Source organism: Melanerpes formicivorus, unplaced genomic scaffold, assembly GCF_026170545.1.
Source record: "Melanerpes formicivorus ecotype bairdi unplaced genomic scaffold, bMelFor1.0.p_v2 SCAF_207, whole genome shotgun sequence".
Lineage (NCBI taxonomy): Eukaryota > Metazoa > Chordata > Aves > Piciformes > Picidae > Melanerpes > Melanerpes formicivorus.
The window spans coordinates 361,508-433,596 of NW_027142559.1; the positions used below are offsets into that span (position 1 = coordinate 361,508).

The 72,089-nt window shown below is 44.4% G+C and overlaps 1 long non-coding RNA gene across 1 annotated transcript; it reads left to right on the forward strand.

Annotated features, from left to right (window-relative positions):
• Positions 1-7,736: 7,736 nt before the first annotated feature.
• Positions 7,737-32,087, forward strand: LOC137457890 (uncharacterized). The gene is made up of 3 exons (XR_010991476.1): positions 7,737-7,975; positions 8,245-8,366; positions 31,382-32,087. It is a non-coding gene; the product is annotated as an uncharacterized lncRNA (long non-coding RNA).
• Positions 32,088-72,089: the final 40,002 nt, after the last annotated feature.

Here is a 72,089-nt window from a genome sequence, read left to right on the forward strand (position 1 = left end):
GTAAGCTCTACATGCTTGGGCAGCTGAGGGCTGGAGCCAGGCAGACTGCTGGAGTTTTAAACCTCCTCAGTGGTATCCCTCTGGGCCACTGCTGCAGTCACACTTGTGGGAATGGTAGAGACTGTGGTAGGCTCTGCATTATCCTTGGCTTTTTTAAGGACAAAGGCAACTAAACACAGAGCAGCAGCCTCTCACAGTCTGCTTTCTAGGAAACATGTGACAGTCTCCCATACACCTGATGAGTACTACAGCTAATAAAAAACTAAGTATTTACAGATACATAAATGCCCCAGCTAGTTACTGACATCAGCTTTTCAAGATCTTTTAAATGCACCAAAAGGATCACACTGTGTATTTCAGGAACAGTCTTAACTCTCCCTCTGACTCAAGCCTGCCTTATGGTGGAAAACTGCTTGACACAAGGCATCAATGAGGTTTTTGAAATTCATTTCCTGTTCCCTATCAAGGAGACCTTTAGGTGAATCCAAGAAGGCCCTGGCTGTATCCCTTAAAACCAGACTCTACCTGTGCAGTCTATTTTGTGTGAATGCAATGAGTGAGAATTGAACCAAACTCCCCTCCCAGCCAAGTTATCTTAGCATTTCCTGGTCTAAGAGAGATGGCTTGAGGAAAGCCTCTAGTGGAGAGAGGGAGGAAATCAGTGTGACATTTTATGACATCTCTGCTCACATATTATCTGCTTCTGCTCCATAAACGACTGTTCTGATAGCATCTCCAGGCTGCTTTTCTGACAGGTGGGATAGGATCACCCAAAGAGGGAGCACAGCCAGTATTACAGGACCATTGTAATCATGGGCAAAATCAGTTTAGGAGGAATTGTGTGTACAACACACATATGCAACTAAGAGGACCGAGCATTCTTAACTGATTAAGAAACAAAGACTCAAATTACTACCCTCATGAACAAAAAAATGCTAACTATGTTTGGGTAATTGTTGTATCTGTTGAAACTGAAAAAAACAAACCCAACCCAACAAAGCAAAACAGTGCAGCTGTTATGCAAACATAACGAGAAGGAAAAGTGTGTTTAATTGCTCACTTGGCTGCATTAATTGGTATTGAAAAAACAAACAGTCTTCACTGTGCTGATGTGAAGGTCGAAACTTCAACAAGATTTCTCTGATCAGCCTTTGCCTATCAAATCCCAGCTTGGCAGTGTTTGTCCATCTTTTCCATTGAAGGAAACAGGAGTTTTAAATGAGCAGCACAAAACAGGGTCAGATTTAGGATCTTAGAGTAGGTCCTGATACATTCAGTCACGTTAGAGGAAGTCAGAATTACTTAAACCATGAACTGCCCCCACGGAGCAGAGCGTTTGGCAGCCGCAGCCAGAGGAATGCAATTTCCAAACATCTAGTGGTATTTATTTCTGAAACAGTTTATGCTTTAAAGGACTATTTTTCATAGATATTGTTCTTGGTACACGAAGACTGGAGCAAACATATTCTGCATGTTTATTTTTGCATAGCAATGTGATGTATGAACAAATAAAAACCCCCAGCATTTCTGTAGGGATAGAACCACACAAGACCTTGTAAGCAAATTTCTGGCTTGCTGAAAACTTGGTGATGAATGTATGGAATTCAGAGAATGTATTTATCTTGGAAGCTCTTGAGATCTTGCTCTTGTGTTGCTCTGGAAAGCATATAGCATATTTCTTTCATGGCTCTACAGGATGGGACAGGTAGTGGGAAGCGTTTATGAAACCAGAGGTGAGAGGACCTTGAGGCACTTGAGACTGCAGTTTATTACAAGGACTACAGAGGGAAAAAAAAAAAAGAAAGAAGAAAGAAAAAAATGAAGAATAAGAAGAAATACTGTGATACATTTGAACCTTGATAACAACTTATGAAACACTTGTATGATAAATAACTCGGAATGCACTACGTATCACATTATACATGTTTTGTTCTAGGTTGTTGTGCTATTTCCTTTAGGGAGTCAAAGAACAGAAGCAAGTGTAGGAGAGTAACAATTATCCTGTTCAGCACCAAGTCTCGCCTCCATGCTTTTTCCAAAGCCTCACAAAGATTTTCCAGCTCCATCAGACCTAGAGAGTCCCACTGAGATAAAGTGCTGAGTGGATCCTCTTCTAGAGATCTATACTGGAAAACAAAACCCAAACAGATACAAAGCACCAGAGAAAGAGCTTCTGGCAGCAATTTCAGGGGACCAAATTTTATGTGCCATCACACTCTAGAGAGTTAAAGAAAGAGACATTCAGCTCCTGTAATTTTAATACTAGAGGTTTGATCGGCTGCCCTCTAGTGAGGCCATTCAGTGACACACTCCCCAGCCTTGGTATAGGAGTTGGCTGTGCAGGAGTCAAAATGCTCTGGTTAAGCTCTTTGTCTTGGTCTCTAAGATTTAAATCTGCAGCATTTAGTTCCTCAACAACAGTGATTAGGCACATGTTAGGGCAAGAAAAAGTTAGGTGTGAGGAAGAAATGTCCTGGGATTTTATCAGCATTTTCATGATGGCAAATAAAGGGTGAAATTGACATTAAAAACATGGGCAAAAGCATGTAGCAGGTGTTCACAGTTATTTCACATCCTAAAACTCAAGAATGGAGGATTGTTAATTGCTACCCACAGAAGATCATTTCACCCAAGTGTTTGAAAGTCTGGTTTAGCTGGCTATATGTGATACTTCTTATAGGCCATCATCTCTTACACAAATCTGTCTTGAACATAACTTTGCTTTCTTCACTTCAGATATCCCAAACACCTATGACACTGATATTCTCAGAGCATTTGCAGTCACATCTTTCAGCATGCTTTGACATTCCAGGTAATACCTACCTAGCAAAACTTGTGTTTAACCTGGTTAGGGAGTTGTCTTCCTCAGACGGGCTGGTCAGATCTATGCCAGCAGAGAAGCAGGTCTGTAAATTCAGAGGAGGGCAATGAACCTGGGGAAGGACCTGGAGAATAAATCTTATGAAGAGCAACTGAAGGAGCTGGGGCTGTTCAGTTTGAAAAAGAATAGGTTGAGGGGAGACCTCATTGCTCTCTACAATTACCTGAAAGGACGTTATGGAAAGGCTGGAGCTGGTCTCTTCTCACAGGTAATTAGTGACAGAACAAGAGGGAATGGCCTCAAGCTGTGACTGGGTAGGTTGAGACTGGACATGAGGAAACATTTTTTTCAGGGCAAGAGTGGTCAGGCATTGGAATGTGCTGCCCAGGGAGGTGGTTGAGTCACCAGCCCTGGATGTGTTTAAAGGTCGTTTGGATGTGGTGCATGGGGATATGGTTTAGGGGTGAACCTTGTAGAGTAGGGTTATCAGATGGACCTGGTGATCCTGAGGGTCTTTTCCAACATGAATGTTTCTGTGATTCTGTGATAACTGCTTCCATGCCTGCACATGCTGCTAGTGTGTTTGGTTTAGCTCACATTTGACTTTGGAAATAGAGAATTTTATCAAGTTGGACCACATGAAAGAGGTTTGATAACTGGGAATCAAGACAAAGGCTCTTTCTTCTGAGTTACTTTCTGTTCCTATGACCCACATTTTTATGCAAGAACGGAATTTCCCAGCACACACCTCATGTGCAGAGACCTTTCTTGAACCCACACCTGTAAGGGATGCATGTCTTGTTGTTTTATTTCTTTTCAGTACTCCCCTTTATCCCCTCCCAACTTCTTGTTCAAGCTGGAAAGGATTTGAGTATCAGCGACAGTTGTGTTTGAAGTGCACATAGTAGGAAAAAGGCTCTGCACCAGCACAGGCATGTGTTCTATATTAGTCAGTGCTGGAAAGGATGGGTAAAAATTGCATGATCAGAAAGTTGGACAAAGCCATTTGCTCACCACCTTTAACAATGGATGTGCTGTGAGAAAACAGTATTTTGCAGCACTTCCAATTTTGTTTGCAGTGATCCCAGTTTGGCACATCTCCTCTACCACAGCAGGCAAAATGCAATTAAATGGTGTCAGATGTAAGGGGAAAAATAATGACATTTTTCTTCCATAAATCATAAACCCCTAAGTCTTTGAAATCTTGTAATGCTCTTGTAATCCAAGCCTCTGCTTACATTACTTTATCTTTATGAAGGTGATAAAGAAAACATAACACAGTGTGTTTGAATATAAATTCTAATTTTATGAGCATCCAAAAATGCAGACTTGCAAAGCTTGTATTTATGCTTATGTGTCCACGTACTTAAGTACCAACAGATGTTCAATGATCAATAAAACTCAATTTATATACATTATTCTGAAGCATACTTGATCATAAATACAGGCTGGGAATGTGTAACTTCAGCTTGAGTAAGAATAATGATAATCAACTACAAAGTTGCAATACAGAATGCTATTGGGGTAAGTTTTATTTCAGTTTTAGAAATAAAACATTTATTGATTTCCTCTGAGACTGCAGGGACAGAACCCATGATTTAGAACCTAAACTATAGATTTATGGAAACAGCAAGTGGCTAAAATTAACTTCAGCATTGTCAAGCATGGTTGACTGAAAAGATTCTTGTTTATTATGGTAAACTAAATCTCCCCAGAGGCTATAAGCTTTGGAATGAGCTGACCCTGAATTGTGATGTTTTCATTCATAATGATAAACAAACATATCCTTATTGGGGAGAGACCACTGCCAGAGATCACAGGAAAAGGAGATTCAGAGATGTACTTGATTTCAGGACTGACTGTCCAAGCTCACCAAGGGGAGTGTAAGATACTGCATAGGAGCTCAGTCTACCTTAACAGAGTATGATTGGAAGAACAAACTCTTCTGAAACTATGACTATGTCTGTCACAGAATCATTGAATAGTTTTAGTTGGAAAGAACCTCTGAAGGTCATCTAGTCCAACCCCCTCTGGAGTAAGCAGCATCATCCTCAATTAGATCAGGTTGCCCAGAGCCCTGTTGAGCCTCACTTTGAATATCTCTAGGGATGGGGCCCCAACCACCTCCCTGGGCAACCTGTTCCAGTGTTCCACTACCATCAGGGTAAAGAACTTGTTCTTAACATCCAACCTAAATCTTCTCTTCTCTAGCTTGAAGCCATTGTCCCTCCTCCTATTACTACAGGCCTTTGTAACCAGTCTCTCTCCATTCTTCTTGTAGACCCCCATCAGGTATTGGAAGGTCGTCATTAGGTCTTCCTGAAGCCGCCTGTTCTCCAGGCTGAAAACCCCCTTTGTAGCAGAGATGCTCCAACCCTCTGAGCACTTTTGTGGCCCTCCTCTGGAGCTACTCCATCAGGTCCATGTCCTTCCTGTATTGAGGGCTCCAGACCTGCACACAGTACTCCAGGTGAAGTCTCACCAGAACAAAGTGGCAGAATCACCTCTCTGGAACTGCTGGCCATGCTGCTTTTGATGCAGCACAGGATGCCATCAGCTTTCTGGGCTGCCAGTGCACACTGTCTGCTCATCTCCAGATTCTCATTCATTAGCACCCCCAAGTCCTTTTCCACAGGGCTGCTTTCTATCACCTCAGCTTGTATTGATAGTGAGGATTGCTCCAGCCCAGGTACAGGACCCTGCACTTGCTCTTGTTGACCCTCATAAAGTTCACCTGGGCCACCCCTCCAGCTTGCCCAGGTCTCTCTGCCAGTCATAATAGAACATGGGTGAACTAAACTTCAAAAGTGGAGCTTTTACACTTCACATGTTAAATAAGAAAGGATGAAACACTCAAACAAAATAAGCAAAATTGGTAACGTGAGGCATTGTCTTTTTCCTGTCCTTCCACTGCACGTTCTTCACAGAAACAGCAAACCCAGCAGAATTACACGGCAATAAAATGAGACCTGTCCATTTCCCCTCAGCTGTCGAGCTACTTCAGCCCTGCAACTACAATTTCTGGCATTCCTGATCTCCACACTTCACTCCCTGCCTTGGGTACACAAGGAACGTTTGATCAGTCAGGGATTTGAACTTTGTCTGCACAGTTGTCAGACTCCTGTTCCTTCAGCATGCAAAGCCGTCTATGAGGCTGCTGCTGCCCATCCCCTTCCAGCACAGGCATAATGCAGCCTGGTTCAGTGAGGAATTTGCATTCAGGAGAAACAGGTTAGGCCAGCCACTTCCCAACTGCAAGCTCCTATAAGAACAATAGTTACACAGTTACAGCCCCCAGGTCATTTTTCAGTTACTTCTTTCTGTAAACTCCAAATTGATCTTTCAAATACAATCTCAAAGTCTTTTCTCTTTTGCAGAAACATTTCCCTTCCATTGATAGCTGCAGTTTAAATAATATAATAATAATAATAATAATAATAATAATAATAATAATAATAATAATAATAATAATAATAATAATAATAATAATAATATAAAAACCCCAACAACCACAAAGCAAACAAACTCCAGGCTGCAGAATGAGTCTATAAATCTTTGCAACTGCCTTATGTGGTGGAGAAAGTAGCCTGGCAATTATTTTGCTTTGCTACTTGAAGCTGGTTTTCCTAGATACAAAAGGGCTTATGTTATTCTTAGTGAAGACTAAGTTTACGAGAGCGTAGCCATGAGAATTCCAGCTGTAAATGCTCTCAGTATAACTCTGCTTTGAAAGATGATGAATTGTGGAGCTCAGAAGCGCTTTCCTTCTCACTCTGGATGTTTATTTTCATCACACAGTCTTCTGAAAGGGTTTATGTGGTAATTTAATACCAAAAAAATCATTCATGTACAGGCAATGTCCATACCCATTTCTACACAGCATCTGTCCACAAATTCATTGCTGATGCTGAAAAGAATTTTCTGCGCCGTTTCCCCCCCATCAACCCCCCAACCCTCCCCACCCCTCCTCTCTTTCTGGCTTTTCCAGCTACAAGCCCTCTTTCATTCCAGAAGAGGTCCTGCTACAGAACCCAGGAACTCAGAGGGCACCTTGCTGCTAACTCTGCTGGGTTTTGAATGAGGTTCTTATGACTTCTGTGCATTGAGACAGTATTGCTAGGGCTTTTTGAATCATTTAGTGATTTACTGTTCAGATATTTATACCTAACCCACCTGTAATAGATTTCCATTCTGAAAAGGCTGTAGTAAATGTTTTCTAGATAACTTTCCTGCTGAACAGTCTCCACACAGGCTGGCGCATCGATGAGGGTTTTCAGGTTGCAGTGAAAGGCACATCCTTGCTCAAAAGCCCTGCCATATATTCCTGCTGGAGCAGTCTAAGGTACACACATACCAATGTCATGCTGCCCTCAAGACTGTGACCTTGCTTCAGAGAAATGCACAATAGAAAGTTAGCATTTTGGGGGGGGGGGGAAGACCCAGAGTGAAACTTCAAGTTGCTCACTCAGAAGGTCTCCCTGTTGGTTCAGCGGGCAGCCCACCTTCCTGTGGCATTGGTACTGAGCCAAAATGCGATGAGGCACGTTTCAAGACATGCCATCTACTACTTTTTGCTGTTAAATATCCCCTTATGCCATCCTGCCATTTACTGAACAGCGCCCAGCGCTGCCTCTGTGCCTTTGTGTTTGTTATTGGTATTCACTTAATGTGCATGCACAAATAACAAAACCTTTTCATAAACCGGTTGTTAGGGCAAAGATACAGCTCTGAGGCAATTTACTGTTATTTAACAGCTTTTACTAAAACAAACTTAGTTTTACACTTGACAGGAATTGGTCATGGTTAACCTTAAGGATTATGTAACTCCTCTTTTCACATGCATAGCCCTCGCTAGTTAAACTAAGCAAAAGTCACGTACACAAGTCAGGGTGAGAGCACAGCTGACAAAGACAGGACATAAAGCCCAGTAAGGAAATATGATTTTCACCTTAGTAATAATTCCTGGGTGCTCTGAGCTACACCTGGAAGCTCTAGTTAGGATGTAAAGGTTTTTACCTGCCTTTCTGACAGGTTTGCTTCTCTCAGTGTTTTGCCAAATCTGCACATTTTGCTATTGATCTGTAAAGACTAAAGCTCTTGGAACAGACCTTTCCATTGAGCAGCAGCCCCAGGAGAGCGTCAATCATCATTCAGGTAGGTTTGTGGCCGGGGGACACAGCGGTTGGGCTCCTCTGGCTACCCCTCAAATCCGTGTGCATGTGGCCATGCGTCACAGCTGGCACCGTGAGCCTCCTCGGGCTCTGAGGGACCTTCTTGTGTAAATAATTGCAGATAGTTGATGAATGGGTACTTTGTATTGTGCTGGTGGCAGGGTTTCGTTAGCATTTCCTTTGATCCTTTCAGTAAGGAAACTGCTTGTATTTACTGAGGAGATACTGACTGTAATATGTTAATTTACTAAGCTGGAACACAAATCTTCAGGCTGCAGCACTTCTACACTGTGGACACGCTCGCTGAGTCTGGAAGAAGTCGCACCATGGAGAAATCTGCCATCTGCAAATCATTTTCTCACAAACTCCAAAGAGTAAGGGACTCTCATTTGAAAATGTTTTTATTTGAGAAATCAATGTGTCCTTCTTTTGATCCTGAATTGCCTTGGGCAGAAACATCTGAGCTTCCCTTCTGGAAAAATACTTCTCCTTCTTTTACACAGCTGCCTAATGTTTTGATGGTGAAATTCATTCTCTGATCTGGCAAAACTTCTAGTGATAAGGGGAAGAAAGAGTGTAAGCCGCAAAGGCAACGCCTCGGAGTCCTTCCTTTCTAGGTCCTTCACAGTACAGAGTCCATAAATGCTCCCAGTTTCTCCAGATAAAGGTGGTTTGAGACACCAAAATGGTGCTGCTGGCACTCACACAGTCATTGAGTACAATCCCACAGAGAGTACAAGGTGTACCGAGTTGAGCTGACCTCACCATCAGTGCCCCTTGTTGCTGAGTTGCCTTGTCCCCATGGCCTGCAGGTTCAGCTTTAGTAGTAGAGACTGCCCTGCAAGAAGAATATTTGCTGTTTCCTTGGTCCTAAATTTGACCTCTTAATTGCAGAGAGTATTCTGGTATCACCACAAATATGTATCAGCTTTGAAAAGTTAACTCTTGTGGTCTCTGTGCCAGTACAAGTCTCATGTGTAGATCCACTATCCTCTGAGCCCTTATACAACCCAAGAGAAATGTGGCTTGAGTCTTCAGCATCTATTCCCAGCATCTTGGCTCCTGTGCACAGAAATGGAGCACAAGCCCTATGAGGAGAGGCTGAGAGATCTGGGGTTGCTTAGCCTGGAGAAGAGGAAGCTCAGGGGAGACCTTATTGCCACCTACAACTACCTGAAGGGAGGCTGTAGACTGGTGGGGGCTGGTCTCTTCTCCCAGGCAACCTGTGACAGAACAAGAGGACACAGTCTCAAGCTGTGCCAGGGGAAGTTTAGGCTGAATGTTAGGAAGAAATTCTTCACAGAAAGAGTGATTTGCCATTGGAATGGGCTGCCCAGGGAGGCAGTGGAGTCACCATCACTGGAAGTGTTTAAAAAGGGACTGGATGAGGCACTTAGTGCCATGGTTTAGTTGATTAGATGGTGCTGGATGATAGGTTGGACTTGATGATCTTGAAGGTCTCTTCCAACCTGGTTTATTCTATTCTATTCTAAATTCCCTATCAAACTCCAAGCAGTTCCATGTGATGGGGAATCTACATCCTGCTTCTTCAAATTGTCCAAGTTCCTCCAAAATTATCCAAACTTCCTATGAAAAACAGCAAGCAGGTGACCTCACTGCTCTTATATATCTATATCATCTTATAATGGTGGTGCAATGTCACAGGATTAGCTCTGCAGCTCATGACACTGGCAGCCAGCTATGCACAGTTTTCCGACGCTTCAAGTTTTCTCCTGGGCTCCCAAGTTGAGCAGTCCTATGAAAGAGTCTGCTGGATGTCAGAGCTGGCACAAGGTAAGCTGCTGAGGAAACTGAGGTCAGCAGCAGAACTAAGAAGAGGGAACAGAATTATTCAGCTTTTGGCACCAGCAGCAAGAAGCTTTGATCACCTCATTTATCTTCACACCAAGATAACCATGTGGGGCCCTCTGCAGTCACTCTGGACAGTGACTGGTGCTAGATGACAGACTTAGATGAGAAGGTGAAGTTGTCAGTGGCTGCAGTTATATGAGAAGAAACCTAATGATGGTTTGCTTCTAAGTAGAACCATTATAAACAGTGGCCTCAGTAGTCTTTCTGCTCCTGGTACATACTGCATGAATCATTTGGGAAACAGCTTAGGAATTTCATGAAAGAAAATCTCCCTTCATCAAAGGGAGACACAGTTCTGTACCAATTTTTACTGACACCTCAAGTTTGCAAACAAAGTGCTATAAATCTTTCCCTCACAACTCTCCATTTGGAAATTGTCTGGTTTCTGGGTACCACCCCCTCTTTGTTATCCTGGGAAGTACAAGTTGTCTGTGCCAGCAGGTTCTATGCTCTTGCTTCTCTTCTGGAAGCACTCTTTACAGAAGCAAGCTTCAAGACAGTAGAAGTGCCTTTGAAATTCAGAGGAGAGGACTTTTACTTTCAGACTCCCCATGTTCTCCAAAAGATGGGAGAATAGAGATGGAGTGGGTTGTCCAGGGAGGTGGTTGGGGCGCCATCCCAGGAGGTGTTTAAGACCAGGCTGGACGAGGCTCTGGCCAGCCTGATCTAGTGTGGGGTGTCCCTGCCCATGGCAGGGGGGTTGGAACTAGATGATCCTTGTGGTCCCTTCCAACCCTGACTGATACTATGATACTATGATCCATTGTGCTCATGAGACAAATAAGGTATTAAAACAGAACTGGAGGTTTTCATTTGTTTGAGGTAAATGTCATTGCCAATAACTGTCTATCCTTAGAGCCAAACAAACAGTGCATTCTTCTCTCAGTCTCCAGGATCTTGATTTGCACTATTGCAACACCCAAGATCCACAGGTAGACTAGCAAATTGCAACCTGCCAGTAAGAAGTGGTATTCTCTTGCCTTCAGACAACATTCAGGATGTAATTTTTTTTTCTGCAAACTGCCTTAGAAAGATAAAAATCTGCAAAACGATATCTGTAAGTAGCAGATTCTGTGTTTGCCCCTCTCTGATGAAGCCTGAAAATATAAAGAAGGCAATACTGGTTGTGGTAGAAAATGTAGACTCTAGTCATGGTGCTCAAATATTCCAAACCAATAAGGCTTTATTTAGAAGATGGATTTCAAGTTGTCCTGGACTCATGCACCCTCCTATAGCTTCGTGTTGTGACATCAGATGGCTTCATTTCCTGGCATGGAGATTAGCTGGCTGACTTTCTCAGTAGGAACATTTGATCTGAAGTCCCAAACATCCTGATTCAGAGCAGAAAATACTCCACAGAACACATGCATTCTGCAACATGGGAATATCAGCAATATGGTCCCCACTGTGTCAACTGCTCTTGTGCTGATCACAGCGTCCTGATATGCTGGGGCAGCTGCTGGAGCAAAAGAAGTTGGGAACGTGGATGGGCTTGCCAAAGGTTCAGCCTGGCAGCTCTGAGCAGCAAGATTTTGAGCAATGCTTTGCTGTGGGCTTCTGGGACCTGTATGAAGGATACCTCCTATGCATCTGAAGCCTATTTAAAGGTTCAGAGGGGGCTTTCTTGTGAGCACCTGAAAACAGGATTTACATTGGAAAGGTAAACATTAAGAATTTTCCTTCAAAATATGTCATAAATGAAAAATGCCTCTGTTCACTGCTTGCTTGCTAGCTGTCTCTCAGAAAGGTGAGGAATATGAAAGGTTTATTTACAATGCTGCCCCTTCCAAAGTGACAGGTTTCCAGTAAGACCTCATCCAAATACACCATCCCAATTTCCAGTTTCTTTTTCAATCACATTTCTCAGAGTCTGTTTCACGGAATTTTGGGGATTTGCCTGCAGTTGTGGATGGTATTTCATTTTTCTGCAGTAGAAAGAAATGGAGTAAGGTAAAAGGGCTGCTTGGCAGCGGGAACTTCTTTCCAAAACACTGCACACAGTAAGGAGGAGTGCCTGGCCCAGAATGTGCTTTGGGATGCAGTCCCCCCAGGATGATGTTACATCACTTTATTTGACTCTGCTACTTCTGCAGCAGAGTGTCTCACTTTGCAACAATGGACAGCCTTAGCTGCAAAAGGCACCAATAGTGTATTCAGCAAGAATTCAGGCAAGAGCTGTGGTTATGCAAGGGGAAACAAAAAGCTGTAGGTAGGGCAGGTATGAAACATGATTCCAGTTGAAGTGTAATAACTGGGTATCTTGGCAGCTGCTTATGCTGGTTTACTTGTGAGACTCAAGGTACTTTTGCTGTCAGAACTGGGGCTGGTGCCTACCAGCAGCACTCTGATTTCCCAGGGCTGCCCTTGGGTCTGAGGAAGGCTGGCCTGAGAACAAGTCCCTCTTGCCACTGCTGGGCTCCATCTTGTCTTGAGCTCTCCTCCTCCTCTGGGCAGTAACTTCCGTGCTTTAAGAGCTGATGACGTGGCTTGCTCTGACTAACATTCACAAGCAGGTGATTTTTCCCTGTCTCTTTCACTTGTTTGCTCTACATCATACTTCCTGGTCCTCAGTTATTACTCACACAGTCTCAAAATCTTCTGCTTGCCATCTGGGCTTGTTCAGAAGCCCTGTTCTGAGCTACTCAGGGAACTACACATGACAGCCTTGTTTCAGCCTGAAAAGCTGAAGAGCAAGCTCTCCCATGGTCAGCTCACACTTAATGAGCCTGTGGGATGATTCAGTTTTCACCTAACCTGTTTATACACTTAAATATGAGTTGTAGCTTCTAGCAGCTGACACAAGATACTAGAGAGGGTATCAGTTATACTCTGTAAAGTTAACAAAATCATACTCTAGGCTGGTGACAAGGTCCAACTTTGTCTGACTTCCTGATGGCTTTAGAGGTTCTGCCATCCAGCTTTCCCAAACCACAAACCAGCGACACAAAACACTGCATCCTGGATGCTGTCTGGGTGCTTCCAGCACACAACACAAAGCCTTTCAGGACCCACTCTGGATGGAGACCCTGCATGAGAGCACACCCCATGCCTCCTCAAAAGCTCTGAGAAGGCTTCTAGTGGCTTCTCCCCACAACAAAGCTTTCTCCTTCCCCCCTTCCAGCCATTTGTTTCCATCCTGCAAATATGCTGGCACATCCTGGCAGATCTATTTGTGCAGCACTTAGTGACCCGGATCGGGGAGCTGATGCGAGTTAAAAATAACCAGCAAAAGAAAAGGTTATTTTTAACCCAGCTGAGTTCCCAGACCAGTTTTAGGAGCAGCTGTAGTGCTGTGTAGGGACAGGTGTAGCACAAGACCTGCAGCAAGTGGCAGCAGCAAAGGCACAGGTGGGAGCTACCTGGGCTGCCAGTGCTGCTGGGCAACATCTGTGTCATTCCTCACTGATATCCTAACAGGAAGGACACGTAGCTCCTGTAGAAAGGGTATCAGGTGAGCTGGTGTTTGTGAGGTGACACAGGCAAGGATGTAGAATGATGTTCAGCCAGCTTAGGCAGAGAAGCCAAGCCTGGCAGGTGTACCTGGAGTTTGCATCATTCATTGCTCCCTTGAACCTGGCTCCCATAAAAGTGGTGGAGACTATGTTAGATTGCTGTAGTGGTCTGAAGATGGCCCAGTATCTGTGTATCGAGACACAGGGGAAAAGTCTCTGGTGCAGTAAGTGCTCCTCTTTTACCATTGCAAATTGTGAAACATGAAACAAATGAACAGCTGATGTGAGCCTACAGCCTCACGGTTCTGAGTAGCTCACAGGTGCTGACAGCCAATTGCTAGATCTGTGAGACCTAGAAAATAATGGTCCAGATTCATCCTCCAACAGTGATGGAAATCAGGATTAGCTCCAAACACTGATTTACCTCTTTGAAACTGATGTGGGAATTGAGACAGGCTCATCATCTGGAGTGCTGGCAGAGAGGATCCTCACCTCCAATTACTCTGATGCACTTGTGTGTGTTGCTTTTCAAGAGTTCAGATAGCTGGCTGCAAGCATCCTTCCCCTTTAGCCTTTGAACACACTATTAATGAAGTGATTTTCATCTGATGTATCTAACAGGCAGGTATTTCCTTTCTGCCCTTCCCCTTGCCCTTTTGGAATGACTACATAGCTTCTTTTTTGGCATATGAACTTTATATATTGTGTTCAAAGAACTATGTAAGAGCAGCAGTATGACAGGCAACCCATAAAACATAAAAGGGCTGCTTATCTCACCCTGCATATCAAGCTAAAGTTACCCTCCAGCCATATGCAACCATACATTCAAATCTGTTACAAAATGCTCTGTAAAGAACAGCCCTGCCTTAGCAAGGGATGGTTTAGATGATCTAAGGGTCCTTCTCTCCACTGCCTGCTTAAAGTAGAGGGCAGCTTTTTCTGTCATACCAAAACTAAGCGGGTTTCCATGTTCAGTGTTAGATGCTAGAAAGCATCTGCAGGTGTTAGAAAGTGAGCTTGTTTCAGGCAGTCCTAAATGGAGCCTTGGAAAATAACAATGAACCAACACTACTTCGTATGACAGGGGGAAAATTGCATGTGATCACTTCAAAACCCAGTAGGTTTGGGTTCTTTTCCCACTAGTAGGCAAAAATCATTACTGCAGCTATTACAAAACCAGATGTCAGAGCACAAGGCTTGGACTCATACATAAAACATTTACATTTTGTATTGCTAGTATCTATGGACAGTATAGATTTCCTCAGCAACTCAGGCTGCTCCAAATGAATACAGCATCCCAGACAATAAGGGCTTCCAATAGTAGAGTTCAATAGTGGTCTCTTCTCCCAGGCAACCAGCACCAGAACAAGACAATACAGTCTCAAGCTGCACCAGGGGAAGTTTAGGCTCGAGGTGAGGAGAAAGCTCTTCCCAGAAAGAGAGATTTGCCATTAGAATGTGCTGCCTAGAGAGGTGGTAGAGTCCCAGTCCCTGGAGGTGTTCAAAAAAGGCTTGGATGTGGCATTTGGAGCCATGGTTTAGTTGTCAGGAGGTGTTAGGTATTAGGTACTAGGTCGGACTTGATGATCTCTGAGATCTTTTCCAACCTGGCTGATTCTATGGTTCTATGGAATGATTTCATTGCCCCCAGAAGGGTTACTGCACCTGAACGGCTGACCCTCACTGTCATTTCATGCAACCTCAATATTTAGCTACCCTCAGAGTTAGAAAAAGGTTTTTCTCATGTTTAGCTTCATTCTTTCTTCATTTAAGCCCATCACTCCTTGTCCTAGCCTATGTGGGCATGCAAACCAGATCATCCCACTCCTTTTTGTAGTCTTCTGTTTTCTCGTTTCTCAGTTGTCTTTTCTCTAGATGAAACATCTCCAGTTTCAAAATCTCTAAAGCAAACTCTTCACTGTTGGTTTATACCTTGCTTGAAACTCGACTCCTAAAACTGGACACGGGCCTCCAGATGACATTTTATTAATGCTAAGTGGAAGATTACTTCAAAACTCCTACAGACAGTAATTCTCTTTATTCATCCCACAGGGATATTTGCCTTTTTTGTAACAGTGTGACCTCACTGATTCAACTTGTGATCTGCAACAAGCCCCAGATGCTTTTCTGCAGACCTTTTCCTTACCCAGTTACTCCTTATGCTTTCTTTGTGTAGGTAACACTCTTGCCTAACTGTGAAATCTTCTTTTTAGTGGATTGCACCTTACTTCTAGGTGGTTTCTTCAGTTTGTCAAGATCCTTTTCAGTTTTTCTCCTGCCTTCCAACCTTTCAGATTTGCATCTGTGTTGATTAACACATGCACATTTTTCCACCTTACAAATAAAGACAACAAAAAGTGTCTCAAGAGACACCCTTTGAAGACCTAATAAATAGTTCCTGAGCAGTTTTCTGGCTAATTGTGTCCCTACTCTTTGGTACCAAGTTCACTTCTTTATATTTGCTTACCTTGCCCATTTAAACAGTGTCAAAAGTGTTACTAAAGTCATGCCATAAGCTGGCTAGTCCTTCTCCTCACTCACAGTGTCCCAATACCTACCAGAAAAAAAGGTAATTGTTTCAGTACAATTCATCCTTAACAAAATCATAGCAGCTATTATCTATCTCACTGATTCATTCTAGCTGCTTATCAATAGTCCCAAGACTTTTCTGGGACCCCATTACCCCTTTTAGTCTGCTTTTTAGACACTCACGTGCCTTGGTGGTGCAAAAAAGCACACAGCTATTTAGTGTCAGGGAATGCCTCTGTTACACAACCTAAGTTATGTCCTCCTGTCACGATGCCATGTCATACAAATATTTTCACCCTCCTGTGATCAGATTACACTGAACAGTTAGCAAAGAGCTGGGAACAGGATATATTTTCGCATCTTTGGTTCCTCTCTTGGCCACAGCTTTGCAAGCACCAGGCTTCTGGCGTAATTCAATCGAAACAAAACTTGCATCAGACTCTGCTAAGTACATTTGCTTTCAGAGCACTTGAGATAATAGGCAACAGTGTACCATGACCCACAGCTGAACATGAAGTGGACAGAGTTTGGGCAACTTATCAATGCTTCTTTGCTAATTTTTCTGCTGCTTCTTCTCAACATGAGCCAGCAGTGTGCCCAAGTGGCCAAGAAGGAAAATGGCATTACCTGGCCTGCATCAGAAGCAGTGTGGCCAGCAGGAGCAGGGAAGTCATTCTGCCCCTGTACTCAGCACTGGTTAGGCCACATCTTGAGAACTGTGTCCAGTTCTGGGCTCTTCAGTTTAAGAAGGACATTGAGACACTTGAACATGTCTAGAGAAGGGCAATGAGGCTGGTGAGAGGTCTCGAGCACAAGCCCTATGAGGAGAGGCTGAGGGAGTTGGGGGTGTTTAGCCTGCAGAAGAGGAGGCTCGGGGGAGACCTTATTGCTCTCTACAACTACCTGAAAGGAGGCTGTAGACAGGTGGGGGTTGGTCTCCTCCCAGGCAACCACTGGCAGAACAAGAGGACACAGTCTCAAGCTGCACCAGGGGAAGTTTAGGCTCGAGGTGAGGAGAAAGCTCTTCACAGAAAGAGTGATTGGCCATTGGAATGTGCTGCCCAGGGAGGTGATGGAGTCACCATCCCTGGAGGTGTTCAAGAAAGGATTGGACATGGCACTTGGAGCCATGGTTTAGTTGTCATGAGGTGTTAGGTATTAGGTTGGACTTGATGATCTCTGAGGGCTTTTCCAACCTGGCTGACTGTGTGATTCTGTTGAAACAAAGTCGTATGAGCATCAGCAGTATCTCCATTCAGCAGGATTATTTCACTGCCACAAAACTGACTTTTACATCTAACTGGAAATCAAGGTTCTCTCACGTTTGCTTTCTCCCATTACAAGTTTCAGTGTCGCTATCCCTGTGTTAAGAATGCACATCAAATGAATAATGTATTTTTGTCTAAGCAGCTTGCAAGAAACAACAGATTAAGAGGTAGGTCATGCTTGTGATACACCATGAGTGAAGCCATGATCAAAATAAAGCTTACAGAATTGTCACCACTGGCATGACAAGAGTCAGAATTACAGCTTGAGCAAACTTTTCTTTTAAATACCACCAACAACAAAATAAAGGTATTAGATTGAAGCATTATTCACTAGTTGTCCCTAGGGCAAAGACAGATGTGCAGTCCCTCAGAGATTGCCTACAAACTTCCTCTTTCCCAGAGAGTGCTGCTTGGTCGGTGTCCAGATATCAATGACTTCCCTTTGAAAAATATTGATTATAGGGCTCTAACAATTGATAAATCCTCCAGCCTTTGAGCCAAACTTTGTCTTTGTTTAGGGGCCAAAAGAAAGATTAGGAAATGTTCTTCTCTTGATTAAAGAGAAATGATAATCTGTACAAGGAGGGGAACACGTACAGTCAAAAGAATATGTAAGGCACCTGGTTTTGATATTCTACAATTTGATAAAGCAAATAAAACCACACCAAAACCAACCAACCCAATAACCAAACCCAACCAAAACCAAAACACAACCCCAACCAACCAACAACAACAACAACAAAAGCCAGTATCTTTACCTACAGCAAAGTATAAGATGAATTAACTAAGCATAATAATGTGATGCAGCACATCTATAAGATCAAGTAATTTTCCTGCACCATAAGAGCACTCTTCTGTGCTGTTATTTTCTCTCTTTTTTTATATAGATGCACTTAATTTGTCATCTTACATTCTGCTAATGTTTTCTGGTTGCCTTTTATGCCTCTTGCTACTTGTAGCTCCTTGTGTACACAGTTTTTTTGCTTCATCATTCCATAATACACAATCAGTATCACAGTATCACAGTATCACAGTATCACTTAGGTTGGAAAGGACCTCGAGGATCATCGAGTCCAACCTATCAACACAGACCCCATGACTAGACCATGGCACCAAGTGCCATGTCCAATCTCCCCTTGAACGCCTCCAGGGTCGATGACTCAACCACCTCCCTGGGCAACCTGTTCCAATGACGAATGACTCGCTCGGTGAAGAACTTCCTCCTCACCTCGAGTCTAAACCTCCCCTGGCGCAGCTTGAGACTGTGTCCTCTTGTTCTGGTGCTGGTTGCCTGGGAGAAGAGGCCAACCCCTTTCCTGGCTACAACCACCCTTCAGGTAGTTGTAGAGAGCAATGAAGTCACCCCTGAGCCTCCTCTTCTCCAGGCTAAACAATCCCAGCTCCCTCAGCCTCTCCTCATAGGGCTTGTGTTCAAGGCCTCTCCCCAGCCTTGTTGCCCTTCTCTGGACACGCTCAAGTGTTTCGATGTCCTTCTTAAACTGAGGGGCCCAGAACTGGACACAGTACTCAAGGTGCAGCCTAACCAATGCAGAGTACAGGGGCACTATGACCTCCCTGCTCCTGCTGGCCACACTATTCCTAATGCAGGCCAGGATGCTATTGGCCCTCCTGGCCACCTGGGCACACTGCTGGCTCATATTCAGGTGGCTGTCGATCAGCACACCCAGGTCCCTCTCTGTTTGGGAGCTCTCCAGCCACTCCGACCCCATCACTCCGACCCCACTCTATCAGTGATAGAGAGGTGTCCTGATTTTCCAGGGTTTCTATAAGGCTTTGATTTCTGGGTGCCTAAATGAAGTCTTAGAGTACTACATCAATCTGCAATTGTGCTTTCTCTTTCCTTTGTATCTGAACAGCTTATTGTAGAACCTTTCATATGTGTTTCTTTCATATCTGCTTGTGGTTCTCTATGGTTTTATCCTTTCAGTTACTTTCTCTAGAGGCTTCCACCCCAGCTTATGAATTTATAGAAACCTGTTCTTTTGTAGCTCACCCTTAACAGTGAGGCTTTTCTTAAAATAGCAATCCATCATTTCATGCCTGCTTTGACCCAGACTACCTTCCACCTTCAAGAAGCCTCTCATTATTAGCTGAATCAAATCCAGTTTGGCCTTGTCCCCACATATCATACCTCCTCATGCCCTTACCTTCTGAGAGAAAAACTGTTTTCAGTATATCCAATGACTCTGACAACTTCCTGTGTTCTCCTCTGTTGCTTTTCAGTAGATGTTGTGCTATTTGAAGTGCCTTGTAGGGGCAAGGCTGACTCTTGAACATCTCTGAGTTGCTCAAGCGAAAAAAGCCTCATCTATTTCTTCTTTCTCATGATTTTGTTTTCTCCAAAAGACCTCAAATAAGACACTCACCTTGTTCTTTTCTCTCCTCTTTTCCACCCAATGACAGTCCAGAGGCCAGTTTCTTAGCTATCCCTGAAGTGGAAAGCAAGTATACATGTCTAAGTACCTGTTCCCACTTGTTCTTCTGGAAAAAAACTGTGTCTGTGTCCTTATTCCATGTCCCCTGATTTGTTCCACAACACCTATTATGTCATGGGTTTGTGCATATAAAGACTTTGAGTCTTCCTGTTATTCAACTTATTACTGATACCTGTATATAGCTATTTTGGTATTCAGCTGTTTACCCTATTACTGTCTCTCTGGTCTCTCTTGTGCTTTTTGCTAACAGTTTCTCTATGGAGATCGTTAACAGAGTACTAATTACTGCCAAGTGGAAGGGTATAGTGGTGGCTTTGTGATGTAGATGCTGGTCAACCAGGATCTTGACTGAGACTCCAAAATTACTGTAATTCCCATCTATCTCTGGACAGACTCCAGAGAGTAACAGCTTTCAGTCTCTGCCAACCTGGTTTGGAGCAGTTTGCCTGTGTGTGATTTTGTATGTCTGTCACCCAAACCAGAGAGCCAGTACAAAAATCTAGTACTTAGAGGGTGTTTGATACCCGTGAGAGCTGTCTGGATCAGGAAACCAATGACGAGTTTAGAGCAGACTGGGCAGGGGGGAAGGAAAAGGATAGAAATAATATGGCTAGCATTTTAATTACAAATACAGTTGTAATTAAATGCAAATTACCAATCTAAATCAGAAAGGCTTTTTTTTTGTTGTTTGGCATAAGTGCTCCCTGGCAGCCTTAATAAAGAGCAAAGCTGAGATGGAACTGTTCATATAAAACCTGAGAAGGAGATGCAGCCTCTCCTGACGTGTGACACGGTTCCCAACGAAGTGCCACGTTGTTGGTTTTACAGGGCAGGCAATGTGCAGCCTAGGTGGGAAATCACAGCTGGAGAAGCTGCCACCGAGGTGTCTTTTGACTTCCCTCAGGGTGGAAGTCCTTGATCTGAGAGTAACGCTACAAGCACTGAACCAATGATGACTCATTACAGAGCATTAATAGATCCCTTAGAGCCCTGCCTCTGTGCTCGTTTATGTACACACATAGCTTTTCTTTGTGTACCCTAGACACACTAGTATTTATTATTTAATTCAGCATAATTAATAATGAATGCACTATAATTAATAACACTTTCATATAATTCATACACTAAAGAGGAAGACGACAAAGCTCATAAAACCCACTGTCAGTTATTGCAAACAACAAGAAATGAACCCCAAAATTCTACATGTGGCTTGTGTGAGTTACTTTCTAACTCGATTTTATGTGTGCTGACTGCTCTGTTCCAGATTATTGGGAATGTTTGTGCATTTTGAGATAAAGACAGATTTGTGCTCATCTATTGCTTTATGGATGTTGCAAGGAGATGAGTAGGAAGTCCATCCTGGACCAGACAGCTAGAATGTTCTGAACTACATGTTCAGAGGGAAAATGAATGAGAAACCCTCTTTGCTTTCATTTGACACAGCAGGTTGGTCACAATCGTGCACAAAATACCATTATAAATTATGATTAGCTATAATTCAAGTTCACCAAGTGTACAGGAAAAACCACTATAAGCATTCCCCATTCAACAAAGCCCTCCCACTGAATTCACCCTCTCAAAAATCCCAAGTCTATAATAAAAACAATAATTGTAAAAATCTTGGGCTCTACTGCACCAAATCCTGGGCTCTACTGCACCAAATCTTGGGCTCTACTGCAAAGCAATACTCATGAGCCCCTAACTAAGACTGACCTCTCCTAAGACTTCAGCTAGGCATATCCAGAAACCATTAGCTTCTGAATCCCAAGTTACCTCGGCTGTTGAGTAAAGGCAGAGGGACTAATTCTTTGTAAACTGTGGCAAGGCCAAAGTCTTAAAATACCTCACATCCAAACCTTGACTTGCACCTGACTAGAAGTGGGAAAGCAGCACTGTTTGCAGAGCCAGGTGTTCCTTGTACACACAAGTCCTGCACGCTAAAATGTGATAATTTAGGCTTTAAATGGACAGAGGGACTTCTTAAATGTCTGAGAAGTCCTCCAGACCAGCTGATCTACCTCAGAGGTAGGGCAACCCAGAGCAGTATGCAAGATACATGCCTTGAGGGAATATACTGAATAAGACTTTTTAATTGTTATTTCTCCAGCATTTCATTCAAGCTAACATCTGCTTAGAACTGTGAACTTGGTGTGCTTTTTTTTTTTCTGCTGGTAGTACAGTCCCTAAAAGTGTCCTGTGGACATCAGCTATGTGTGGTAGTTTTGCACTAAGGTCTCCAGCTAGAGAAAGAAAAGAGGGGGACAACATGAGCTCTGTTTTATGATTGCACGGTACAGATAATTATACACTAACCATATCAAAAGGAGCTGTGTAATTATTGGCTCAGGAGCTCTGGTGGTTATTTTACATTTACCCCACGTATCAATTTGGTGTCTGCTGGCACATGGCAGCCATATGGAGTGCAGAAAGCATTGCTGCCTACCACAAGAGAACACCCTCTGGAGAGCGGAGGCATTTTCATGTCTTGAGCTAAGTTCCACCCACATCATAAACTGGTCATCCTGCCACATCATAAGCTTCAGGGGGGAAAAATCAGATATATCATCAGAGAGACTCTACAGCACTTCAGAGACTCTGTCCTTTGTGTATGCACTGCTGAGCCTTTAGAACAACAAGTAATAGTCATAGATCTACATTTTGTCAGGTAATACTACTACATATTGCTAAAGCAGTGCTGAAAGGCACAAAAACCTATTTCCATGCTATGAAACATGTTAATGAGACAAATTATTGCCTGACGTCCAGCAGGTCTATGGAGGTTCTTCTCCCTGTCTATTCTGCCCTGGTGAGATCACACCTGGAATATTGTGTGAAATTTTGGGCTCTCCAGTTCAAGAGAGACAGGGACCTACTGGAGAGAATCCAACAGAGAGCCATGAGGGTGATTATGGGACTTGAGTATATGTAGAGAGACTGAGATCCCTGGGGCTATTTAGTCTTGAGAATAGAAGACTGAGAGGGGATCTGATCAATGTGTATAAATATCTGAGTGGTGGGTGTCAACTGGAGGGGGTCAAGCTCTTTCTGGTGGTACACAATAATAAGCCAAGAAATAACAGGTTCAAACTTGAACACAGAAGGTTTCACCTCAACATGAGGAGAAACTTCTGTACAGTGAGGATGATAGAACACTGGAACAGGCTGCCCAGGAAGGTTGTGAAGTCTCCTTCATTGGATGCATCCCAAACCCACCTGGATGCATTCCTGTGTGGACTACCCTGGGTGATCCTGCTTTGGCAGGGGGGTTGGACTCGATGATCTCTGAAGGTCCCTTCCAACCTCTAACATTCTGTGATTCTGTGAGGATGGGAAAAAAAAACCAACACAGAAATCTATGCAAGATGAGAATGCACAGGGCATATTTTAAATTGCTTGTTTTCACCTGTTGAGCGTTGGGGACAAAAGTTTGGGTATGTCTGAAGAAGCTACGTGTGTGTGTGTGTGTGTGTGTGGGTAGACATGTAATTGTGTGTTGATTATTCCATATTATTATACACCAAAATATTTATGTGGACGAAACAAACTTGTCTGTCCACCTCCATAAGTGAGCTTGTACTTCTGCATCTATCTGTGCTCCTCTGCCTGTGTGTTTGCTGAAAAGGAGACCAAGAAAACCTGGTTTGAAAGGAAATTGTCATCTGTCTCATTGGGCTTGTACTACATTATAACATGAACGGCAAGGGGAAACACATGGAAGGGGGGAGGGGGGAGGGGGGGATTTTGTTTGCATTGCCTGAACAAATATTTAATTTATTTTTTTTTTAGTAGTATAAAAATAGGTGGAACAGGAAGATAGGCAGGCCCAATGTAGAAGAAAAGCATGCTTGTGCCCAATTCACCGGAGAGATTGCTAAAGAACGTTTTATCATAATGAAAATATTACCCTTGGAATGCCAGCAGCATCAATGTCAATTTAAGTTGCCTGTCTCCTTTTTACTTCTAGTCCCAGAAGTTAGTCTTGTGCTGGAGTTATTGTGACTAGGTGATGTTGGTTTTTATTTCAGAAAATGTTCTCTTTCATCCATGAATCAACAGCTCTTTGCTAGTCCTGTCTTTGCTCCTTGCTCTTCTCCATTGGCCCTTGCTAAGGGCTGTTGCTAAGGGCCAGAGGAAGTGTCCTATTGCATTCAGCTGAGAAACTGGGGAGGAAAAGCACACTGCATTGCTTTGAGGTGCAAATGAAGCACTTTTCCCACTTCTGTCTTGCAACATAGGAAATATGATTCTAGCTGGAACAAGCTGCTCACAATTAGGACCCCCTCGTGTTACAGAATTTTGACAGGCTATTCCTAAGCTCCTAAAATTAGCAAGAGTGCCATGGTGGGATCTAGAGAACAACATTTTTCTTACAGTATGGGGCTCCAGGCAACCAGCTTCTAAAGGAAATATTTATCAAGTTTTCCTTCTTGTCTTAATGAAATTGATAGAAATCTTCCTGTGGACTGCAAAAAAAAAAAGAAGTCAAAGTCCTTTTGTCAGACAGCTTCTAATGTCTTTATTTGAAGGAAGCTGAATGGGGCATATATATATTGCTGGAAGTTTTATAAATGACAAACTAATAAAACTAGTGAAATTCTCCATGGAACAACAGGGAATTTATCTGGAGGGACCAGAAATTTCCAGATTGTTCATTTAAATACAGTTCATGCTTTATTGCACAGCTAGCTTTGACAAAATTGTATTAAAACCAAACCAAAACAAAACAAAAAGCACACTCTAATTGTGGCTTACTAAGCCTAGGAAGTCCTGTGCAGCTATTCTACCACTCTTTCAAGTATCACAGTATCACAGTACAACTAAGGTTGGAAGAGACCTTGAGGATCATCGAGTCCAACCTATCAACACAGACCCCATGACTAAACCATGGCACCAAGTGCCACGTCCAATCCCCTCTTGAACGCCTCCAGGGACAGTGCCTCTATTACTAACTGAGCACTGCATCAGTTAGTGTTTTCTGAAGAGTTACTTACCCTCCAGCACAGAAGAAATCAGTCCTTTGGCAAGCTGAACGCAAGGGAACCTGCACTATCCTGATTCCTCATGCATGTGAGCTTGGGATCTTACAGCCTGCACTATCGAGGTCACAGGCACATTGATAAGTGACCACAGCCAGGGTTATATGGGCAACATAAACATGAACACATAATCCAGTTGTGTCAGGTAAATCCATTTGGTTGCATCTGCACTCCCCATCCAAAGGCTGAATGTTTCGTGTGTATGCCTGTTGCCTGTATGCTACCAGCGCTAAGAGCCTATCTCATCTCCCTTGAACAATCTGTGCTGGAGTTGGGATATACTTCCTGCAGTTCATCAGAAGAACTGGCAAGCAAACATGGCTGATAGATGTAGTTCAGACTTGTGAGGATTTCCTGGTTAGACTGTTGGGGCTTTTTTTCCCCTCTTCAGCCAATTATGAAAGTAATGGTAGATGTGAATACCCACTTCCCTTTGTTTGCACTTGCTGAAGTTTGGCATTTGCTGATGTTTCCTGATGGGGTAGAAAGCCAGATGGGTTGCCGTAATGGTTTGGCCTGAAGATACTTCCTGTTGACCTAGCAGATGGTGATTTGACTTACGTGTCCTGCAAGGTGAAAGTCGTATATCCGACCTGACAGGGGTAAAAGTCTAAGTGATTGCTAATGTTCTGAACCTAAGGTGCCAAACTTCATTTCATTTCTTCAAGATTTGGACAGGAAAGGATAGTTTTCCTTCTTCCGAATAAGGCAATAGTGGAAGTGGAAACTTTTGAACTGCATTCTGAGAAATTCTAGGGAGGTGCAATGAGTGCACTTCCTCTTTCAAGACTGTTATGAAAAGCCATAGTGTTCTGGAGGAGGTACAGATGGCCTCTGAAGGCTGGCTGCATGGTGCTTATTTCAGTGGGATTCTGAGTCATCATACCTAGCTTGTTACCTCTGAGACAGAAACTTATGATTTAAATATGACCATGGAGCTGGGTACCTTCTAGAGTAGCCAGGCTGCATCTTGGATGAATACCAAAGCTGCTGAGTGTTTGGCACAGCAACAGTTTCTGAGGAAGCTAGGACTGGAGTGACTCAGAAAAGCTCAAAGCTCCATAATTCATTGGGAAGTGTAGCACCTCTCCCATCCTTGAGCTAACTAACCTGTTTGCATTACAGCAGGTCTTTCCTAATCAAATGCTCCTATGTCATAGAACTGTTCAATAATTTGTGATATATGTGCTTAAGGAGATTGAGGAAAGGGATTTTCTGATAGGGATTCTGTTTCTTTTCCTTGAATAATCATGTATTTCCCAAATTTATGCTTTGATGTAGATAACAGAAATGAAATAAATGTAGTATCCTTGTTTTTTATCAAGTGAGTGTTCAGAGGATATTTCTAAGTCAAATGTTATTCTTTAAAATACTTGTAAATAGGGATTTTATTGCTCAGCAAGTACATTTCAGTTAATATTTGTGCTTGTCCCTTGAGAGGTGAGCTGTGTATAAGATCCTATAATTTCAGGGGAAAAAAACTACAAAAGGAAGAAAAAGAAGAAGAAGAAAAGGAGAGATTTTCCAGGCAAATTATTTGGAGGAGGAGAAGAAAAACTGTCACACAACACACAACCATTGCATGTTTTATATCACCTTCTATCTTCTTTGGTTATTCAGTCTGTAAGAAGGGTTTTTCTTTCCTGAGTGCTTACCAAACATCTCTGCAAGTCTAGCATCTGCAAATGACACTTTTTTTTTTGCCTCTTGACTAAAAAAATCCAGAGAAAATCCAGAGTGCAGAGAGGAGAAGGGCAACTTTCCTTAATATTCTCTGCACTTTCAGCTAGTCTACAGTTGCCAGTTTCATTACTGACATTTACTCATTACCTTTTGCCACATGAATTCCTGGAGGTCACCAGCTGTGATTGGCTAGGCTTGAGAAAAAGCTGCAATATTGAGACCACAGACTGAAGCCCACCAGAGAAATAGCAGCAATAGTGTGAAGCTTTACAGCTTTCACCACAGGAATGGTCAGTGAAAGTGCTCCTCTCCATTACTGCAAAAGCAACTAGGTTAGTTTGAACTGCTAACACAGGGCAGATGGAAGAATCACATAATGTCATGGCGGCCCCAGCTATTTCTGCAAGAAGCATTTGACTATAACCTGAATGGTTCTTATTCTAGTTATTTGCCTCCTTTTCATGTTGTTGCAGCCTGAAGAGTGTTAAGTGCCTTTTTACCACAGCTTCGAACTCAGTGAAACTACCTACATAAGTAGCTGTTCAGCAGTCTGAGCAATACAACCCTGACTTTCCATTTCTAGGACACATCGTTCAAGCAAGTTGGGCCTGGCAACGTCAATAACCTCTTGGTTGCTGTATCTCAGTCCTCACCCAGCAGAGTATGACAACAAGCTTCAGCACAATCCCCATTAAAATTATTGACTGATTAAATCATGGCTTGTGGTGGATAGTACACAGTTTGGTTGTTTATTTATCTCTGGCTGATTTTCATGCAGCAGAGGCTTCAACCACCCTCAAACTGAAAGGTTAAATTCCTCCCAGTCTTTGTCCTAGATACCATCATGTCACTTTATTTGGCCTCTAGAAAGGATCATATGTGTGTCTCTTTGTAAATGCCATTCCATTAATTCTTCCTTGCATGATTATCTTATTTATTTTCTTTTATTTTTTCTTTCCTTCAGGACTCCAAAGTAAAGCTTGGTGGGAATTTTCCCACAATATACTTGTTTGTATCTGAAAATGCTGACTTGCTGAAATGGAACCTTTTTTTGTGGGAAAGTATTTCTTCCAGTAAGAAGGCTTCTCAGATTCAGAAGTGAATTTGAAGGGGAAAAAAAAAAAAAAAGGGAAAAAAAGAAAGTGGAAGACAAACTTTCCCTTCTTCTCCTCAAAATAGATGGCTGCTCAGAGCTCAGGCATTCCCTGGGGGATATATGCAAGAGGGGTTCAAATCCCATCGATTCAGCACATTAGCCTGTTTCGGGGCCAGCTATGCAAAGCCAAACAGCTACAAAGTAAAAAGGATTATTCTTACTGGGTTCTGTCCTTTATGCTTGTTTCAACACTTTTTTCAGGCAGGTCCTAGTTTCATTTTAATGCACAAACACAAAAAAAACCCCCAAACCTTGAAATTTCTATTGGTTTCCAACATAGTAATATTTCACAGATACTCTTACACTAACCCTTAGTGATCACCTTGCAGGTCCACTCATACCTTCTTAAAAACACAGATAAAAGTCAAACTATTTGGGCTCTTGTATGGATCCCTTCTGAACTTCTGCAGGCTTTTAGGACACATCTAGGGGTTGATTCTGCACATTTCCAAACTATGAGCTATTATTAGGTTGCCCAGGGAGGTGGTAGAAGCCCATCTCTGAAGGTTTTTAAGGCCAGGCTGGATGTAGCTCTGAGCAACCTGATGTAGTGTGAGGTGTCCCTCCCCATGGCAGAGGGGTTGGACCTAGATGATCCTCGAGGTCCCTTCCAACCCTGACATGTTTCTACGTGCAAACTTGCATTAGTTACTTAACTAATGGAGCTATTCATACACTTGATGCCAGCACATTACAAACTGATAAAGCTTTATTAAAGTCAATGGAAAGATTACCGCTGGATTTGAATGACAGTTCTCTACACCATGTACTTGTATCCTGATGTTTTGATTGTTGTAACACCTGATCTTGTCTCATTTTGTAACGTTCACATTCTACCAACATTACATCAATCACATCCCTAAAAGTACAGAAAGAGGTAATGACTCAGTCTGCTTTTAGAGAGAGAGAGTGAAAAGTCAGGAAACGTGGATTCTGACTTAGGACTGACCTGCTTAGATTATTTATCATTACTTATTAATTTTACAGTTAATTTTATGATTCCAAGATACAAAGAGTTGAAGCAACAGAAAATAGAACAGCTTGGCAAAATACTGCCTTACAGTGCTCATAACCTTAATTTGCTCAATGGCAATTTCACAATTAGGACATTATAATGCAATTTTAATGCACATTTATTATTGTAATGAAGTTCAGAATTACACAGATACAACACAAATCAGATTTAATCAAGAGCAATCTCAGATAATAACCAACTAAGCACCAGAATGCTAGGCTGCTGAGTTTGGATGCATAATTTTTCTTTTATCAATAAATGGTGCTACAAATTGTCACAATGGAAATTGTTTACATTTGTTTTAAAGTGTTTTATAATATTGATTGATGTTCACGACTGAGTTTTTACTTCTTGTGTGAACACCACAAAAGTTCTCTCACTAATCAAATAATTAATTTTCCATCCTGCATAATTCCAGCTTCAAATTAGATTTCAACTCTAATTCTTAAAATGCACTGATTGTTTCAAAATGAAAACAAAACAAAAACCCAACCAAACAAGCCAGACCAAACCAAAAGAAATTGACTATTTCATATAGCAGAGAAGGACCCTTGGAAAACTGAGTTTTATGCTCATAAGAGCAAAGTCTACCACATAATTCTCCTAACTTGGAGGTTAAAACTAATATTGTGAAATATTGTTCTTCTTCACTTCATGAAAAAATAACCAAATCACAGCTTGGTCCTCTGTATCCTGTGCTTTTACCTTGTATCGTAGTAAGGTGCCCTAACCACCTCCTTGGGTCTGGCAGTAGTGGTTTCTTAAAGTAAAATGCAACCCTAATTAATATTCCTTCATCTTCAGGTATGAGTTTTACCTCATAATTTCAATCTTTAGTAATATTTTTATCATACTTAAACTAGGGGAAAAAAAAAAAAACCACTCTAGAACGAAATAAAATTACATCATTGTGTTTTGAACATATTTTACATTTTATCCTATGACACTGCTGTCTTTTAAACTATATCTAAAATAGATTAGGATGTGGCTCTGAGCAATGTGATCTAGTGTGAGGCGTCCCTGCCCACGGCAGGGGGGTTGGAACTAGGTGATCCTTGAGGTCCCTTCCAACCTTAACAATTCTATGGTTCTATGTCTTAAGGTATGCTTCACAAAGTATTAAGTGCATATAAAGTAATATAATATAAATATATAATATAAAGTGCTATTCCCATTCCTTTTGCATTTGATTTCTTATTAACTTTTAAAACAGTGTTAAAACAGTTTTCTTGAGAGCAACAAATACTTCCTCAGAACAGTGAAACATACGTTCATTGTAAATCAGAGGCCAGTGACTGAGGAAAATAACCGAGTTTTGAGTAACCCCAGTGTAGCATGCATCTGTAGGCAGCATTTGGAAGCCTTCTGCGTGAGTCATGTCCTAAACCAGAATTGCAGCTGAAAGAAGGCATTACCGTTCCAGTCCTGCATGCCTTGCCAGCCATGCCTGCCAAATCCAAGTCTTGAGGTAGCAATGTGAATTACAGAAGAATTTACCTTTGCCTTTTTGCTGTACATGAGGGCCCCTGTAGCATCTCTGGGTGCATGTCACTCAGCGCGGAACGCAGTAACATTCCCAAACACAGTACTCAGTCCTTTGCCCACTGTGTAGATTTATACTCACTGCTGCAGTGAGAGTTTTTGGTAGAGGAGAATAGCTCCCAACAAAACCAGAAGATAAAGTTATTAAGTCAAGATAAAGCTGCATCAAGCCTCTCCAGAGCTGTGAAACAATAGTCAGCTTATGGTAATCTTGAGTCTGAGCCTGTGAATGCAGGGGTTTCATGTGTCATTTCATGAAGCACTTTCACTAAACTTTTAAGGCATGATGCAACGGTTTAAAAAGCAGGCAATGCATCATGGAGAACATTCTGGCTGAATTCCCAGGTCCATTAAAATCAATGGGAGTTTTTACTCTAGTTTTGTGTTATACATTTGTTATTTCTCCTCCCTCGTTCTTTTCACTTATACTCATGGCACTCATCAATACATGCCACTGGATCAGAGTTCATTAAAGCACTGCATGTTCCAGTAGTTAAGCAGAACACAAGTTTGCAGCAAACAATGGAATAGTCTATTTGCAGGGGGAAAAATTAATTTTTTTTTGGCCTCACAACTGTCATTTGATAGACATATGATGGGTAAAGGGAAGAGGGGCTTTATTAAGCTCTAAAAAATTGACTGTATGCCTGAGGCATGCCTTTTTGTGTCTGTTGCCTGCAATATGTGACATCCTGTTGGGGATGACTTTAGAGCAGCTACGTGCCGTGCTGTAAGTTAAACGCTGGGACGTAAACACCTACATTAAATCTGAACCAGGCAATAAACCAAGAAAACATATTTCCATTTTCTGACTGACCTCAATCTCTGAATGAGGACCCCTGCATGTTACATTAGCAGGCTGGGCTCCATTACACTGCAGCAGGCTCTGCTCAATCTACTGAAATATTGATTTATTTTTTTAGAGCATAGACCACTGTAAAAATCAATATTCCAGCACGCACAGATGAGTGGCAATGGCATAGCCGAGGCCAACTCTGTGGCCTAGCAGAAAGGGTGTATCCAGAGGGAGCAGAAAGAGAGGAGGAACAGGAAGATGGGAAATAATGCAACAAACGGAAAACCACAGCAAAACCGAATAGGGCTGAAGACTGAATGACATGGCTAACGTGGAGACATTGAGGGAGACATTGTATTTCATAAACAAAGCAGAAAGGCTCTGGAAAGACTTGCCATTTCTGGTTCTGCAGACAGAGCTAAAGAAGACAACATTAAACTACCCAACAGTAAGAGATTCTTCTCAGGTTCTCCTTCCCCAATCACATTTTGAAGTTGGATTGTTGAAGTAGAAAACAAACCCAAAACCAACCAAGCAAACAGGAACAGCATTTCAAAGCATTTTTCAATGCATTTTTCTTTCAGGTACTGAAGTGACAGCCATTGGTTTGGATTAATGGGCACAGATGCAGCCCTGCAACAAGGACCAGGCAAACGCTGGAGTTCACCTGCACAGGGATGCCACTGCTGGACAGGGCCTGCACGTCACCTCCTGCGAGCACCTCCCTGCTCCTGTGGATGAATGAATGAATGAATGAATGGCTCCTCCAGGACTACTACTTCCTCATGCACGTATTTACAGTCAAGGCCTACACGACTGCAAACCTAGTCCTGGGTGATTCAAACTGGCAAATGCCTAGTAGTGAGCAAGGTGATTGGTAAGCTTAATGATTTTAATTCAATAGAAGAGATAAAACGACCACAGGAATTAGATCTTTATTTAGCCAGTTTTTACTCTAGTGTACTTTGAGATCCGCATGGAGCTGAGGAGTCTTGACACCTCAAAGAGGCGAGCATTAAACACCCTCTGCAAACAACAGATCCTTGCTCAGCATTTCTTTCAGGGAGAAGGAGCACACTTTTCAGTAAAAGCCGTCACATTCTTTGCAAAGTTTTTTAAATTCGAAGCTGGAATTGGAAATATCCGAGATTTTCTCCTGCTTACACCACAAAAATCTCTGTATCTCATCTCTGGCGCACACCAGGCCACCTTGAAGTGATTTTAGACATGAGTCCCGCAGCAAACACCACTTGCTCGCTCGCTCGCTCCCCGCGGCTCCCGAGCGCTCAAGGCCACCACCGCGACCCCCAACAGGGGCTCCAGGAGGCGTGCCGGGAGCTCTCCTGCCGACGTAGCCTCACAGGTGTCGCCGGGAACGGTCGCCAAGAACGGGGCTGAGCACCTCCGCAGGAGGGCAGGACCCGGCCTACGCGCCTCAACCGCCGGCGGCGCCGCAATGTAGCTTCGCTCTCCACAGCCAAGGCTGCAAGCCGGCCGGGTCGGTAACGCCGCGGAACCGCAGGCGACGAGGAGCACCGAGGACAGCCGCCGCCTCCACAGCCCGAGCGGACCCTCGGATACACATCCTGCCCTCAGCGGCGCGGCACTCCGCGCGGCAGCCACCCGAGCCCAAAGCGACCTGGCGGCCAAGACGCCAGCGAGACGCCGCCGCCCCCTGCCAGCGCCCGCTCGTTCTCTCCCCCTCGCGGCCCCCTCCCCCCGCCGCCACCAGCGGCCGCCGCGGCCACCGGAGCCCCGCCCCTTGGGTGGGCATGGGGGCGGGGCAGGGGGCGGGGCGGGGCCGCCTGCGAGGCGGCTTGGCGCGGAGCGGCGACAGCAGCCGTGACCTCCGACCCCGCCCGCCGCCGGCCAATAAGAGCGCGGCTCGTCCCCGAACCCAAAATTTCCACGTCGGCAAAAGTCAAGATGGAGCGGCGCGGCGGGGCGGGCGCGCGTAACCGGCCGCCACCGCCCGACGGGACGCGGCCAGACGAGACGAGGCCGCCGCTGCCTCCACCGCGGGGGGCGCCGGGGGCTGCGGGCGGAGCGGACCTGTTGCGCTCGGTGGCGGGGGCTGAGAGGAAAGGCTGGGGGAGCGAAGGGGAAAGCCGCTCGGGTCCTTTCCGCTCGGGGCCGCGGGGGGATGCCCGGCGCTGCCAGGCGGGGCCGCGGCGGCGAGGCTGTCAGCGGGAGTCGGCAGCTCCCGTTGGTTTCCATCGGCGGCGCTCCGGATAGCCGCTCGGCCGCGATTTGCGCAGGGCGGCCCGTTAGCTCCGGGGGGGGTGTGTGATTTTGTGGATGTTATTTTAAAAACCCGCAGCCTTCTTCGTCGCTTTGCACCCCTTCTTCGGTCATCGGGTTATCCACCGAGCCGCGGGGGAGGAGAAGGTGACACTCTTCCCCACCTCTAACCGTGTCCGCCTTCCCTTCCCAGGCAGGGAAACTTGTGCTGGCAGGCGGCCCCGGTGTCGGTACCGGCGGAGGACTGAAGCCTCCGGAAGCAAAGTTCTGTGACACTCCGACTCTGGGTACGATAGCAGTCAGTGCACTACAGAACTTTGTCTCCGGCGGCGGCGGCGGCGGCCCTGGGAGCCTCAGGTGGACACGTCACTGCGGGCTGCCCCGCCGGCACGGGACGGCGAGCCTGGGCACTGCCGAGCACCCGAACCTGCGCTGCGGCCTTGGAATAAAGTCTTTGCTGTCGTGGCCTCCCGCTCTGAAGTTTTGTTGGGTCTTGTCTTTTGCAGGGTAAAAATAGCGCAGCATCTGGGTACCCGAGGGGAGTTTCAGTCAGGCCAGCCTGGCCTGTGAAACTGAAGTGGTGCTCAGTGCAGCTGAGTCGGTGGTGGGTTTGTGACCGTGCTCGACGCCGCTCCTAATTGTCCTTTGTTTTATGTGTGCTGCAGAATAGTGGTGTAACTGGAGACTGGAGTTGGATAAAACACTTCATGCTTTCAGCAGAAGCTAGTGCTATGGAGCCCGCTTGTAATGCAGTGCAATGTGTGCCAATTCAGTGTTTGGGCCTTGCCTTGCAGCACCGAGGTGTCTTCCTCTTTAGGAACCCCCAACCCTCAACTTCTGTTGACTACTAGCTATGACTTCAATTCAATTGTTGTGAGTGAGTCCTACGAGGCCTCTTCCTTACTGATGTGGGTAGGGGCTTTGAAGAATAGGTGATAAGCTGTTATGATACAACTGTATCGGACACCTGCACTGTATGGGTCATGAGCAATGGTGAAAGGAAGGGACAAACAACTTTTGGGGTTTTTTTGAGTTTAAGTTGGAATCTGGCAACAATACAACAGCCAGCCTGCCTCTCCTCAGAAATTTTGCAGTTTCTTGATCTGTAAACTAAGCTGCAGAGTTCTTCTGAAGTGGACAGAATCAGCTGATCAGCTTTCATCTTGGAGTAATATGAAAACCAGAAATTGCTATAGGTCAGGTGGAGCAAATGAAACACAACAGTATGTGCTGTAGAGTTTGTTAGCATGTAAGACACAGCAGCTGCATTATATTGTGGATCTGCTGCTTATATATATATGCATATGTATTATGCATATATCTGTTTCCATGTAGATGTTGTTTTCTGTTAGCTTTTTGTAGCTAATGATCGCTTTGGGGGCTCACTAGAAACCTGACTCAACGTTTCCTTTCTGCAAATCTGAACACAGAAGGTACAGCAAGGTTATACAGTTCATGGAATTTGGCCTGGAAACCGAAATGCTATTCTAAGTACATGCTTTTTAGCTCAAACTGTTTAATCAAGGGGTAGGTAAAGTGAGGAGCACTTACTGTATGGCAGCCCATGTGACCAGCTAGGGCTATATTTGGATGCTGGAGGTTTAAGGAATCCTTTTTGCTAACCATTTTTGGCCAATTGCCTACTGCTTTAGGTTGTGTGGTGTGACATCTGCTAAAAAGGACTTGGAAGTCTGGTGTCTGCAACTGTTTAATCAGTGCAGTTACAGGGAAACACCTTGTGCTGTCAGGGCTAAACGCTTTCTGTATTTAATTTAGGGGTGGTTCCTGCCTGGTGGGATATTTAATGCAAATTGCAGTTTCCAGTACTAAATAGCTTTCTGCAGAGGGGAGGAAAGGGGGCAGTAGATCTTGCAAAAGGCTTCTTAGATACACAGATTTGGTGGTCAAAACTCCAGTTCTGGAAACCCACATGCTGGAGCAAGTACTCTTTCAGGGTAAGTGTGACTTATCTGGACCTTAGCTTATTTCAGTATAAATTCAGCCTGGAACAGGGGGCAGGATCTTAAAGTCTCTTGCACTGGACTGAGTGTGATGGCAGATATCAAACCTCAGCCCACCTGTGTGGGGAATGATGAGTTTCTCTGCTTGCTCTCCACACATTTCAGCTGGAGCCAATTTTCCACCTGCTTTAGTTCACCAGTGGTCAAGCCGACCAGCTGTGAAGGCAAGGTGAGTAGTACTTGGCCTCCTGGTAGCCCTTACTTGTCATTGCCACATGTCCGCTGCATGTTGCACCTCCTGTCTTACAAGTAATACTTGAATAGTGACCTTTTGGTGACAGACTTTGAGACAGGAAATCATGTGGCCATCAGGTGGGACAAGAAAAGAGCTCAGCATTTCTCACTTTGTGTTTTACTCTGTACTGAAATGTATGTGATCACCTAGTCCCCTGGAATTTGAACCTTCTTACTTCATTGCAGCATAAGACTTTTGAAAGCAAGCTTGAGGCATGTAGTGGTGTTTGAGGCCTTGAATGGGAGATAAAGTGTTTTAAACTCAGGAGTAGAGTTTAAGTTGATATAGGAGTTAGAGGAAACAAACTTGTGATGCTATTTAAAGTCTGGATGCCCAGCTGTAGAAGTGCATTGATAAAACTTTCCAATGACTTCTTGGCATCTTTCTGTTAAGGCAGTGCCTCACTGGAGATGTACTCTAAACTGCTCTATTTTTTTGGTGCTCTTTGACATTTAAGAGTTGACATTCCAATTACTCTTTTTTCCTTGTTGGAAGGGTGGCAAATAAGCACGTGAAGTAAATTACATGAATGTCCCAAATGGTACAGGTCTGCTATTTGAAGGGGCAGGGACAAAGGAAATTATACCCATCTATTTATTTTACAAGCTGGAGAGCAGGAAAGGAGTTCATTGTCAAGTACTCTGAAGGTTGAGGCTGAGTGGGGCCCAGGCTCACTGCATGTATTGATCTAGCTGCATGTACATGCTTGAACTCTGCTGAAGTTGGAATTCAGAAAAAGATGTTTTAAAAACTTTAAGGCTGTTATCTTGTGCATCTTTGTCTTTTCCAGGTCAGGATTTCTTTACAGTCCTAAGATTTATGTCTTGCGGTGCTGGGAGTGACAATGAGGCAGTCTGCATGTTAAATGGGAGCCACTTTAGTTTGCTTTGTGATGAGTGAATAACTAAGAGTACGGGGAATATGGAGTCAAGCAAGCTGCAGAGCCTGTATCTAGTCAGTCTCAGGATGCCACTGGACCTGACAGAGTTAATCAGCATGCTTACTTTAGCTTCCAGAGCTCAGATTTTGTGCTAGTGAAGCTTTAAGCAAAGATCTAACTCTTGTACCTGTAACTTAAAATGCTGTGGATGAAAAGCACAAAGTTTTTGTAGAACTAACTTACACTCTTTCACTAGAAACAGACTTGCTGACTTCTAGCAACTGTATGATAAACAATTTATAAATAGACCATAGAGTCCAGTGAAATGCAAATAAAGTATTGGAAGCCATGAGCTGACTCCAGAAAATGTTGGGATATTTATGTGCTGTCTGGGCAGCTATGTTCACGAACTTCTTGGGATCTATGTAGATTTAAGTGCCTTGGAAGCCCACCCAGAGCAGTGGATTCGGGAGTCTTGTTTGTTGGGCTTTCAGTGGTGCTTATGGGCTTTCCTTTAAAGCTTGGGATAGCAGTGTAGAAATACATTGCAGGATACCTAAGCAACACAAGGCTGCATGTGCTTGTCGGCTGCAGAATGAGAAGCAGACTTGGAGCGGTCAAAGAAGGTCAGTGACACTGTGCAGTAAAGGATTTGCCTTATAGCTGGAGATGGAGAATGCAAACCTGCCTTGCAGAAAAAGGGCATTGAGCTAAGAGTGAGTGGAAACTGGAACTGCTAAGAAATCCCAAGTTTATTTTCTGTTCTGTGAGGGGAGTAGAAGTTAGAAAAACTTTGCAAATGCCATTGAGATAAGGCTGTTTTCTTCCTTTGTGTAACAGGCTAGAACCTCAACCATGTGTCAGTTGTGATTCCTGTGCTCTAGAAATAACCTTTGCTATGCCCAGGTTTTAGTTTCTTTTTAAGTACAAGTGCTAATGCTATTGGAAATAGCTCAATGCAGTTGAATCTATATTTAAGATATGAGAGATGTTGTACTGGAACCTCATACTAATTAACTGCAGAACAGGGAAGCTGAAACTTGGCTTTATACAGCCAACACAAAAGTAATTTCTTGATGAATTTATATATAAACTTTCTAAAATGAATCTACAAAGCCCTGAGCTCTTTGGGGGGAAAAAAGAAAACCAACCAACCCAGCACCAAACTACTGATGAATGATTGCTGCTTTGTGTTGCATTCAGTTGGACTGCGAGGTCATGCTGCTTTTTTTTTTGTAACAGCAGTTTTTGCCCTGTCTGATGGTCCTTACCTGTTGAGTGTTCAAAACTGTTCTTTCACCACCAGTTAGTCTCTTGCAGAGCTCCTGTGAATCAGCTGTAGCAAAATGATGCATTACTGCTTTTAATAAAGTTAATTCTCAATACCGAATGTTTGTCGGCTTGGGCGGCAAAATCCTTAATGTGTTTGGTCAGAACTTGCAGGGGTACTCCTCGTGGGAACATCCTTAACAGTACAAAAGACTCAAACTAATGAGCAGCAGTATATTTCAGTTGTGTGAGTAGTCCTATTTAGGCAAGCCAAAGCTGCTAATACTCTTTGGAGTGACTTTGGAGGTGTCTCAATACATACATGGGCAGTCAGCTCAGTCGCAGTGAGTGCGGTCACTTCTGCTGTGCTTACACCCAGCTCCTGTTAGCCTGCCCCCAAATTGTGACCTGACTCTTACCAGTTCCTTCAGCTGCTGCTTCCCTGGAAGAGGCAGAGAAAGGATGATCTTAGTTTGGGGAAATGCACATAGATGCAACAATCCCCTCTCATTGTTTAGTTTCTTCATTCACAAACTGAAACAGGAGGCTCTCTGAACATCAGGAAAAGTACTCTGAGTGACCAAGCACTGGCTTAGGGTGCCTGGGGATGTAGTGGAGTCCTTATCTTTTGAGATGCTAAAAAGTCATCTTGATGGACAACTGGCTCTAGGTGACCCTGCTTGATCTCCATGGATCCCTTCCAATATCAATGATTCTGTGTGAGCCTTTTCCTAACTTTATACCAAGAAAACAATTTTACCTTTCCTGTTTTTTCTCCTCCCCACCCCTCAATTTCTTCCATTGCAGCTTTGAGGTGTGTTAATTAGTTTGAGGTTTGAGAGTATAAAGGAAAAGTTGAAGCCCATCAGAAGTTACATTCTTGCTTTAACCTTTATAAATATTAAAGGACAGAATTAAATGTGTGTTTAATGCAGAGAAATTCTCACTTTTCTGGGTGACTAGTAGTGAGGTAGTGAGTTTTGTTCTTCAGTCGTGGCTGAGCTCAGGAGAGGAAGCAGCTGAAGCTCAGATTTCTTTTTCACGAGGCTTTCCCAGTGCAGTGATGTTCACAGACTGACAAAATGTTCCTATTGTGATTGCAGCTCTTAAGCAAAACATGCTGGTACCAGTGAGACTTGCTCCTTGCCCTCTTGCCCCTTCACCAGGGGAAATTAGCTGTGCCGAGGTGGAGAAAGTCACAGAAAGGCCTGGCAAATCACACTTCCCTGTAGGAGGGTAGGACCTTGACAGGGCAGAAGTTTGATGAGGTGAGGATTTGCTGGAGTTGAAGGTGAAAGGAGCTGTTAGTGTTTCCCCCTTGCTGAGCAGTGTTGGGTAGGCATCACAGCTTCAAAAAATAATAGAGAATATCTGCTTGGCTGCTCTGACTCCTTTCCAAGGTCGCTCAAGTTTAGACTTCAGGGAGTTGCATTGCTGTACACACACACCTCCACCCCCTCCACATAGCCATTAAGGCAAGACACTGATAGTGCAGAGCAAGCCTTGGAGAAAAGGTGCATTTCACACTACTTGTTAAAGATAAACTCTTGCAGTCCTTGCCTTGAAGAGCAAATATGCTGGAGAGTATTTGCTTTGCTGCTGCATAATATACTGCACTCCTGCAGGTATGGCTTGAGGAAGGAGGACATGTAGACACAACTAGGAAGAGAAGCAGAAAGGGGGAGAGGTAAAGGCGGAGGACAGTATGATGCCAGATGCGTGATGCCAGATGAGCAAGATTTAGGTTCTGCTGTGAACTTTGTCCATGTAATTGTGATTTCCTAAGTGCTTTCCAAGATGTTAAACTTAAACTAGCAGACTGTACATTGACCAAGCTAATTTGGGGGCCTTTTGTATAGTTACACTGAAATTTTCAGGTACTTGGTGAAATTTAATGTTAATCAAATATTATAGTTACATAGCATGGCTTTTTAATTTATATTGTGAAAATAGAAGTGGACTTCAAATTGTGAATTCTTAAGGGATTGATATGGTATGATAAAGGCCATACTTCAAATATAGTTAACTAAGCTAAACCAGTAAGGATACACAGCACTCAGACTGTTGTTGGCAAACAAGCTATCTTTAGAGAGGAAAAAGAAGATGCTGCAGAGCTCTGTGAAGAAAGCAGAGCCATGCTTAGTGCTTGCACAGTAAACAATCAGTGCCAATAAAAGTGCTAACAATGAAGGGCAGGCTTACTCCTCAGGGGCAAAAGTTTCAGACAACAGCATCTTAAGTGGCTGAGGAAATACATGGATGATGACAGCTTTGACACCCAACCTGATGTCTTCTCCCAGCCAAACCCAAAACAGAAATAAGAAGCAGGGAACAGCGCATGAAAGCAAAGCTTAGTGGTTGAGGAAAGCTGCCCTTGCTCTGGATCACTCCTGGAAGAGGAGAGAAAGTGGGCTTTAGCCTGCAGGAGGGAATATTTATCCTAAATGGCTTTCCTTCCCCCCCCCCCCCCCCCCCCCCCCCTTTTACTATTTTAAAGTAACCTGATCAATTTATGCTCAGACTTGGGTTTCTGTACAGGCTGGTTTGCTGAAATACGGTTTTGTAGCTTCATTAAGCACAATGCTTTCCATGTGGATGTGATTAAGCAGAAAGAATAAAAAAATACAATGAAAATCAAATCCTGTCTAAGATATTTCAGTATTTAAGCAGTGTGCTCTCAGCTTAACATTAACCATCCATTTCTGGATGACGTTGTCTGAACTGTATTGTTTAAGTTTTGGGATTAAATTGGGATCAAGCAAACAAACAGGAAGATTCAGAGGCAAACCTTAGTGGCTGCATGTGAAGGAAGCAAGCAGTGGGAGCAGCAGCGTAGCTCAAGGCCCAGATTCACAGAATCACCAAGGTTGGAGAGACCTCAAAGATCATCAAGTCCAACCCATCACCACAGACATCATGACTAAACCATGGCACCAAGTGCCACGTCCAATCCCCTCTTGAACACCTCCAGGGATGGTGGCTCCACCACCTCCCTGGGCAGCCCATTCTAATAGCTAATGACTCTCAGTGAAGAACTTTCTCCTCACCTTGAGCCTAAACCCCTGGACTCACAGTGTTTATTGCTGAGATGTTCTGCTCAGCATTGTGTGGACCGCTCACCCTACACAATCAGCAGCAGCAAGGCTAGTGAAAGCATGAAAAGCTTGTAACTGAAGGCTTATACTGATCTCCATTGCTGCAGTGGTTTGAAATCTTTGTGCTTAAATCATGTTAAATCAGTAACTTATTTTTAGGGTAATGTTAAAAAGCTAAGCTTTATATCACCATGGTAAGCTCACTTCTGATGCATGCAGACAAACCTGCCGGTGACAGTCACTGTTCAGCTGTACAGGACAATAAGCAGCAGAGGTATTGCTAGTTAGGAAAAGCTCTCAGCAAAATGTTGTCACTTAGTCACATTCAAAGTTATGGATTGTGAAAAGAAAGCTCTCCAAATACTTTGGACTACAAATGGATTTTACAGTCTCTAGACTAAAATAATTCCACTGTGCTAAGAATAAAAAACATTGGTGAGAGGAGTTGCTGTTGGATCATACTTTGGCAAATTGATGCCATTTATTCTACTTCAGAAACTGGTTTTGTGGGGAGGAAAAAATGGTTCAACAATATATGATTATCTAAATATATGCATGCAAACACATATGTATGTTAAAAGTATGGCTTTAGATTGATTCCCCCCCTCCCCCCAAGTGCATGGTATACAGAAGGGATCTTTTGAACATGGATTTTTTGTGTAGTCAAACGCTAATTCCGTGCAGGCACTAATACATACACTTCAAAAAAGTAAGATTTGGCTGCCCCATATGTCACAGGCAGATGTTGGTCTCTTCTCCCAGGCAGCCAGTACCAGAACAAGAGGACACAGTCTCAGGCTGCACCAGGGGAGGTTCAGGTTGGATGTTAGGAAGAAGTTCAATACAGAGAGAGTGATTGCCCATTGGAATGGGCTGCCCAAGGAGGTGGTGGAGTCGCCGTCATTGGAGGTGTTCAGGAGGAGACTTGATGGGGTGCTTGGTGCCATGGGTTAGCTGTTTGGGTGGGTTGGATTGGTTGATGGGTTGGACGCGATGATCTTGAAGGTCTCTTCCAACCTGGTTTGGTTTATTCTAAATAAAGGTTTATTCTAAACAACAGAGTGGTGGCATGCAAGGAAGAAGCCATACTGCTGGGTAACACTGGGCAGAGAATGGCAGCACTGCCAGGCTGAAGAATTCCTTGTGAGCAGCCAGCACTTTGCAAGAAAAGATCCATCTAGTCCAGACCAGTCTGTTCCCTTGAAGAAACGTGACAAAAAAATACCCCAACCAAGACCTAAAAACAAGACCCCAAACAAAAACAACCAAGAAACCAACCAACCAACCAAAAATCCCCCAACCTGAGGAAGAGTTAAGAAGTATTTTCATGAGGAAAGTTTCCATGGCGTACACTGCTCAGAAGCAGCAAAACAGTTGGGGCAGTAAGAAAGTTTAGGGCTGTGAAGCACTGCAAGACCAAGGAAACTCAGTGGATTTGCCATCTAGTCAGTGGAGCCTTTTCTTCGTTGTTGCTTTAAATTTAATTATGTAAACGTTTTCATCAGATAGGGAGCAAAAATTGAATATGTAAGAACAAACAGATGAAGAATGTGCTGTGGAGAAAGGCAGGCAGCTAAACATTTTTCCATTTCTTGGAGTAGTAGAGCTTGGGGGATGCAGAGTTGGGCTGTAATGCATCCAACATAATGGGGTTTGGAGAGAGCATTTGCACGTCCATTTGGCCCAATCTAGTAGCTTTTCTCAGGGTGAGGGCTGTACCACTGCCGCATGAATATCCTAACTGACAGAATTAGGGGACAGAATCAGGAGTCTCTGAGCAATTTTGGAAACAGCTGCTAGGTATAAAGGTTGTTAATTTTTTGTTTAACCAAAACAAGTGGGTGAGAAGCTGGGATGGCATGGAGGCAGGGAGGAGATGACAGAGTTGGGGATCTGGCATGCCTGGAGGTGGTGCAGAGCCTCTGAGAACAGAGGAGTATGTGAGGAAGTTTGTGCCTGACGTGGCTGTTTGAATCACCAGTTGCCAAGCAAGACTGTGAAGATGCCAAGTATTCGTGAGATCCAGATCTCAATAAAGAGCGTGAGGAGCTGAAGGCATTTGTTAATAGAGACATGGCTATGGCCCACGATGGTGGAAAGCACAAAATACACCCCAGCCAGAACTGCTAGGCAGTTCTTTGAGACAAAACTGTCAAAATTGGAGCCTGGTGACTCAGGTGGTAACAGAAACAAAGTGCTGATGTATTCAAAGGGAAAAGCAGCTTTGGCTTTAATCCATAGGTGTGAGAAGTTTCATGCCTATTCATGAACCAACATTATCTGCAGCTCATTCTTCCTGCTCACCCAAATGAACTGGAAAATACTACCTCTTAAACTGACAAAATGCACAATATGCAAGTTGAATGTAAACAGACAGACGTTTAGTGTTGCAAATACACTCTCTAGAGCATTTAACACGAGTGCTGTGAAGCGAAAGCTGATCTTAAATCACATGCCTACCTCTTCTTTCTTAGACAACAAAATCTACCTGTCTTTTGGGGAGCTGGGAGGGGATGGGGAAGGGGAAGACAATGAGCTGAGCTGCAGCTCCTGAGCAGGTCTTTCAGGAAAAAAATAAGGTTACCAATGGCAGGGTGCATTGGCAGTACATTGCTTGTCCACTGCACTTCAAGTGGAGGCATCTTTGGACATGGAATATCTTTCAAAGGCATTACAGTAATGATCCCCATAGTATTATAGAGGAATAATGGGGAGAGGAAAGTTATTTAGGGACTGACAAACCTAAGGAGACTTGGAGACAGTTTATATTGACTGAAAATGAACAAATAAGCTATTGCACAAGCTGAAAACACGAGCAAGTTTCTTGCTTGATCTGTGTCCAAGCCTTTTGCTGATGAGATGGATGGTCCATTGTGTGTTGACATTCATGCATCATTTTGAATGCCTATGTAGGCTCATAATTAACATGGTCCAGCCTTCTTTTGATAGAATGTGTTCAATGTTTTTATTCCTGCTCTTTACTGCAGTGACAGACCAAGTCCTTCAGTGGGCCTCCCACTAGCACAGGAGGAAACTGCCTTTCACTTCCCTTGTGCTTCTGAGGCAGCTTAGACCAGGAGAATAAGTACACTGTGGGTGAACAACTTTACTGCATCAAGGCCCTTGCTCATGTATTCAAACACTGCTGACCTCTGGAAATTCATTCTGCTCCAGTGCTGCTGGCAATTATTCTATGATTCTGCCCATGTGCAGCATCCTTTTTTGACCTCACAGCCGTCCTTACGCACAGGAGTAACAATGGCAAACAGTGGGGAATGTGTTTTTAAAACCAAAGCAGAAAATCACATGAATGTCCTGGTCCTCAAGTACTCCATATCTATGATTCTGGTTTAGGGGAGGGTTTGTTTGGGTTTTACCTTAAAAAAACCCAACAAACAAACAAAACTCCAACAACAAAACCTCTTTTAATTTTAGATATGTTTTTACCTGGTCATTTTGCAGCTAAGTCTTCGTTTATCTGGTTTTCCAACTCTTCCCCCATCCTGGATGCTCCAGCCTCATTATCTATCTTAACTGTCATTATTTTTTGCATACTTACTCCTCCTATGCATGAGAGATGGCTCACCCACTCTCCCTTTTCCTACAGAGCTTACAATACCCCAGAAAGTGGGACAGTAGTGGTTGTGGAAAGGATAACAAGGGAGGACTGTACAATGCCCACAGAAAAATATCTTGAAGAGCTGAAGGAGGAAAAAAATAAGCAAGAACTTACCTACTCTGAGGAGTTAATTTGAAAAACCAGGCATATCCTTCACAGGTCTAACAGTTTCCCACCTACACTGGTTAATTAAATTGATTAACAACATTCTTAGTCAAAGACTTGCACCAGCCCAAAAGAAACAGATGAAAAAGCCTTTGCATCCCAGGTTGTGTTGCTCCAACAGGTGATGAAGATTTGCTCTCTGTGAGTAGCTGGAAACCCACTGTTGCCCAGAGATGTAATTTCTTTTTGCAGTCTGGGAGCTGTGAGTCATTTCATCCAAAGTTTGAAGTCTTGAGACACCCTACTTTGGTATCAGCCTCCTAGTTTCAGGTGTCATTCCTGAGCAGGATCTGACCTGGCTCTGTCACTGTACCAGGCTCTGAGTGAAAACCTCCCCTTGCCTGTTTTGGCAGACAGCTGAGATGCACATGGGCACAGAGAGCCAGTGACACTGTTTGTCACTTGCTCATCTAGAGGTAGAATCGCAGAAACATTCAGACCCTCAGGATCACCAAGTCCAACCAATAACCCTACTCTACAAAGTTCATCCCTAAACCATATTCCCAAGCACCACGTCTAAACACATCCAGGGTGGGTGACTCAACCACCTCCCTGGGCAGCACATTCCAATACCTGATCAATCTTTCTGGGAAAATTTCTTTCCTAACACCCAGTCTAAAAATCCCACAGCACCTGGGCTCTGTTGGAGTCTCCTCCCACCCCAGGTGTGGCCACTTGGCCCTCCCCACCCACTCCCCTTTTTAATCCCCACCAGGAAGGGCAGAAGCCCCAAGCTGAGCCCATCTGGGCTGGAGGATCCTCCTCTCCTCACTGGTGAGTGCCCATGGTACACACTGGGTGATGGTGGTGGTGACAACAAAGGCCGGGGGGCCTGGTGGCCCCCCGGTTAGATAGGATTACAATTGATGACCACTCCAATACCATCCACGGGTGCTGGCTGGGGCTGAGCTCTTCTGTGTGATATCTTGACTGGTTGGGGGTCTTGCCCTAAGCTCTGGGATGGGTGCAAAAATGGTGGTGGTGGAGCAGAAGCTCTTTAGGCAGGATGGAGGATGGTGAGGGAGAAGCAGGGGCTGCTTGGGGCAGGTGAAGGGTGGTAGCACAAATCCAGGCTGGGTGCAGAGAAGACCAAGAGAAGCCCTGAAAAAAGGAACTTGGGTGTGTTGATTGATGAGAAGCTCCCCAGGAGCCAGCAGTGCCTTTGGCAGCCTAGCACACAGCTGTCTTCTAGGCTGCATCTAGAGGAGGGTGGGCAGCAGGGCAAGAGAGGGGATTGAGATCCTGCCTTGGTGTTCCCATCGTAAGAAGGACACAGAGCTGTTGGAGCAAGTCCAGAGGAGGTCCCCAAAGATGATCCAAGGGCTGCAGCACCTCTGCTGTGAGGACAGGCTGATGGAGTAGGGTTGTTCATTCTGGAGAAGAGAATACAGAATTAACCAGGCTGGAGAAGACCTTCAAGATCATGAAGTCCAACCTATCACCCAACACCATCTAATCAACTAAACCATGGCACTAAGTGCCTCATCCAGTCTCTTTTTAAACACTTCCAGTGTTGGTGACTACACCATCTCCCTGGGCAGCACATTCCAATGGCCAATCACTCTTTCTGTGAAGAATTTCTTCCTAACATCCAGCCTAAACCTCCCTTGGTGCTGTTTGAGACTGTGTCCTCTTGTTCTGTGTTACAGGTTGCCTGGGAGAAGAGACCAACCCTCATCTGGCTACAGCCACCCTTCAGGCAGTTGTAGACAGCAATAAGGTCTCCCCTGAGCCTCCTCTTCTGCAGGCTAATCAACCCCAGCTCCATCAGCTGCACCTCATAGGGCTTGTGCTCCAAACAGCTCACCAGCTGTGCTGCCCTTCTCTGCTACACATAACAGATCCTAAAAGTGAACACACTTTTATATACACTTCATATCAAGGGAGGTTCTCCTCTCCCTCTACTCTACCCTGGTGAGACCTCACCTGGAATATTGTATATAGTTTTGGGATCACCAGTTCATGAGGGACAGGAATCTACCTGAGAGAGTCTGATGGAGGGCTATGAGGATGATTAAGGGACTGAGGCACTGCCCTGTGAGAGGCTGAGAGCCCTGGGGCTTTTTAGTCGAGAGTAAAGAAGACTAAGAGGGGATTTAATAACACCCAGCCCTCAGATATCTATAAACATTTAAGAGGGAGGGGACAGATTCTGCTCAGTTGCACCCTGGGGTAGGAGAAAGGGCAATGGATATAAACTACAGCACAAGAGGTTCCACCTGAACATGAAGAAGAACTTCTTCACTGTGAGGGTCACAGAGCACTGGAACAGGCTCCCCAGAGAGGTTGTGGAGTCTCCTTCTCTGGAGACTTTGAAGACCCATCTGGGTTTGTTCCTGTGTGACCTGTGCTAGGTTCTATGGCCCTGCTCTGGCAGGGGGGTTGGACTTGATCTCTGGAGATCCCTTCCAACCCTTAACATCCTGTGATCCTGTGTGATCTTTTTAACCATCACCAGCAAAAATGCAGCTATTTCACTGTAGCTTATTTAAAGTTGTCATGTTTTTTGCTTTTCAATAGCCATTCAATAATGCAGAAACTTTAAACATGACACATCTTAGTGTGAACACCAAAGGAAAATGTGGAGCAGGCACCACAGGGGTTAAGGCACTTACTGGCTGGGAAAGAAAGGAATGGTAACAGGTAGCAGCCAAATGCAAAATGACTGGGTTTGGCCTGCAGCAATTTGGCAGGGGCAGGTTTAAAAGGCAATGGGAAAGGTGCCCTGCTAAATAGTTGCAGTAACAAGACAATCCTGAGCATGGCCATAGGCAAGATCTATCAGTTTGTGGGTTTCCATGTCATACTGTCCATCACAAATAAATCCCTTGATGTGCCAGAGATGCTTATCACTGATACATAGCATTGCTTCCCAAAGCTATTTGTGGGAGGACAACCCCCAAATCCAGCTTTTCATTTCTCTTCAGCACTTTCAGAACAGAAAGGTGTCTGCGGTGTATCAGAAGCCTTCAGTTCCTCAAAACAAATCCTCCTTATGTTTATTGAATTCCTTATTCTTGGGTTTAAATCAGTACAGCTCTGCCAAGAAGAAACACATTGAGTTATTTGACTCAAACTTGTCTACTTTTTTCAAGCAGATACTAGACTACAAATGGTTCACGAAGCATTACTCAAGTTATTGCTAACCACAGCCTCACGAAGAGGAGAAACAAAATCTCAGATTCCCTGTGTGGATTTGAACTGTGCAATCATGTGGGAAGAAAAAACCCAAAACCAAACACCCTAAAAAAGCCAACCCCCCCCCCCCGCCCCCAAACAGCCAAACAGTATAGATAAGGTCACTTGAAAACAGAATGATCCATTAGAAAGGTTTTGCAGAGGTGATATATATTCATGTACTCATCTTCATAGTCAGAAGGCTCATTGCCCACTCCCTCTTTCTTCCTACTTTTTTTTTCCTTTTAAAAAGTCCTTAGTGTTGTCTTAAGACCTAAGATGGATGGAAACCTGTAGCTGAATTTCTAGGCCTTAAAATAAAACCACAACCCCATGTCCTGGTTTTGCTGGCGCAGAATCACAGACCAGTGTTGGGCTGCAGGGCATTGGCAGTTTTGGGGCAGCTGACCTGGTTGGGCTTACAGGTATATCCCAAAGCAAAAATGTCACATTCATTACAAAGGGGAAAGTTTGCTGAGGTTGGGAAGCTTCCTACATGGTCTCCTTTTGTCCATACACTTCTTTCTTCTGAGGTCTGCCTTCTTGTTTATTGTGGCCACCATACCTTTGCTGGGCTAAATATAACTTTATATACTTTATACTGTTGGTGTCAGTTTTGCTGTTTCATTACATCTCTTTTCATTTTAATCCATGGGTGTCCTCTCCTTTGCCTGATTTCCCTTCTCTGCTGGGGAGGGCTCACTGTATGGTTAAGCAACTGCTATAGTTCAGCCTTAGATACAGACTAAACAGACAAGCCATAAGTTCACTTCTTTCCTAGAAGGCTATGTTCACACTTGGAAACTGCTGAACAAAGAAGAGGGGGGAAGCCAATAACCAACCTAAACTTTCTATGCCAGAATAAATCATTCTTCACCTTTAAATACTAAAGCTCCTCAGTTTTAGTAATTTGTAGTATGAGCATTTTTCATCTGAGCTCATGCACTAGAATATTTATAACTAAGAGCAAGAGAAGTGAAAGACATCAAGCACAGAGGAAAATTTCCTTCCTCAGTACTGAGAGGCATCAGCTGCTTCTGTTCATTAGTGCAGCTTGCACAGCAATGCTCTGCAGTAGGTGATGCAGTGGCAGCTTGATGATTGGTTTTCTATGAGGTATTAAGGCTGGCCCTTGAAAACCAGCATGCATATAAAAATGTCAAGCAGTCAGCAAAACTGATCCTAGCGCAGGAGGAAACTGCTTTTCACCTCTCTTGTGCTTTTTTTGAGGCAGCTTAAACCAGGGGAAAAAAAGTGCACTGTGGGTGAACAATGTTACTGCATCAAGGCCCTTGCTCACATGTCCAGACACTGCTCACCTCTGGAAATTAATTCTGCTCCAGTGCTGCTGACAGTTCTATGATTCTGCCCATGTGCAGCATCCCTCTTCGAGCTCACTGCCATCCTAATGACAAGCAGTGGAGAATGTGTTTTTAAACCAAAGCAGAAATTCAGATGAATGTCCTTGTCCTCAAGTACTCCATACCTATGATCCTATTTTGGGGGGGAGGGTTTGTTTGGGTTTTACCTTCAAAACAAAAAACCCAGTAAAAACTAATGAAGAGAAAAACTTCTCTGAAAACCACAGGTCAACTGAAGCTCAAAGCTCAGAAAGCAATTCCCAGGAGTGGTTAGCAGTTACTGCTAATTCTATTAACCTGCTTTCTAACTTCTTGTGCCATTCACTTTTAATTTGTTTCATTGCTGGATGTCTGTTGAGCAGAGAAGAGTAATAATAATCTCTTACACCCTAAAATCCAGAAGACGTAGAAGCAGTACTGTAGTGGTGCAGCAGCAGTACCAGCAGACTGCTACTGCATGTTCCCCTGCAGGTCACAAACTGCCCTTGGCAATGGTCACTTACCACTTGTATAGTGGTAAGTAATGAAGGCTTCCAAATGCTGCTCTAGAAATAGCACCATCAGGACAGATAAGAGCAATCATGATGAACTCAGTGAGAAATAAAATGACCATCTTCCACCTTGGTTATCCTTGGCATTAAAGCCCCTAATCCCTATCAACCTGCTTTTTTTTCATGTCCAGCCACAAATAGCAGTAGTAAGTGAACATTAGAATAGAATAAACCAGGTTGAAAGACACTTTCAAGATTGTGTCCAACCCATCATCCAACACCACCTAATCAACTAAACCGTGCAACCAAGCACCCCATCAACTCTCCTCCTAAGCACCTCCAATGATGGTGACTCCACCATCTTCCCAAGCAGCCCATTCCAATGGGCAATCAATCTCTCTATGAAGAATTTCTTCCTAACATCCAGCCTAAACCTTCTCTGGTGCAGCTTGAGACTGTGTCCTCTTGTTCTGGTGCTGGTTGCCTGGGAGAAGAGACCAACCCCTTCCTGGCTACAACCTCCCTTTAGGTAGTTATAGACAGCAATAAGGTCTCTCTTGAGCCTCTTCTTCTCCAGCTCCCTCAGTCTCTCCTCATAGGGCTTGCATTTGAAATCCCTCACCAACTTTGTTGCCCTTCTCTGGACACGCTCCAGCAAGTCAACATCTTTCTTAAACTGGGTGGCCCAGAACTGGACACAGTACTCGAGGTGTGGCCTAACCAGTGCTGAGTACAGAGATGTTATTAAGCTCATCAGACAAGTGATGAAATGTCACTTCTCCTCATGTTAGTTGAGAGAAGATTCTTAATAGGGTGCTTTGGGACTACTAATCTTATTTATTTTTTTTTTTTGGTAGCAGAGAGGGATCTTAATTGTGGGACTGACTTTATTACTGATGGTGGAAGGGCTGTAGGACTTCAGGTGCATTTCAAGGAAGAATAAGGTGAGGCCAGGATGGCCTTTGTGAGCCTTTAAAGTGACACCCTCCACCAGTGCTAACAGAAGCTGATTTACATTCTTCAGCAAGATATAATGAAAAATATGGAACTTGTGATTTTTGACACTGTTTCTGTGCATTTCCACTTGTCCCACAGAGTGGGGAGCTGGGTCATGTGCACCAGGCAGCAACACAGTGTCCTGGTCTAGCTGGACAGGAGCACCAGTGGGACAAGGACTAGACCTGAACTTCACTACTAAAGCATCTTTGAAGGCCAGGATAGTTGCCAGGATCCAGCAGCAAACAGGGGTAATGGATGCAAACCACTCAGCTGTGTCCACTTCACACAGCTGCAAACACTACCAGAATTCTCCCTCCCGTACAGCCCTCAGCAAAACCCACTCCTGATATCAGTGACCTGACTGGCAAGGCATTCTTGAATTAATTTTCTTCTTTCAATAGCCTCTTGAGGCTTTCAAATACCTGAGGGGACTTTGCCCAGTTAAATTACCCTTGTGATTCTTCCTATTCCTCACCTCATGACCCACAAAAATTACACTTTCTCATTTCTACTACTGTGCTGCTTCTGTCTCATAAAAAGACATCATCTTCCCTACAGTGCAGAAATCCTCCCAGTTATTCTAACTACTTGGCATTAAAAACAAAAGCTAGGCTAACTATGTAATGATATCATAAAGCAGAGAACTAGTCTGCTGGAGCTAGAGAGAAAGACAGCGTAGGAGCTAATGTTCTCCTTATCTGGAAACATCAGCACTTGATAGGAATTCTTTGAGGCACTTGAAGCTGGTTCCATTTTACAGAAACTCAAATTAGCAACCCACAGAGCACAATGCTGAAGCAAATGGCTGCTTTCCTTCCAAGTCCTCCAGCCTAATTTGTGGAGAAGATACTTTGCTCCCTCAGGAGGTCAGACAGCATATTTTTGAAGAAAACTCTAGAAATATGGGGGGGGGTGGGGGGTGGGGGAAGAATCTGAGAAATCCTTTTGCAGTGGTAGTACTTTAACTGCATTATTGCAGATGTAGGCTATTGGTTTTCCTCCAGAGAGGAAAGTGTTTAATCTAAAGATCAGCCCTTCAAAGACTGAAGACTTTTCCATGCACAAGGCAACTGAGTTTGAGCACACTGCAAATTAAACTTCAAATAGTCTACATTGAATGTACTATTAAACTAGGAATTGTCTTGATATGATTAATAAATCACAGAATTACAGAATGTTAGGGGCTGGAAGGGACCTTGAAAGATCATCCAGTTCAACCCCCCTGCCAGAGCAGGACCACCTAGAACAGATCACAGAGGAGCACATCCAGGCGGGTTTTGAGTATCTCCAGAGTGGGAGACTCCACCACCTCCCTAAGCAGCCTGTTCCAGTGCTTTCCCACCCTCACAGGGAAAATTTTTTCCTTCTTATTTACATGAAACTTCCTATGCCTCAACTTCCACTCATTACCCCTTGTCCTGTCATTGGGCATCACCAAGCAGAGCCTGGCTTCATCCTCATGGCACTCACCCTCTACATATTTATAAACATGAATGAGGTCACCTCTCAGTCTCCTCTTCAACAAGCTTAAGACCCCCAGCTCCCTCAGTCTCTCCTCATAAGGAAGATGTGTCACTCCCTTCATCATTTTTGTGGCTCTTTCAAGCAGTTCCCTGAGGTCCTTCTTGAGCTAAGGGGCCCAGAACCGGACACAATACTCCAGATGTGGCCTCACCAGGGCAGAGTAGAGGGGGAGGAGAACCTCTCTCGACCTACTAGCCACACCACTTCTAATACATACCTATTCTGTGAATCTATGATAGTTAACAAAGAGGAGGGATTTTCCAGAGGAAACACTGAGTAAATTTCCTCCTTTCTTTTCCTTGCAGTTTGTTAGCTCAAAACATTTGTTGGTGTCCATAGTACCTACGACACTTTGTATTTTAAGATTTTTGTGTTCTCCTTAAGAAGAGCTAATGCAAAGCTTTAATGTGTGTCCATTTTACTGCTGCCCCTCAGTTTTGGGGAACAAAAGAAGTTAAGCAACCCTTCACATAGTGTAAATGGCATAATCCATCATCCCACTCATACATTGTTTATGTGATTGCTATCATGCATGCTGATTTAGGACACTGATCCATCATTTCCTATGTTCCAGGTTGGCAAGTAGCTCTCTGTTAACTCTTTCCTCGTGCATCCTGGGAATGTGCTGAGGTGGTTTGAAAAATTACCCCTCCCCCCCCCCAGCTAATTTGGAGAAATACACCCCCAAAATAAAATTTGCCAGACAAGCCCAGTATAAAGCAAATGGAGCTATATTTACAAGCAAAACTGAAATCTAGGAATGTGAAATGCAATGAATATGTACAAAATATACAATATTTACAAGTATTTATAATTTATGAACAGCACAAGAACCCCCTGGACAAAACCAGGAGGGCTACAAACAGCTTCCCCCTCTCCCCCTGCCCTGGACAAGGGAAAAAGAAAGAGGAGGAAAGCAGAGAGTAACTTCTTAGTACTTAGCCACTTAGGGGAAGTTTGGGCTTGAGGTGAGGAGAAAGTTCTTCACAGAGAGAGTCATTCGTCATTGGAATGTGCTGCCCAGGGAGGTGGTGGAGTCACCATCCCTGGAGGTGTTCAAGAGGGGATTGGATGTAGCACTTGGTGCCATGGTCTAGTCATGAGGTCTGTGGTGACAGGTTAGACTCTATGATCTTTGAGGTCTCTTCCAACCTTGGTGATCCTGTGATACTGTGAGAAGAATGCAGCCAAGGTCAGCAAGCCAGCAGAAGCTACCAGCTTGTATCTGTTGGAGTGAAGAAGCCCAAGAGAAGAGTTACTTTATACAACTAACTTTATGTTAATTACCAGACCAATGGGATTCTTTAGACCTTACCATTGTTTTCCCTTTTCCATCCAATGGTAATTTATATACATTCTACCACTTTTCTTCTCAACCCTAGGCATCAGCCTAAAACTGCCACAGTGCCCCTCAGGCCAGACTCCCTGTCACTCACTGAAGAGCTCAGAATGCAGCTCCTTGAGCAAAAGGCATCTAACAGCTACAGACTGTCTGAATAAATCTGACATGAAAGCAGGGGAAGCAAGCTGATCTTAAAAAGTCAAAAATGCTGAATTCTGCAGCATGTGGAGCAAATGTGCTCTTGTGGCCAGGGAGGCCAATGCCATTCTGGGGTGGATTAGAAGGGGTGTGACCAGTGGGTCAAGAGAGACTTTCCTCCCCCTCTACTCTGCCCTGGTGAGGCCACATCTGGAATATTGCATCTAGTTCTGGGCCACTCAGTTCAAGAAAGACAGTGAGCTACTTGAAAGAGTCCAGTACAGAACCACAAGCATGGTGAAGGGAATGGAACATCTTCCTTATGAGGAGAGGCTGAGGGAGCTGGGGCTCTTCAGCTTGGAGAAGAGGAGACTGAAAGGTGACCTCATTCATGTTTATAAATATGTAAATGACAAGTGCCATGAGGATGGAGCCAGGCTCTGCGCAGTGATGCCCAATGACAGGACAAGGGGTAATGAGTGGAAGTTGAGGCATAGGAAGTTTCATGTAAATATGAGGGAAAAAATTTTCCCTGTAAGGGTGGCAAAACACTGGAACAGGCTGCCTAGGGAGGTTGTGGAGTCTTCATCTCTGGAGATAGCCAAAACTCACCTGGATGTGTTCCCTGTGTAATCTGCTCTAGGTGGTCCTGCTCTGGCAGGGTGGTTGGACTGGATCATCTTTCGAGGTCGCTTCCAGCCCCTGAAGTTCTGTGATTCAAATATGCCTAGAATATCCTGAGTCTTTAGTCACTGCTCAGTTGACTTGGGCTGATGGTTACCTTGCAGGAGATGTGACTTACGATGCAATTTGTTTATGCCTCGGGTGTGGCACTTGCAACTTTTAATCATCGCCTGGAAACTTTGTAAATATTTTAAGACCTGCCCCTTCTGCATGCAGAGGGTTATGGCCTTAGCTGCCCCAAGGTTTGTAACTGATGAATGCCTGTAATTCAGACTCTTACATCAAATACAGTTATCTTTTTACACCTGCTTTTTGGAACAGTGTTTGGTATTTATAGACACTAACAGGTCTGAAAGCCTTTTCACACACCACTGACTTCTGCCTCCTGGCAGCCTGCCCACTGTTTGGGTGCTTGGCCATCAGCTGGGGATGTGGACAGCCTGTGCCACCAGTCACTGGGAGCTGAGGCAGTTTCTGATGGAGTTAGCAACAAGACTGGTGAGGGGGCTGGAGGGGGTTGTATGAGGAGAGGCTGAGGGAACTGAGAGTGTTCAGCCTGGGGAAGAAGAGACTTAGAGGAGACCTTATCACTCTCTACAACTGCCTAAAAAGAACTTGTAGTCGGGTGGGGGTCAGGCTCTGGCCAGGCTGATCTAGTGTGGGGTGTCCCTGCCCATGGCAGGGGGGTTGGAACTAGATGATCCTTGTGGTCCCTTCCAACCCTGACTGATACTATGACACTATGATGATACTATGATCCTTGAGGTCCCTTCCAACCCTGACTGATACTATGATACTAAAATATGCAACATTTAAATGTATTTACAATTTATAAACAACACAAGAACCCTCTACTAATAGCTTCCCCCTCTCTGCCCAACCATACCCCCCGCAACCAGACAAGGGAAAGAGAGAGAGGAGAAAAGCAGAGAGTAGCTTCTTAGCCACAACAAAGAAACACAGCCAAGGTCAGTAAAACCAGCAGAAGCAACCAGCAAGTATCTGCTAGAGTGAAGAGCTGAGAAAGAGAAAAAGTTAGTTTACACAACTAACTTCATGTTAGTTATAGAATCATAGCATCAATAAGGTTGGAAAGAACCTCAAAGATCATCAAGTCCAACCAGTCACCCAAGACCTCATGCCTACTAAACCATGGCACCAATGGGGTTATTTAGACCTTATCATTATTTTTCTTTTGCATCCAGTGGTAGTTTATTTACATTCTACCACTTTCTCTTCAAGATTTATGGAAAATTTCCTAGGCATCAGCCTAAAGCTGCCACAACTCTGCTCAGCAAATTCTAGAAGTTGTTTATTCCGTGTCAGCAAGAATTGCTGTTCTGCTTCTTCAGAAAGAACGGCACTGGTATCGATGAAAAGGCAGGAAGCCCTCTCCTCTGCCTGCTTTTGCATAGGACTGCTTGGAAATTTAGCAAAGCATTCAAGACAGAAATGCTATTGCCTGGGTCATCTGCATTTGTGTCAGGGAAGGTCCATGAGTCTCCACCATACTTCATCTGAGAGGCTTTGTCTACTGTAGTTAGAACCATATGGGTCAGGGAACAAAAGTGTCAGTCTTTGCTAGCTAAGGACTAGACTCACTGTACCAAACCATCCATCTGACAACCTTTCAACTCTTTTCAGTGAAGAGGATAGACATCTATTGGGCAACTGTTCAAAGCAAACCCATCAGATAACCACTGTGTTCCTGATCTGCCCTACTCAGGCAATTCAAGCCCTGACATCTGTCTCTAATATCATGTGCATTATTTTGGCTACTTGTTACTTCTTGAAAGCTGCAATAGAGTTGATGTAGAAATTACTTTTCTTTGACATTTTACTTCGCTTTCTGAATTTGGTATTTAGCAACAGAATGCTGTTGGCACAGAAACTAGCTCAGAGGGTAGTTCAGATTGTGATGTGAAGAAACTGCTACATTTTTTTGCTAGGACTGACTTGCATTTAATTGCAGGCTACAGTTAGATTGTTTTGCTTGCTTTTTGTGTGACTATTCAGATGATTCAAGGAGAAATAAATGGAGGCCTTGTAACAACACAAATTGATTCACAGGCTTTGGAAAGGATTTGCCAGACACGAGAGGCAACTATTGACTCAACAAACTTCCTTGACTGACTTGAAAGAAAATGCTGAAAGATGTCTGCTTTTCAGTCTTACTTGGGCACATTTAGTTTTTGGAGAGGTACCTTGGGTAAGTCACAAAGTCAGTGTCCTTAGATCCTTGGATCACAAGGATACAAATTTCATTGCATGCCCAGGCTATTTGGTCTCAACCCTTACTCTCTTGAGTGGGTATGAGATGAGGTCTCCCTTCAGCACTGGTTGCCATGGATTGCGTAGTCGGCATGTGAATTGACATCATAGCTGAATTCAAATGACAGGCTGGAGAGGTGGGCACAAGCCAACCTCATGTTCAATAAGAGCAAGTGCAGGGTCCTGCATCTGGGTCGAGGCAATCCTAGGCACAAATACAGGCTGGGCAGTGACTGGCTGGAAAGCAGCCCTGAGGAGAGAGACTTGGGGGTGCTGGTGGACGAGAAGCTCAACAGGAGCTCTCAGTGTGCACTTGCAGCCCGCAAAGCCAATCAGATCCTGGGCTGCATCAGGAGAAGTTTGGCCAGCAGGTCGAGGGAGGTGATCCTCCCCCTCTGCTCAGCCCTGGTGAGACCCCACCTGGAGTACTGTGTCCAGTTCTGGAGCCCCTATTACAAGAGGGATCTGGAGGTGCTGGAGCGTGTCCAGAGAAGGGCCACAAGGATGATCAGAGGGCTGGAGCGCCTCTCCTGTGAGGACAGACTGAAGGAGTTGGGGCTGTTCAGTCTGCAGAAGAGAAGGCTCCCAGGTGACCTAATTGTGGCCTTCCAGTATCTGAAGGGGGCCTACAGGAAGGCTGGGGAGGGACTTCTCAGGATCTCAGGTAGTGATAGGACTAGGGGGAATGGAATGAAGCTGGAGGTGGGGAGATTCAGGCTGGATGTGAGGAGGAGGTTCTTCACCATGAGAGTGGTGAAGCCCTGGAATGGGTTGTCCAGGGAGGTGGTCAAGGCCCCAACCCTGGAGGTGTTTAAGAGCAGGCTGGCTGAGGCTCTGGCCAGGCTGATCTAGTGTGGGGTGTCCCTGCCCATGGCAGGGGGGTTGGAACTAGATGATCCTTGTGGTCCCTTCCAACCCTGAATGATACTATGATACTATGAAATCAGCAAATCTTTTGGGACAGTCAAATAGCTGTTCCAGAGCAGCACTTTTCTGTCCCAGACATATATGTGCAGAGATCAAAAACTCTGCATTTCTTTTCTACCTGAGCCACCTTGTGGGCCCTCTTCCTATAGCAAAAAAAACCCCAACTTTCAAGAAAAAAGAAGGTACCATTCATGGGGTACAATTCAGAAAATAGTAATGGAAACCAATGAACAAGGCAGGACAGTGGGACTTGACCCACTGCTGCTTGATCAGCAGACACTTTGATGACCTCTCTGAAATGAATTAATTTGTTTTGATGTAGTTGCTAGAAGATCTTCATAAACAAATAAATATAATAATAAGAAAACAGCACCTGGATAGTCCCAGAAGACTGATGAAAGGGGCATGGGAACAGAACTGCTTTCTTGAGTGCTCCTGATAACTGTCAGGACTCTAAAATACATTCACCAAAGCTCACCAACAGGTTTTCTGGACCCTGCTCTTAGAGCAGGAAGAAACCTGGGAAGTCACTAAGTTAAGTTTAACATTAACTTCCAGCCCCTGACAGAGAAGCCTTTCTGTCTGTGGAGGTGGGAGTTATCTGTTAGGGTGCTGTCTTCATTCTTATACAAAATGCCCCAAGGGGCAATAGCATCAGGGGAAATTAAGCCAGTGAAAATGCAGTGGGTCTATGAGAAATGGTTCTTCTAGAATCAGAAAATGGTTTGGGTCAGAAAGGGCCTTCAAGATCACCTAATCCAACCTTCCTGCTGAGGGCTGGGGCATCTGTCCAACCTGACCTTAAACACTTTCAGTGATGAGACTTCCACAACTTCTTTTGCAAGGAATGAAGTGAAAGGAAGAGTTTAACAGAAGGGGGCTTCTGTACCCTTCACAGCCAGACAGATGAGGCTTTGAGGTTATTTTTTTTTCCCCCAAGCAAAGATAATTCAGATTCCTCTAGACTCCATCTTTACTTTTTTGAATCACACATATCAAAACTAGAATAAGCAGTGCCACCCTCCAGAAGCCAACACGATGTGCAAGTCTACTCTGAGATCAGGTAACACCACACCTCTGGTTCCTTTGGCAAGGACACTTCTTGGTGATGATTTCCCACATGTAAATAGTGAACTGCTGTTTCCAAGGCTCCTTCCCTGAAAGAGAGGCCTGATGGCAGCCGTGATGCTCCAGAACTGAAAGAGATGCCCTGAATTCACAAACACGAGCAGAGAGCATTTGCTGCAGAGTGGAAGGTGAGGCTGCGTAGAAGGACTCCTGCCGTGCTGTGTCTGAAGTGTGCCACACCCCACCCTTGCCAGGCAGCCAAGGGGTGGGAGCTCCAAAGGTTGATTTATGAAGTCTCTGCACGGGCTGCTGAGCAGGTAGGCGGGGAGAGCTGAGCGATGCTGGCTGCAGCAGCTCTGCCCAGCCACCGCTGCCTCCAGCCAGCCATTCAGTATTCTCAGCGGTGAGGAGGAAAGTGCTGTCTGTAACCCCGCGCTAAGGAGAGTGAGGTTACCGCTTGGCTCCCAGCACCTGGGCAGCGTATCTGGCTGTTGGCAAACCTCCAGCCTTCTCTTGAGGAATTTATCAACATGAAAACAAACAGCTGGCATGGTTTCCCTTTCTTTTGCATTTCTTAGGCTTGTTGTGCAGATTTCTCAACTCCACTAGCTCTGCAGCAGAGCTAAAGGTTTGGTGCAACTGGCCTTTTCCTTTTTTTTTTTGTCCTTCCTGTCCCCCATTTTTCCTCTCCTGAGCAGGCATAGCAGAAACCACCTCCAGGGCACCACCTTCCCAATGCCCTCAGGGCTTGGAGAAAGTCCAGCACAGTGTAGATGCTGATTTGTTAAACATTCATTCAAGTTTCCTTCTGTATCAGAATGAGATTTGTTTATTCATTTGTTCCCTATACAAACCCCAAAGTGTTTGCTCTGCTCTGTGCTTTGAGTTTGTGGGTTGCTCCTCAGCATCTGCTGATAGTGAAATATGAAAACCACTTCCCTGGCTGTCCCAGTTCCAGGGCAATGACAAGCTCTGTGGTGGCTGCGCAGTATAGAAAGTACATACATCATTTAAAGAGGCTTCTTTATGAGGCCAAAGCTTTGCTTTATGTAATAGCATCTTTGCCTGCTGCCACTGGATGCTGGCCCACAGCAAAGAGCAGGCTTTGCTCCATACCCTGAGAAGATTTGGATTTCAAATGAATTTGCGCCTCTATTAAAACAAAGCAAAACAACGAAGGACCACAAATATTCCAGGCCAAACTGGAGATGATTGCCCAGTGAGACAATGAGCTGTGAGTGCCCTAACCTCGCAGTATCGCTGCATCATTATGTTCCTGAACAATGCTGTATTGTGGGAACAAGAAACACCAGCTATAGCCTTCTGGTATCAATCAGAGAGCAGCGCAGAAGTAAAGTTACTTAACTCTCCTTCTCGGAAGCTCACAGGCTCGATATCACTGGGTATGGAGCAGAAATGGACAGCCAGGTCTTGGTGTTGAATTAGCTATAAATTGCTATCAGTCTGTATACAACTGACCTTAAGTGATGTCTAAAGGACAGCATGTGAGGATTGAGAGCATCTTGAATTCCCACAGCCTGAACGAGGCATCTTGGAAAGACGGCAGTGTGTCGGAGGAATCCAGGGCGTTCAGCAGCTGCAGCTGCTTGGTGTTTTTAAAAGCAGGTCTCCATTTCTAGCTGAGGTCTCTGCCTCAAACCCACAGGCTCGGTGCAGTTATGGCACACAGTCTGTCCTCCTTCTAAATTAATTTGGTTGTGTTTTAAAGTCCAGCTCTAGCAAGCCAGGACTGTTCAGTCTGGAGAAGAGAAGGCTCTGAAGAGACCTTATTGTGGCCTTGCAGTGTCTTGAGGGCGCCTACAAGAAAGCTGGGAGGGGCTTTTTTGGGTGTCAGGTAATGATAGGACTAGGGGGGATGGAAAAAAAAAAATAGAAATGGGTAGATTCAGATTGGATGTTAGGAAGAAAATTCTTCACCATGAGGGTGGTGAGACACTGGAACAGGTTGCCCGGGGAGGTGGTAGAAGCCTCATCTCTGGAGATTTTTAAGGGCAGGCTGGATGTGGCTGTGAGCAACGTGATGTAGTGTGAGGTGACCCTGACCACGGCAGGTTGGAACTGGATGATCCTTGAGGTCCAGCCCTAACAATTCTATGATTCCATGGGCATATTTGATTTGTACTCATCTTTTCATTTTTTGCACTATCACCGTTAGGCCCCCCAACCCTCCCCCTTAGCTTTGGGGATGCCCAGCGAGGGTGGGCAGCTCCAGCAGCCTGTGTACTTTTAATTCTGCCGTGGGGAAGAGTGGGAATGATGCATCTTCGGAGACGCCGGGATCCAGAGGTAGGTGCATGCATGTGGTTTCGGCAATACACGGGTATGGTGTACTCACACGGCAGAGCCACCTTTACTCTTAATCACAGGCATTAGAAGGAAGGATACTCTGATTTTATGATGCGGCGGACGCAGGACCCACGCAATCGGCCGGCGAGGACCCTGTAGACCAGCCCCCCGCAGAGGGCCGCCAGTAGCTGTGCAGTACGCGGTCGCCGAGCGCCCCCTGCTGTATTCCCGCCGCCACTGCGCGCCCACTAAGTGCCCCCTGCTGTCCGCCCGCTGCCTCTGCGCGCCCACCGAGCGCCCCCTGCTGCCTCACCCAGAGGTGAACGAGGGCCCCTTCGCTTCGAGCTGACCACCTGTGAAAAGACAAAACATCCCTGGGAAGCAGCGATGCGCAGTCAGCATTTTTTTGAGCACCCTTGGGGAAAGGAGCAAGTCACCGGCTTCGTGATTTAGAGACTGTATAATCTGGAATGTTTCCAAAGAACCAGAGCACAGCCCAGATGCTGAAAGCAATTGGATTTGGTGCTGACATGTTTTGGTTTGTTGGTTTGGTTTATTTGTTGTCTGTTTTTTAATCCCACTGTATGCTTGCAGGCATTTTCAGATGCTGATCTCCTGGACCTTCATGATCAATTATGAAGTCCTCCTTCTGGGTAGTACCCTGGCCACTAAGTGGGGACATGTGATTGTAAGGATAGGTCTCACACCTGCTTTTATGGGAAGCAGGTCACACACAGCCACCCAACTAGCTGGAAATTTTCCAACACCACATGTTGCTGGTAAAACCTGCAGTGCCTGAAGTAAGCCCAAGGGACCTTGCAGAAGTGCCAGGCGAAGGCTGGTGAGATGTGTCCTTCCCACAGGCAGGGACACTGGAAGGTCTCCCACCCAGAACCCAGAAGCCCTGAGCTTCTACCTTGCAGCCAGGGAACTCCTATGTCCTTCTGGCACAGCATTTCCAGTTTGGATGGAAACTCAGGTGATCCAAACCCCAGTATTTCATTTGAACAAGAACTGCACTGTCTGGTCACCTCTCTTCACTCTGACCAGTATGTCCCAGTTTCACCAGCAGAGCATATTCCCTCCTACTGCAATAAACCAGTGTAGGACACCAAAGACAGTGTTCAGTAAATAGCAGAGCTGCTTTTGATACATAATGACATGAATTAAGTCCCCTTGGAGGCTCACAGGTTTCTTTTTCACTACCCTGCTAAAGGACCACAGCAAGTGCAAAGGATTTGTAACTGTGTATTTTGAAAAGGTTAAGTGAAAGATGCCTTCAGCCAAAGTTGTACCTGTGGGGGCTGAGACCTAACAGCTTGGGCACCAACACAATCACAGCAGTCAGGAGCCAAAGCAAGCAGAGGTGACTAAATTGCTCATATAATCCAGATTAGAGAGGGATCAACCCCATATGCTCTTGATCTACCCTTAGACTCACAGTTGGTTGAACCTGCAGGCAGTGGGAAGGATGAAAAATTAATGCCATGATGTACAGTGGGATACAACCTCCCTCAGACCTGCTCTCCACCTTGCCAGGGAGTTTGGAGGATCATTGCCTTTGAACCCAAGATGACCTTTCGATTTTCTCCTGGCCAATGCAAAAGTTTTCTGCTACCTATTCAAGACATGCTGTGACCTCACCCCATTCCAGGATTGCCAGGTAGCCTGTTTTTAAAAGGATAACCCATATGATATTTGCCTTAAATGACCTGCATTAATGTAATGGTCTTCTTTGGATTAGTCACTGCATCTGCTGCTTGTCTGGCAACCTGCATCCTGCAAGTCCAGAGATGCAGCTGTTAAAAATAAAGCAAATAAATCCTGTATTTACTGGGCAAATTGCTCCTCACACACAATGAGCTGCACAAATGCTGCTCCTCTGAGACTACCCCAGGTTTTGACAAGCAAAATGTACCACCAGCCCTACCTCGTGTGCAGCCCTGCCTCTGCAGAAGTAACTATGCCTCCATGGACTGTGGACTTATAAATCATGGGGTTTATTTCTCCATTGCAGGAATGTACTGCAGATTTATAAAACATTTAAGGCCTAGCAGTTAATGTTTCATCTGTTCACGAATATCCTGGGGGACCAAACTATTGTTTAATCTTCTGCAAGAATAACCATGATTTATACAAAAGTTGTCTGAAACATTTTGCTTTTATTAGCAATGCTGCTGCACGTCAAAACCAGAACCAGGATTTATCTACCCTTGGTGCTACCCATCTAACCCATAATGAGTTGTGCATTGAGGAATCAAAATAAATAAATAGTGCTTCTGTGGAGTGAAGATCTACAGACAGATGGCTTAATTTTTGAGGTGAGTCAGATCAACATCCAGCAGCCATACAAGTTAATGGAGCCCTGACGGTGCTAAAGGTCGGAAGCACTCGCTGTCTTTCAAGTGGCTTTGCAAGTCAAAATGAAATGGGGTGGGGGGAGTGGGGAGGGTGGAAATGGTGTTAGTTGCCCTGTCTGGCTGCAAGAGTGCTGCTGGAACTTCCTCTCATGATTTAGGTTGGACATCCTAAATTGGGCACGCTAAAATCACCAGCTTTTGGAAACCTGGTTTATAAAAGCATGATTTACTGGCAACTCATATTGCCAAATTAGAGCAAGAAGTTGTTCTAAAAAAGGACTGCAAAAATAGGGTGAGCAAAGGGTGTGTGTACTACCAGCTCTCACAGGCTACACCTCCCAAAAGTTACAGAAGGAAACCTTCTTTGTCCCCAACCCACAGACTGAAGGCAACAGGTCCTTCTGCATCATGCCTTGTGCCCACCCATCCTCAGGCCAAGCAGAGACCTTGGGGCCACCCTGCATCTGAAGCTACCCCAACCTTACCAGCAGGACAGGATCCAGGTCCCAGCCTGAGCTCACCCAGCTCTGCACAGCCCACAGGACCAAGAAATAACAGGAGGGAAAAAATAGGTGTTCAACTTCCACAGCTCGGATGGCGCATACGGGCAGGGAAGGAGGTGACAAAGATTTGTATTTAGCCACTTCTCAAGGGGCACATTAAAGAGGGAAGTGTGTTTATTATTCCCCATCAGAAACAAAAATGGGACTCAGGGGCTGAGGTTGAAAGTGCACATCAATAATTCAGTGCAGAGTATATTACGGGGATATGTGTAATTATCAAAAGCAAAACAAAGAAATGAAGGACAAGTCACACCACCTCTCAAATTATGTTTAGTGTGAAACTGGTTTTCTTTCTATTTTAGCTTTTATTGTTATTATTATTTGTGAAACAGAAGGCAAGCCTTTGGTTAGCATTTCTGCACTTTCTTGTTTCAAGCCCATCAAAGAGCCTTGAACTTTTCTGTAGAGAGAAGGTGAGCAGAGAGGGAAAAGAAATTACACTGAGCTGGGAACTATTTTCTCTAAGAACAAAAGCTCAGTGAATAGTCCCAGGATGCTTTTAACAAGTGCTGGTATACAATAAATGTGTTAAAACTTCAGAAGGTTTATAATCTGCAGAGGAAACCAGAACTTGCCTAATTGGTACAGTGTAACAAGCACAGGATTGTAAACGGAGGGTTTAGGTGTTTCTGATTGCACTGAGTGGAAAAAAAACATCTTGTCTTTTATATGTTAGCACAGTGAAGAGACAGTTGTGGACATAAGGCAAAGCTAGCACCCAAGTAAAACTTAGGTACTGGAGTCCTATCTGATTGAAATATATAACATTTCACTCCCCATTCAAGAGCAATGCTAATTCTTAGTACAGGTCATTTCAAATGCAAAATGAGTGCAGTTCTCACTGACATCGCAGTGCCACAGAATCACAGTTCATTAGAGGTCGGAAGGCACCTCCAGAGATCATCAGGTCCAACCCCTCTGCCACAGCAGGATCACATAGGATAATCTGCACAGAAATGCATCCAGGTGGGTTTTGAAAGTCTCCAGAGAAGGAGACTCCACGACCCCTCTGGGCAGCCTGTTCCAGTTTTCTGTCACCCTCTCTGCACAGAAGTTCCTCCTCATGTTGAGGTGAAATCTTCTATGTTCAAGCTTGTACCTGTTGTTCCTTGTCTTATTATTGCACACCTTATTATTGTCTTATTATTGCTTGCCCCCCTCCAACTGACACCCACCCCTCAGGTATTTATAGACATTGATGAGATCCCCTCTCAGTCTTTTCTTCTCAAGATTAAACAGTCCCAGGTCTCTCAGTCTCTCTTCATAGGAGAGGTGCTCAAGTCCCCTAATCAAGAAGGACAAAGACCAGCCTTTTATTTCAAGCCTCCTTTCACCAACACTACTAAGGGTGTGCCACCTGGAGACTGGCCTGAGAAATGGAAGGATGAATTCATGAAGAGAGGAAAAAGACAGAAGAGAGAGTCTACTGCCTTACCTGATGCAGCTTCCCAGGACCAAGTGGTATCAGCAGAGGAATGGGCTTTCATTTGTGAAGGACATCCTTCTGTTTTGCTTTTCCTTGTTAGGAAAGTTGGACTTGATGATCTTTGAGGTCTCTTCCAACCTTGGTGATACTGTGATACTGTGAAAGAAAGATTGGTTCTGCCAAGTCATCAGCACATCAGACTTTCTGTGGTTTCCCAGCACGTTTACTCCACGAGTTTACCTGCTGCATCAGAGTCTCTGAAAACAAGAACCAAAAGCCAGCATGGATCATAACAAAATAGATTAAAAGCAAACTCTCTTGCTTGAATCCTGCCCTTACTTTGCTTTTCCTGGCAGGAGCTAAAGTAAGGATTATCTTTCCTCCTCCTTCCTTCCCCCCAACTTTGAGACTACTGTTAGCTATTGATCTTGCACCCTCGTTTGCTGACAGAATTAATTATTTAGGCTTTATTTTACTGTAATTCTTGGCAGATCTCCTTACCAAAACTCTCAGCTGCCAAATGAGGTAAAAACAGCTATAAGAAGGTTCATTCAGTATATATTTAAAACAAACAAAAAAATCATTCTAGCACTAAATCACTGTCTTAGTTATGGTTTCTTTTGTCATCTAAGTGGCTCTTATGGCCAAACCACAAATCTTAGCCACAGAAAAGCAGTGTGGAAAGAGCTGCCTTTTCTCTAGTCTTAATGTAAGGTTGGAGGATATCTGCACTATCACAAATGCTGGAGGTGTTCAGCAGAACAACTGCTTAAACTCTTGGGAACAAATGCAACATAAAGGCTGTTTTCTTGCTCAAAGGTGAGGGTGAAACCTTTCTTTAGACAACAACTGTAATATTAGGCACAGAGATACAAACTGCAAAAATCACGTCCTCACCAGTATCACAAATGTGCTGGTTTTTAAAATCAGGACAGGTGAAAAGAAATACACACTCAAGAGGAGCAAAAAAATTAAAAGACTGGTGAAAAACAGATGAAACATCACTCTTCCATTGAACTTCCCCACAGTGTTCTCTAGATTCTTCATACAAAAAAAGCTGGATCGCTCTTAACTCTATTTTGGAAAGTGATGCAGATAAGGTGTTAAAGATTTGAGGTTTCAGGCTTAGACAGGAAATTTCTTTAGAAAGGAGTATGGTTCTAAGCAAGTCCCCTTCTTCCCTACCTAGAAGTTTGGTTGGATTTCCATCCCCATTCTACTAAGTCCCAGGGCAGTGAGCTGTCCGTCAAGCCCACTGTGCTAGGTGAGCCCTATCAGATAGCTGGCACTGCACAGCCTCATACAAACTCATTTGCAGAAGAGCAATTTGTAGCAATCTGAATCGGCCTGGAAATGTTCTATCATAGAGGAAAGATACCAAATGTTAGTTTAATAGGTGAAAAAGCTTTTAGAAAGAGAAAGAAAGAAAGAAAGAAAGAAAGAAAGAGGGAGAGAAAGAGAGAGAGAAAGAAAGAGAAAAGAGGGAGGGAGGGAGGGAGGGAGGGAGGGAGGGAGGGAGGGAGGAAGGAAGGAAGGAAGGAAGGAAGGAAGGAAGGAAGGAAGGAAGGAAGGAAGGAAGGAAGGAAGGAAGGAAGGAAGGAAGGAAGGAAGGAAGGAAGGAAGGAAGGAAGGGGAAGGAGGGGAGGGAGGGAAGGAAGGAAGGAAGGAAGGAAGGAGGGAAGGAAGGAAGGAGGGAAGGAAGGAGGGAAGGAAGGAAGGAAGGAAGGAAGGAAGGAGGGAAGGAAGGAGGGAAGGAAGGAAGGAGGGAAGGAAGGAGGGAAGGAAGGAAGGAAGGAAGGAAGGAAGGAAGGAAGGAAGGAAGGAAGGAAGGAAGGAAGGAAGGAAGGAAGGAAGGAAGGAAGGAAGGAAGGAAGGAAGGAAGGAAGGAGAAGGAAGGAAGGAAGGAAGGAAGGAAGGAAGGAAGGAAGGAAGGAAGGAAGGAAGGAAGGAAGGAAGGAAGGAAGGAAGGAAGGAAGGAAGGAAGGAAGGAAGGAAGGAAGGAAGGAAGGAAGGAAGGAGGGAAGGAAGGAGGGAAGGAGGGAAGGAAGGAGGGAAGGAAGGAGGGAAGGAAGGAAGGAAGGAAGGAAGGAAGGAAGGAAGGAAGGAAGGAAGGAAGGAGGGAAGGAAGGAGGGAAGGAAGGAGGGAAGGAAGGAAGGAGGGAAGGAAGGAGGGAAGGAAGGAAGGAAGGAAGGAAGGAAGGAAGGAAGGAAGGAAGGAAGGAAGGAAGGAAGGAAGGAAGGAAGGAAGGAAGGAAGGAAGGAAGGAAGGAAGGAGGGAAGGAAGGAAGGAGGGAAGGAAGGAAGGAAGAAAGAAGGAAGGGAAGGAAAGAAGGAAGGGAAGGAAGAGAGGGAAGGAAAGAAGGAAGGAGAAAACTAAGAAGAAAAAAGAAAGAAGGAAAAAAGAAAGAAAAATAGGTGCAATTCTACCCACATTTGAGCAATATGATATGTGACAGAAAATGTAAAGTAAATGAAAGATCAAGAACCAAATTTAGCCTGTGTCCCACTTTATCCATTAACTCCAGCTGCTATGCAAGAGCTCCCATTTTGACCCTGAGGAAAAAAACCCATATAAGTAGTTTTCCATAGATAATCTGGTCAAAGCACATTATGATATCCTTATAGATAATAATGAAAAAAAAAAAAAAGAAAGGAACTGGGACCTGAGTAAAAGGCACAGCAATGAGAACAAATCTCATTCTGAGCAGAAATCTTTCTACTTGGTTACCACGCAATCTAATCCTGACAGTGCACCCGGCTTGAAAAATGACATCCCCATCCCCAAGAATTGAAAGGTGGCAGAAAAAGCAGGCATTTGGTGCTTTAGTCTAAAGCAATTATGAGCTCCTCACAAGCTCGAAGACAAGAATTGATTTTCATTTCTAGATTATCAAGAGGTGGGAGCAATCAGGTCAGGAAACCTGACCCTATCTTGACCTTGTGGATTGGATTGTTCTCAGGCCTGTTCAATATTGAAAAGGATTGTTTGGGATGGGAGGCAAGGAGGAGGAGAAGAGAAATCCTCTGGCATATATTGTGTCCACTGGTATCTAAGAATGCATTGGTTTTTTAAATCTTGCTTTATGATCTGAATGATTCAACATGTAATCAAATATTTTAAAGTGCTTATGTGAAAGGCATTTGCCCATAAGTGACCAAATCTGATGAAGAGAGCAGAAGCTGCAGACTGCTGAATCAGGGGAGTGCAAAACTGATATAGACATAGCAGTTTGGCTTTAGAGGGGACCCATAATTCTTCAGATCACTCTTGTGCTATACATAAAGCTGCAAACCAACCACCTGACCTATTTTGTTGTTGTTGTTGTTGTTGTCATTGTACTTGTGGCAATCCAGTATTTGTACAACACTGTCAGTTTAGCAAAGATGTTGACTTGCTGGAATGGGTCCAGAGAAAGGCAGCAAGGCTGGTGAGGGGTTTGGAGCACAAGCCCTGTGAGGAGAGACTGAGGGAGCTGGGGCTGCTTAGCCTGGAGAAGAGGAGGCTCAGGGGAGACCTTATTGCTCTCTACAACTACCTGAAGGGAGGTTGTAGACGGGAAGGGGCTGGTCTCTTCTCCCAGGCAACCAGCACCAGAACAAGAGGACACAGTCTCAAGCTGCACCAGGGGAGGTTTAGGCTGGATGTTAGGAAGAAGTTCTTCATAGAAAGAGTGAATGGCTATTGGAATGTGCTGCCCAGGGAGGTGGTGGAGTCACCATCTCTGGAGACGTTTAGGAAGAGACTGGGTGGGGTGCTTGGTGCCATGGTTTAGTTGATTAGATGGTGCTGGATGATAGGTTGGACGCAATGATCTCAAAGGTCTCTTCCAACCTGGTCTATTCCATTCCATTCCATTCCATTCCATTCCATTCCATTCCATTCCATTCCATTCCATTCCATTCCATTCCATTCCATTCCATTCCAAAAGACTCCAAACCATTGCACTATTACTTGGCTTCCATGGAAATGTTGCTGTTTGCTGAGGTGATACACATGGAGCTATGCTTCAAGCTGAAGTAAGATGAAGCCTTCCTAATTCAAGTGCATGTGAATTAGTTTTAAAGTATGGGTCTTTTGGTTTGTTTGTTTTTTAAGAAGAATTCTGTAGAATTCTTTAGAAAAACTCCTGAGTTCTGCATTTGGTGGTGTTGGGTTTTGTTTAGTTTTATTTTCCCCCCACTGTGAAAGAGTTTTTTTTGGCTACATTGAATAATACACAGCTTGAACAATAGCTTCAAGGAGTAGATAGGAAAAATATAAAGCTTGTAGAGGAACTGGAAGCAGCAGGAGGCCAGGATTAGCCCTAACATTAATCCAGCCATTCAGATGAATCAGTTCTGGAGTAGCAGGGTCTCACTTTAAAAACTGTACACCGTTTGCACAGTCAGCCACCGCCAAAATTCTGCTGTTTCTGGCAGAAGTGCCACAGCTGCTTAACAGCCCACAGTGACAGAAGCCCTCAAAGGAAAGAATGGGAACACCACACCACACCCCCCCGACCAAACCTTTAGCCAAGTGTAACTGCAGGACTGCTCCAGCAAACAGAGTTGATCGGTGGGAATTGTGTTAGTGCAACCATCTGGTTTCCCAAAAGCTTCAAGAAAGCTAAAGGAGATTATGAAAGGGTAATGGAAGGAGGCAAGCAAAGCCCTGCATGCATTGCAGCTGAGTGTAGGCATTCAGGGCAGTGGGGCAGCAACACAGACATTTTGTTTACTGTAAGAATCTGTCTGGCTAACACATCACAATGCCCAACCACTTTTGTCCAGTTTTAAACTGATGTGTATCTCCAAAATAAGGATCAAGGCCACTTTGCCTTTGTCCTGATATATTACTGCCCTGAATCAAGCAAAGATTCAGAATGAAGATGCTAAAATGTCCCAGAGTAGATCCCTGCTGCTGATAAACCTCTTCTGCCTGCCTTTTCATTTGAGAAGCTAAAGGGAAATTATCTGTGAGCAGAGCACATTGAGAATAGCAAATGAACATGAGAGTGTGATGCTTGTTTTGTAGTTGCAATGTCTCACTTACAGGACTCTGAAGCAGGAATCTGAAGCACAATGGCTCTGCATACATAAATGCTATAAAATTAGTGCAGACAGCTGGCAAATCATTAATTAACAACAGTAATGGTTTCGAAGTAGAGCTCTGGGGACTCCACAGGAAATAGGAAGTACACTGGTCCTGGTTTCAGTTATGCCTCTGACCTGGTTTCTTCCCCATAAATAATAAGGGAAAAAAAAAACAATCCATGCCTGAGCCACAATATCACACAAGCCACCACCAGCAGTCCTTGAGATAAAGGGCACTTTGAAGGAGTCACACCACAGAAAGTTCCTTCAGGTATGCTCCAGATAGCTGCAAAACTATCTCTGGAATATTATGCCAATGGTGCTCGATAATTGAAGTCATCACAAAGACTGGTCTAAATATTTATTTATTTTAAATAAAAGGTAGCTTTCCCCTTCCTGCTCCCCCTGCCCCCCCCTCCCCCCCTTCTATTGTAGCCTAATTTTTACATATTAGATGATGCATATTGTTTCCTGGATTGTCCCCAGGAGTATCACACAAATAGAAGTGCACATAAATGCTAAGCTAATATGTAAATGAGAAATAATCTCAAGATTTATCTATGAACTCCAGCTTCTTTTAGCAAATTAATTCATTGACAGCAGAAGGGTTACTGTCTCTCTGCAAAACATATGAGGGAAAATGTTGGTTCACAGCAGATTTATTTGCACAATAGACCTAACAGGTTCAATAATTATTACAGTTCACCGTGTTGTTCCTGAGTTTGTGCTGAAAATTGGATTCCCTGCTAGCACCGCATATATCTGCAGGGAAAAAACAAGGAAAGCAATTTAAAATGTCTAATATTTTCTCCTGAGGTTGAACTCTACTGTAGCAGCATCTCCATATTCACAAGATGAAAGTGATAATCTAGAAATGACGTACTAGTGAAGCTCCAGGAAACAGGCAAAGAACAGTTGTGCTATGGCAAGGGAGAGACCATCTGGTCTCGAATGTGCACTTTATGTCATCATTTCCACATGAAAATCCAGCCCTTTCTGTTCTGATCTGGTAATCCTATGGCTCCTACCAGCCCAGAGCCAGCCTGAACCTTCCAGGCAATACTGGGCTCCAAACTGAGAAGGTGAGGGTATGAGGGCAGGGTTTTAGGTGGAGAAAAGCCACAGGCACACAGAGCAGGGAGGAGGCAGATTGTTGGCACCACCAAATTGCATGATCTCCCCAGTGCTGTGGGTTCTCCTGCAGCTTAGGCAGGTGGCACAGCAATCCCAGAGCCTTATGCCACTTGCTGCATGGGAGGATGACAGATGCATAGGGACATCCTTTTTAGTGGCAAACCCCTAGGTTTTTCTGCCTCTGTGGGAAAGGACTGAATGTTACACCTGTCCCTGACTCACTGGATCAGAAATGCAGCAGTTCTTCTGTGCCTGCAGCTGCAAAGTTTGTTTGGTCTAGGGAAGGGGAAGGAGATTTTGCCCTTTACTGTTCTCTCCTCTCCCTTTCCGCTCATCTCCTTCTCCTCTCTTTCTCCTCTCCTCTCTTTCTCCTCTCCTCTCCTTCTCCTCTTCTCTCCTTCTCCTCTCCAATCCTTCTGCTCTCCTCTCCTTCTCCTCTCCTCTCTTCTACTTCTCCTCTCCTTTCCTCCTCCTCTCCTCCTCTCCTTTCCTCCTCCTCTCCTCCTCTCCTCTCCTTCCCCTCTCCTTCTTCTCCTCTCCTTCTCCCCTCCTCTCCTCTCCTTCTCCCCTCCTCTCTCCCCTCTCATCCCCTCTCTCCTTCCCTCTCCCCTCCACCTCTCCCTCCCCTTTTCTTTTCCTTCTGCTTTTCTCCTTTTTTTCCTTTCCCCCTTCCCTTTTCCCAGGAAGACAACAGAAAGTATATAGAGTGGGATTATTTTACTTCAGGGATGTGACATGGAGTTCACAGTGAACAGTCAGGATACACAAGCATGATGGACTTCACCATGAATGAATAATTCGAGCAGAATTCAAGAATGGCAGGAGGGAAACTCACAATTAAAATGTTCTAAAGGGTAAAAAAAACCTGCAGCCTGCTCTGGGACAATGTACACTTATACCACCAAACTGCAATACAGTTCTT